Genomic DNA, 72,089 nt, shown 5'->3' with positions numbered 1-72,089 from the left:
TGCGCGCTCTAACATTTCACTTGGCTGCCGCACATCACCGCGAGTCTGTTATATATATTGCACAACTTTACAATTTGGATTTTTGCTAGTGTTGAGAACATCGCATTTCACGATGACAAAATGCTGTATGAAGGGGAGGGGGGAGAGGAGGTCCCAGAAAAATGTAATATTTAAAATTAACTGTTCGGCTAGTTGGTTAAACATCTTAATTACAAAAGCGCAAAGGACAAGGACAGGACAAAGAATGAACAGGACAAGCGCTTGTCCTGTTCATTCTTTGTCCTGTCCTTGTCCTTTGCGCTTTTGTAATTAAAATGGAAGATTTCGGGGGGGAGGGGCCGGCCCCATGGCCTCCCCCTTTCCCTCGGCTACGTGCCTGCGGACGAGTCGAAAGATCCAACGGATCGAAAGATCCACTAGTGGATGTTCAGGCTTGTGGGATATTCAGACGTATCGGATGTTCAGGCCAGTTTGAATCTTCAGTCTTGGACATTCCGTCTGTGTTTGCGTTCTTTTTCGGTGGATATTCCGTCTCGCCTGCCACGTGATCAAGTGAATATCGTACGTGGAGCGGCATACAGTCTCATTCCTCTGGCTACTTGATTTGAAAGAGAAGGTTAATAAACTTTTATTGAAGCACCATGGTCCAGTGCCCTACCTAGTTTTAGCAATGCCTTTTGCGATGTTAACGTAATTCAAGCTGATAGATCTTCAAATTTGTTCAAAAGAACCTTGGTCGCTCAGGCAGATTCTAGCAAGATGGTTAAATTACGCTAATTTCGCGAAACATCTACAACTGATAAAAAATATTCAGAAAAAAAAACACGTAGAACTTCGCGGAGCCTCAACTGCACAAAACACTATTTTTTTTAGAAACATGTTTAATGTAAGTTATGGTTTCATTAGTGCATTTTGCGGCAAAGAAGAGGCTAGGGTAATAAGTAGGCTTCAAGAATAAATTGTAAACAGATGCAACAATGAGTGATTTTCGCTCACCGGTCCCACTGTTTACACAGAAACGCTACGGACACCAAGCTTCGTATAGTGATAAGTTTCCGCTTTCGGAATGCGGCACCTTATTCCACGTCTTCAAAAGACAACAACGTGATCAGCGGAAAACATGAAACATTTATTCAGTTTATGCGCCACCAAACGACAACTGACAGAACTGTTAAGCAGCCCCCGGGAGCACACCAATGCTCGAGATTTCGTCCATTTAATGGCAGACGTCCCGGTACGTGGCAGCATAGCCACTGGTGAATCAGGCCAACCGCATTCATTTCTGCATTCATTTCTCCCACTTCTTGCCGAAACGGATCTTGATATTGGTCTTGCCACAGCGAGCGGGTCCATCAGAAGAGCCTGGATTCGATTCTGTGCGGCAGGGTGCGCAACCTGAAGGAATTCAAGTTCCTTCTTATATTTTCTTGAGAACTTTGGCAGTAATCTTTTGCTTGGTTTCTATTTTAATAAAGGCTCCAATGAACATTTCGAAGAAGAAAAAGAAAAAAAAAAAAGAACTGCTGAAAAATGAGTGGGACAAGCAGATAATTCTAACATTATTCATAATTAATTAGTTACCTTCCATAACTTAAATACTCGCGCTTTTGGAAGACGCTTACAAGCAAAGCATAGTTGGTTTAATCGAGTAAGAGCGGTCTGTTTTTTGTTTTTGTTTTTAGAGCGAAGCTCTTAGGCGCCCGTTTCCGGGTTGAGCAGCGTCGGCGTCGGCGTCGACGTAACCGTGCGCGTTGCATTATGGGACGTTTTCTCTTTAACGTTAGCGGGAAATAATTCTGCTAAATTTAGCGAAAAACATTTCCCGCTAAATTTAGCGGAAAAACTTTTTCAATAAATTTAGCGAGAAATTTTCTCTACTAAAATGAGCGTGTTACGTTTCCCCGCTAAATTCACGTGAACTCAACACCAATTCAGTTTCCCCGCTAAATTTAACTGGGAAAATGACGTCACGACTTCGTGTCACGTCACCCATGAACAAATTCAGAGGCAGGACGAGGAGGAGGAGGAAAGGAGGAGAAGGGGAGGGTACGGACTCGGAGGAGGAGGAAGGGCATACCCTCCCCTCCGTACCCTCCCGCCCTCCTCCTCAAGAGCTGCGCTCTTGTTTCGCATTACAGGGATTTGTAAACGTCTCTTCTTTTTCTTAATGCTTGGCTTGCTTTGATTGGGAGACCCCGTATATATTTTTGCCCAAGTACTGGACATTTCTTTTAAATCTGTCAAAAAATTGCGATAATCTCTCAGGTAAACATTAATTCGGTGGTGCCACCTCTCACTGCACGTTTATTCAGAGAGGACGAAGTCTCATCAACAAAATATCTACTGAACTTCGAACTGCGAACATATTTTTTCTTTACTTAAAGTTCTAACTTGTCACATTGCACAGCGTACAGTAATGTTCTACGTATCCACGGCTGCTGCACTGGATATCCAGTCTCAGTGAACATCAGACCTGGTTGGATTTTCTCTCTTCAAGGATTTTCAAACCTTAAACGTTATTTGTTTCGTTTTCTTTGTTTTTGAAAAAGGGAGCGGGGATTATACCTTGTTTCAGCCAAGTTCCGAGCGCGGCCGATGTTATGAGCCGCAGGGCCAATCAAACAGCGTGAGACGCATAACTTCATGGCGTGCTCTCTGCAGTTGATAGGACCAGCAAGTATTTCCCGTCTCCCTGTGCGTGCTCCTTCGCCGGCTAGTCCTATCAAATGCAGAGAGCACGCCATGACGCTGCGCTTTTTGCGCTGTTTGATTGGCCCTTCGGCTCAAAACATTGGCCGCGCTCGAACCTAAGGTGAAACGAGGTATATACGGGTGGCGTTTCACCATATATTTATCAGGTTCGGCAGAAACTAAATGAGAGATCCACCGTCACGGTAAGCTACATGATTAACTAATATTTGACAATTATACTTTTATTAATTGGATGTGTGAGTCGATTGTTAATGTCGCACGATCAAGCTGAGTTTCATTCGCCCCGAGGAAGTCACAGGAGGGGGCGCTATCATCAAGAAGGTTTAATCGATACTCATGGGTGAATCCGAGGAGGTGGGACGAGGCTGTCCGTGGTCCGGCTCCCGTCCCTGGGCTGGGTGTGGTCCGGATTTGTCCCTGGGCTCGCTGTCCACGATCTTCGCCCTTCGTTTTCGCAATCGATCTCTTTCACGCGCCTCACCCACCACCAGCCTCGTCATTCCCTGCCTCCTTCTCTTCTTCTCCTGTTCCTTGCGGCGCCGTCCCTTGACATGCACGCCCTGTACTTCGTTCTCCAATCTCCCCTCCCCTCAAGCATCAGGTTCTGGAGGTCCAGAACATGTGAAAGCACTGGGCCGTCGTTGAGGTACTCTTCCAACTCGTCCATCTCAGCTGCACTGATGGTCATGGGGACTGAAAGCACTGGGACGGCACAGTAGGAACCAGTGGGTGTTCGGTGGAGGGGCCGGCCGCCCTCGGCGACGGACCTGACGTCCTGAACTTGACCAGGGCCAGGACTTACCGCAATGGCTTGGCTTTCTGCGAACTGCAAGACCCCGAGGGCCGCTGGAGCCAGTAGGTCTGGGCAATCTCGACGAAGCAGCTGTACCACCGCCGCAACACTGACGGGGCGGCTGGGCCTCTTTAAGTAGTCTAGATGCCGGCGGCTGGCCTCGTGCGTGTCCTGGTGAACAACCGGGTCTCGGCACAGCCAGCAGGCGTCTGAGTGGTTGTCAGGAAGTGAGAAGCTGGGCACCGTACGCCTGTGGAAGGCCTGCGGGGCTTAGGCGTCCAGTTGGTACGGGTTCGGTCGGGCTGGTTCCACCAGCGCGCCCTCGACACCAAGTGGACGGCTTCTTGGCCTTCTTGAGCCGTCCAGGTGGCTACCGTGTGTCGAGGGGGCTTGCGTCGAACAGGTTCTCCAGGTGCAGGCAGGTTCATTTCGCTCCGTGGTGTGGAGTCCAGTGTGCCCACGTGGACCCTGGCCTCTGTTAACCTGCCTCCGTTAACGTGGTCGACGCCCTGCCTCCGTTGACGTGGTCGACGTCGGGATTGGTCACCCCGCCTGTCCCAACCAGGTTGACCACCCCGTCGGTTGGTCTGGTCGTTCGCCCGCCAACCGGGTTGGCCACCCTGTCGGCTGGTCTGGCCTGTGTCCTGCCAAACGGGTGGGCCACCCGGTGCGTTTGGCTGAGTGATCCCTTGCCGCACGGGTTGGCCACCATGCGAGCTGGGCCGGTTAGCGGCGTCTGTGTCCGAAGAGGTGGATGGGCTCGTGTCCCACACCGATCGCCCTGCTGTATGGTGCCGTACATTCTGGTTCCCTCGGCGGAGTATTTCTGGAGAGTACACGCTCTATTCACATGTTAAAACGAATAGATCAAACTCTAGGCCGCAGATAATAGCGCAGCGCAGAGCCCTCGTCGGATCTCTCACCGACGGGTTCGCGCACTGAGCGGCTACCGCGTTTAGGCCGCGTTGCCGGTAACGCGTGAGAGTCACGCGGAACAGAAGATTCCTCGTTTTTGTCCGGTAGCTAGGCTCTCGTTGATCGCCATCCCGATCACGAAGATGGTACTTTTTTAGGTCTGTGATGTGGACCAGGCCAGACTCCTCGTTCGTATTTTGACGAGCGAGTGTGTAGGTAAGACGTGACAGTCGTCATTCTACCACCTAGGGCTCTTCCCACTTCGGAGCAAGTGAAGATGCTAATCCCCTCGCTGCTTTGCTCAAAGGATGGGTTCTCCTGAGGTCCAGGTCCCTTACCTTATATTCCAAGCTACGATGAATCCAATCGTCGCAAACCCCTGCCGCCGTCCCCATCATCTACATGTCCATTGCTCCTCGTACGCCGACGCACTTTTACGGTGACATCCACGAGGACGTCGAGGACTGGATTCAACACTACGAGCGCATGGCACGAAACAACAAATGGACTACTGAGCAGTACATTCAGAACCTATATTTTTCGATAAAGGGTATTGCGACGCCCTGGCTCGAGAACCACGAGGCTTCGCTCACGTCGTGGGACATTTGCGTGGCCTAGTTGAAGCGGAACTTTATCAGCCAACACCGATGACAACGGGCGGAGGATCTGCTTCAAACACGGATTCAGACCACAAAGAAAGCGTAACCAGCTTCGCTGAAGATGTGCGCGCCTAAGTGCACGCGGCGACACGCGAGCTACCGAAGAAAAGAAGTGGCGACCCCTCATAAAAGGCGTGAAGGGTGAAATCTTCGGCGGACCTGTCCGACAACTCGACATCTTGCCTCCATGTCGGCGGTGTCGGTATCGAAAACCTACGCCGGTTCATCCGCGACGTAGTATGGTACCAGCTTAAGAAGCTACTGCCGGCTACCCTCTGGATAGACGAGGTGGTTCGGGAAGAAGTGCAGCGAGCTTTTCAACCGGAAGCTCCTGTCGACGTGCCAGTTCCCGAGAAACCGACGCTGAGCTACGACGCAATTGCCAGACGATCACCGCCCATTGCTAGCCCGTATACGGCGCCACCCCGACGTGAACATACGGCACTGCAGTACGCCCACCCAGACCGCCCTTCACCAAGGAAGAAGAACGTCTGGAGAACGGCCGACCGACGCTTGCTCTGTTATAACGGCAGGAAAGCTGACCTTGTGTACCGGTGATGCCCCTACCAGCAACTCGGGCTTCGCGGGTTCGCACCGAACGCCCCCAGCCCAAGGAGCGGAGGCGGAGAATGACCGAGAGACATTGAGGAGCTCCTGCGCTGGCTACCATCTCTTGCGCAAGCTCATCCCCGAGGATCCCGCTCACCATCGCCATGACGTTTAACGTCTCCAGCGCCACGACCCTGTCGAGTGCGCCTGTCTCCCCCGCGTCGCTGGGGGAACTAAGTGCGGCAACACCTGAAGGTGGTGTTGCCGAAGACGATCGAAGTAAAGAGCGTCCAGGAACGCCGGAGCGCTCCCACCACGCCACGCACCGCAAAGATGCTTCTGCAACGGTGCCCAACAAACTAAACGTTGTTATACACGACCACGACGTATCGGACCTCGAGTCGTGGTCATCGGAGCAGAATACTCAGTTTTGAGTGGAAGCTCTATCGCCACCTTCAGAAAGTAATGACGCCGTGGGATGGCCCGCACCGCGCCGGAGGATACCTCACCATGCATGTTGGGAGGTGCACTGCTCGCGTTGGTATTCATTGGGAGAACTATCCAGTCAAGTTCGTAGTCCTTGAGGACTGTGCGAGAAACGTCATTGTTTTCATGTACTTTCTGTGCGAATACAGTACCGTGATTGACCTTGCAGCGAAGGTTGACGCAGCAAAAGCCCGTCCTACCTCCGGAGGGATAAAAACAACGCCAGCCGCTGTTCAAGTCCGTGTGGACCACGTGACCCTGTCGCAGTGGTCGAGTATTCTTGTGCCCGTCGTGTCCGATCGATGCAGTCGCCCGCGGGGAAATTTTTCTAGAAGTCAACGTCCAACTGCTTCTCAGAAGTGAAATAGGCTTCGCAAGGGGCGTAACGTAGCTGCAGGATTGACGCACTGTGGTCCTCGTGATGAACTTCCGACAGGAGGCGCAGTACCTTTCGAAAGGTCCTGCTGTAGGCCACGTGCAGAAACTCTGAAACGCCGCCGATCTCCGATGAGCCCTCGCCATCTCAGCTGTACAGTAAACCACCGCCACATCTCGACGTTTACCTCAAGCTCAGTGACACCGAACGAAGACAGCTCAGAGACCTTCTCGTCGAATTCAGCGACTGCTTCGCGACGACGACGCGTGTCGTCGCGACGCTCGGAAATGGACGCCTTCTAATAGGCACTAAAAATGAACCTTACAGCTTTATTTTGTATTCGTTGTATGAGATGAATTCCTTCCTTTCTAAATGGATCCCAAATAATGTTTGCGTACTCTAGGGTCGGTCGGATAAGAGTCAGGTACGCCAGGAGTCGAGTATCTGAAGTGGCTGATTTTAGTGTTCGTCTAAGAAAAAATAATCTATGAAGGGTGTTAGAGCAAATTAAATCGATCTGTTAAGCCCATCTAAGATCGGAACTGATCCAGAGACCCAGATATTTGAATTCAGTAACTTCTCTTGGGATATGTTCGTTCATGTGATAGGAGAATGAAAGTGGCTTCTTTTTATTAGTGACGGGCATACAAAACACTTTTGTCATAATTTACACACGTTTGCCATGTTTCACATCATTTCAAAATATTGTTCAAATCATTCAGCTTATTTTGGTCATCAACACTTTACATCGTCGGAATAAAGACGTATTTTGACAAAAATCTCGTGGGTAATATCATTGATAAATAGCAAGAACAAAGACGCAGGTACCGATCCCTGGGGGACGCCGGAGTCCAATGAGAGTAGAGAAGAACCCTCATTATTAAATTCGACATATTGGTAGCGGTTTGTTAGGTAAGCTCGTATCTAACCAATAGCTTGATTATTTTTTAAGTATTTATTCAATTTTTAGGAGCTTTGCATGCGACAATTTATCGAACGCTTTCGCGAAATCCATAAAGATGACATCTTCTTGACTTTTTTTGTTCAGGGCGGAGGTAAGATCATGAACTGTCTCAAGCAGTTGAGTCGTTGTAGAAAATCTTCGTTTGAAGCCATGCTGGCAGCTCGATAGTATGTTATGTGTTTCGAGAAATACAAAAAAAAAGGTGATTATTAATAAGGTGTTCAAGCAGTTTACAAACAGAACAAGCTATATAATGAGATAGGTCTGGCTATAATGTAAAATCGTCAATTGAATTATGACAGACTTGAGTCATTATCACAATGATGAATTTGGACGATAATGTGAAAAAGTCTGAATAAAGCTTGCCACTGAAAAACGTAACGCAGTTCTTGGGAACGTGAACCCTGAGCCCCCTTTCTCTTCCCGCTTATCTCTGAACAAGTGGATACTTATTTTCACAGCAAAACTTGAAAATAACGTAAGTGAAAAATAGAGCGACGACCTTTTTGTGGCACAGAATCACAGAACTTGAACGAAAAAAAAACTGTTGGAGAAGACTCCTTTTGTGACGCTTCCCTTTAAAGCGGGTTAGACGTTCAGGTTTAACCAGAATTTTTGAATGACGCACACACAATGTTGAACGGGATTCTAGAGGTACAGTTAATTACCTTTGTTCGGGGTTCTTCTTATGAGTATCGCCTGGATCCTCATAGTCAAGAGTCACGTCGTGCTCTTTGTTTTGAAACCGGGAACTGCAGCGTTCGTGGCAATATAAAAAAATACAACGAATGGGCAGTTTCACAATTTTTACTCTAATACTGGCCAACCTTCAAGCAGCCGCTTCCGGGAACGTAGCTCTGAAGCGCGGCAAGATCCCCAGAATCGCACAAAGTAATGCTGACCTTGGAAGTTGAACCCTGAGGGAGCTGAAGGGCTGACACAAACGCAATGAATAGGTTCCATGTAGGTCGGCTTTTGTTCATACGTAACAGTGGACATATCCACCAAGAACACAGGTCGTTATTGGTTGAAAAGCCTGCAATCTGAACTTCTTTGGTATTTGTCTCTTTAAGCCCCCTAATAAAGAAATCTAAGTTTGGGTCAACCGTCAATCGTGTAGTGAAGGTGAGCATAGAAGCTCAATTGGGCACTGCGGGCGTTGATGACGACGAAGTCGGATCTTCCACCGGAGCGCTCTTCAGGCCTTTGAAATGCTTTGAGTCTCGAAGTCCAAGAAAAAAATCATCTGATTTTGCAACACAACGGTTATGCCTATCGTCTGGATAGACTGAACAAGGACACCTCACAGAGGACATGGAAGAGCTTTAAGAAAGACTTCGAGGATCCAGCCACAACCGCCGGATGCGACATTGCACTGACCGTCGTCAAGGTAAGCAAACAGTTATTGTACCTTACAAATTACCTTCTGCGTCAGGAATTTTGCACTTTTCACAACTCGAATATACAATTGAGCTACTACGTATATAGCTTATTGTACTCCCGCTCGCACCGAGTCGCCTTCAGTGTGCCAATTTTTTTATGAATATAACATACTTATATTATATCTGTACATTTTCGGTGACCACTGGCAAGCAGCAGGGTCACCTGTCAAATTCCAATGTCTGTCGGGCAGAGCAGGTGATTGCTGCCGTCAAGGAGAAAGCCAGGACAACCGATTATCAACCGAGAATGATGATAACGGGACCTGCAAGCGAACTAACAAGTAAGTAGAGATACCTCCACCAGAATCCTAAATAAACATCACGATTCTTCGGATGTGCTTTAGAGAGTCGCGGTCATTTGCTCGTCACAAGAAACGCTGTGAATTTAGAGACGACGACCTGGACTAAATGGGATAAAATATATTTTAAATCTCTCTCTCTTTCCCTCTCTCTCCAACAAACTCAAATTGCTTTGTTTTTTAACTGCATGTAATTGTCGATTTTGACTTTAGGTTCTTAGCGGCTGCAGCTTGCCTCGGTAAGCGCCTTGATTCGTTCAGCACAGAGGGCACGCCGCGCCTTCCACATGCCGCTGCCAGCTCCACAGCACATTCAGGAAACCAACCTCCTCAGCTGGCTTGAATCATTTCCAGACGGGCGATTTTTTGTTGCTATATTACTCCGGTGCCCGAGACAAAGATCGTCTCTTCATGTTTGTGACCGACGAGAACCTTTGACTCCTCTGCCAGTATACTGACTGGTTCGCCGATGGCACTTTTGACGTCACGTCGTCGCTCTTCGATCAGGTGCGACGCGCGCCTATGCTGCTATACATTTACATGTGTCATATCTGGCGGTTTTACACATTTTTAAAGGTTTTTATTTAGCTTCAGCGTAGTACTCTCATCTCATCATGTCGCTTAAGATATAGTACGTTCTTATTTTGTAGGTGTATGCCAGGGATGGGCAGTATTTCAAATACAAGTATTTTAAATACGTATTTCAAATACTTTGTGTATTTTGCATTTGTATTCAATTACAAATTGGGTAATGTATTTGACGTGTGTATTTAAATACTTAAACGTGGGTATTTCAAGTACAATTGTAATTAAATACAATTTTGTGGGCGAAAATACATCCCTCAAATTTATTGTCACTGTCCAGAGCAGGAAGAAAACTACGTTCTGCACGAATGCAGTGTCTCTCAATCAAGCACAAGCGTTTAGTGACTTTGTGATTACGGTGCTAGTCCAGGGCAAGAATAGTGTCGAAATCGACGTTCACAGGCAGCCTGGCTAAATAAGGGCCTGTGACAACTTGTGATACTTTCCAGCCTGATTTCCATCCATATTTTTGCCTGGAACATTCTAAATGCGCGGGTCGTCCAGATTTTCGTAACTGGTGCGAGTTGCAACAATAAAGAAATTCTCTAGCTAGTGCTGCGCGTCTTGGTCGTCTCGGTTCTTTGTTGGTCTATACCAAAATGTAATCGACAAAAAAAGCTGCTTGAAGCTCTGTACTTTTTTCACCTGTCACGTCCAAGCTGACTACATAATGTTTTTTGTGATTATATTTCTATTACGTTTCTAGAGCCTCGCACACTAACTCCCGAGTGTGCGATGCAAAATTAAAATGAGATACCCAGAAACCCGTTGCAGGTGCCCTGAAGTCGCTGACGCAAATTTTGAGGAATGTATTTGGAAAAGTATTTGGAGGAGACCAAATACATTTGGTTGTATTTGTATCTTGTACTTAAATGCTTTTTTGAAAATGTAATTAGATTTGTAATTAAATACATTTTTGACGAAGTATTTTGTATTTGTATTTCGATACATATTTGCATGTATTTTGCCCATCCCTGAGTGTATGCGATCTACGGACTAGTTCATGGCAAGGTGTTGCCTCTAGTCTACTGCGTCATCACCAAATGGGGCCAGAAAGCCTCTGGTCCCATTTACAGGGCACCCGAGGATCGTGTCCACCGACTGGCACCTCAGACGTTGATGATGGATTTTGAAGTGGAGGCGAGCGAGCTTTTCAGTTGGTGTTCCCGACAGTCAGAGTGAAGGGGCGCTTCTTTCACTTAAGGCTCTGTTATACTCCGAGGTAACGCGTGCGCGCGTGCGAGCGCGTCACAGCGACGTCACGTCGGCGAAAACCCGACGCTCTATACTCCGGCGTCGTGGCGTAACCGACGCGAGCGGCGGCGTTCGACGCAGCCTGACCGCCTCGACGCCAAAATGGAGCATGCCGTATTCCGCGCCGGCCGCGCCAGCGACGCCGGACCAGGATGCATCACGCGCTGGCTCCCGGCAGCCCTCGCGCGGGAAGCGCGGCGAATACGAACAATAGCAGACGACGGGAGCACCGCTCCGTCTGGAGTCGTGTTTGAAGAATCGGACTCGGTCGTCGAGAAGCTGATCGAGGGAATTCGTCCTCACCTGTGTGTCTACGACACGAGGAACCTTGAGCACCGTAGACCGTGCGCTTGTCAAAGATGTACCGTATGTACATTGACCGCCTACGCTTGCGGCGCAGGTGCATTAACAGTGCAATCGCCAGTTTTCGTCGTGCAAGGTACGTCCACGCCATCGCCCGAACTTGGCGCTCAAGAAGCGCCAAGAATTTTCGTCTGCTATTCGAAACGAAAAGGAACCGGAAGTGGTGCTATGGTGCCTGGATCGCGTCTTTGACTGGTGTGTTTACCGCGGCCAAAAAAGTGGTCCCTCGATTTCCGCCTGATGACGTCATAAAAGTGTCATGCTGTCGCCGGTCGCGACCCTGGTGGTGTCCCAACAGTTGTGGTGAATGTGGCAGATGCCTGTTCTGCTGCAGGTCGCTTTCCACTGTGACAGTTCACGGAAGTTAGTGCAGCCGGAAGTTGGGACGCCTAACGGGACGCCGTGACGACAGCGACACTCGCGTTCGCTCGTGCTTTTCGCCAGCATTTCTACGGCCAACCGCCAGGATCGCGACAGGCAACAGCATGACACTCGCGTCATTTGTTGCCACATCGGGACCACGTTTGATGTATGGGCGGGATAGTACGCTAAACACACCAGTCGAAGACGCGCTCCAGGCACCATAGTGGTGCTCTCTCGCAGGAAACGTGCCCTCGTAGTCAGATTCTGCGCATGCGCCGCGCCGGCGGCCCACCGATGCGCGCCGCGGGGGCCGCGGGGGCTGCCGGAGTATAAAGTGGGCGAATTTTTGACGCACGCGGCGTGACTGACGTGACGTAGCCGACTTCGACCAGCGTTCGTTTGCGCGCGCGTTACGTCGGAGTATAACAGAGCCTTTAAAACTGTCGTTTGTTCGCCGGATGCAGGCGGAGAACCTCACCGTCAGGTATAGAAGTCAAAACACGTTAGGAGCTCTGAACTCTTTAATCTTTTACACAGATATTATGAAGACGGGGACTTCTGCAGAAGAGTAAGCATGGTACCAGCACTGGCGTTTGTTCGACCTGGAGACATTGCGCAAGGTAAAGGAATTTTCGATTACTTATTTTATTAAGCGAACCTTAGATAAAGTTCGTGCGAGATTGATTTCCGTCGCGCTTGGTTCTTTCGTGCTTTTGCGATTAATCGCATTTTGCGTTTGTTTTTGTCCAGGACTCGAAGAGCTCCGCTCAATCAAATGTTCCAGTACTTCAAGAGGGTAAACGTGGGTGTCAGCATCAAAAGGAGTCGCTCGCGGATGCCACAACTTTTCTCGCATGACTTCTGGAGCTGCTACGAACGAATCTCCGAAGTGCTGCCGAGTACCAATAATCACGTCGAGTACTGGCGCATTGCGTTCCAGATGTCTATTGGGCTGCATTATCCGGACGCGTACAAGCTAACGGCCGCCTTCCAAAAAGAACCGAGCTTGACAGAGCAGAAGCTGGCCCATGTTTTTCGTGAAAAGCCTAAAAGAAGCAGCAAGGCCACTTACGTTCGTGTAGCGAAAAATCTGAGGAAGCTATTTGAAGTGTACGACCAAAGGTGCATGCTAGACTACCTCCGAGGTGTTTCACAGTCATTCAGTTTTTGAATGATTTTTTTAAAAATATTTAACGATAATCAATAAACAAGTATATCTCCGAAACTCCCTATATTGCTTCTTCATTTGAAGTTTGCGACAATTGTATTTTTTTTTACTTCCTAAAGATGTGCTCAGTCTATTAAATGACATCAAGCGTTCGAAATGAGACTCCCTTTGGTGTCAAAATTTAAACTCTGTGAAAGCATGTGTTTGAGGACCCTAATACCAATCACACACAAAGCGTGCACACGCGCTCTCTTACTCACGCTCTAATGACACGCGCTCTCATGTCGCGGCTCCCTCCTGTCGTGGTGCTCTCCTGTTGTGCGCTCTGCTTTCGTGGCGCTCTCCTGTCGCGCTCTCTCTCGTCGTTGCTCTAGTGTCGTGCGCTCTGGTGTTATACAGGCGTTTGGCTCTACTAAGGTCATTCTCCGGCGCAAATCCATATACGCTGCCATAACGTTTGATGAAATTCGCGTGTGATTTTATGGCAGTATTTCGTACAGATATTTAGACCAATCGTCCGGTTTTATTTAAACTTTTGTTTCTCTTGTCAGCTCCCACGTTTCTTCAGGGTTGAAGTCCGCCGACGCCTTCTCGCGCAGGTGACGATTTGATGAAACTTGCTGAAATAAAAATGGGGACAACTGTCGCATTCAATTGGCTCCAGCGGATAGTTCAGCTACCCAAACTAAACACACTTTTGGAATTCTCGGTATGATATTTATTATCTATAAATTCAAAATAGCCTTTAAAAAAGGGCAAATGAAGGTTATGCCATAATCAAGATTTAAATTTTCTTGCGCTCTACAGTGTGGTGACGACACGCCTTTTAATGCTTGCGAGTCCAGCAGGCACTCTAAGAAACACAGCACTTTGAGCATTTCTTTTTTGTTTTGCTGGCGTGAGCTTCCCGCAATAATAAAAACAAACTTGGGATACTTTAACAACAGGTAGAAAACCTCTGCTGGTTCAAAAGTTTATTCGTGGATTTGAGGTAATTATTTTCTAAGTATCCTCATAACCTGAACTCAACCGCAGTCAATAACATTATCCAGAGGGAATGGTTTATTTATATCAAGTACCTTCTTAGAATTATTTTTAATTTATGTAGAACTTGTTTTAGCATATCTACGATTCCTTGATCTGTATTACTGTGTGCAACACGAAATAATATTTTAACTGAAATACGACAGCTCGGTTTATACCAATACATATTTATTTACCTGCACCGTATATGGGTGAATAGCATAGTTAAGATGGTGTATCACAATGATTAATACACTGTCATGAATTGTACTGCGTTTGTTTCATTACATAAACGAATCAATGCTTCATTAGGTCTCATTTTTGTCTCCCGATAGGTGACAATACCGCGGGAAGAATTGATTTAATGAAGAAGCCATTACCACATACCACTGCAACATCTGCAGGTGAGATTAATTTCATCCATCTCCAGAGGCGTAGGAAAACATCACTAGTCAAGTGCTCCATCTTTGAGGAATTTTTTAGACCACCTTATCAAATTAATAAAAAAAAAACCGCAAACATCAGAAATATAAGATCAAGACAATAAAATCTGACGGCAGCTGTCAAAACACATTAGATATATATAACACAGTACTTTAACACACAGTATTTGGATCAGTCTCGCTTTATTTCTAAAATAACTACATTTAATTGTTACTTAAACCAATGGTGTTAACACAAAGCTAATTAGTTATTAAAGTGCGACAATTTTGAATGATTTATTTAATTATCGATGCAGTTTGATACGCAGCAGCACAGCGCCATTCAGCGACGTCTTCCGAATGTAATTTAAGCACTGGTGACGTTATGCCTAGATTATATTTATTACTTTTCACTTTAGGTATAGTAAAAAAAAAAGACCAGACAAAATGACGCAACAGAGTAATGTTTTGGCTCCTCTAAACATATTTTACAGCTGATAGGACACATTTAATTGCAAATAAACATACTTAATTTTTCTAAATTATGGTGTATGTTTTGATTCTCAAATGTATGAATTAAAACGCACACGCATCGCCTTAGTACACTTGTAGGAATATCATACCTGTTAAGGCACTCATTGCCAGTCCCAGTAGAATTGTGAGAATTGTGCTGATTGAGTTACTCCAGTAGGATGACAACTTCAAAAGTATGAAGAGATCCTGCGGACTGTAGGGCATATTCATAAATTGTTATTCCCCTAATAGAGTTAAGATGCCCCTTCATCATGTACAATTGAAACAAAATTAAATATTTGTTTTAGAGTTTGGCTCATTGGTGCGTTGTTATGGTAGAAAAATTGCCATAAAAATTGAAAAAGTACATTAGTAAAGTGGATCCAAACTGTAAACATTTCTGTGGAACATTAACTCTGTAATAAATGCGATAATAAAATAGTAGTTTACACTTAGTTCGACGTGAGGAAATAGTAATATTGCAGTTATTTGATGCAAGTGATATAAATGTTTAAGCCGTTATTGATGCAAATTTACGACTACGTCTTGAACATCGCAGTAACACTAGTTTTTAGCTCTGGTAACAAAAGTGAGGTTATTGCTTATTGCTTGTTAGTTCCTATAACTAGCGTGGTAAAATAAAGATGTGGGTTACAAGATATACAACACAAAAACATATTAAAAACTAGAACTTGAAAACACGCCGAAAATCATAGCCTGAAGGAGGTTGTTTGTCAAGTCAATTGGCCTGATCAGTCATATTTTGGTATTCATTTAGCTTCTGTTAGCACCTTCACTCTCTCAATTTTCTTGGTGATCTTGCACCTCAAGATATTTGAATATAAGAATTTAGGTTAATTTATTCCGCGTGAATTTTTACAGCAAATCACTTCGTGACACCACACAGCTTTTAATTGCCCAGATTTGTATGCATGTGTTCATCGCGGCTCTTACACATTTGGTGTTGAAACGAAAGTTTCGTTGCTTGTTCCTGTTAGGAATGTAGTGTGGTTTCCTGGGCAGTTGTCAAGTGTAACCGGAATCCGTTGAGGCCGAACGTCCATGAGAAACTTATTGCACATGAGCCAGGATTCGAAGGCGATCGCCAGCACTGTTGCTGTTCCGGCACCCTGGAATTTGAATTTGTACTTAATTCGAGATAAGGCGAATATCGAAATTGCGACATCCTGCAGTTTTCAATTTTCGGAAATGACGTGATTCATAAACCTCGCCATTAACTCAAAGACACCAGCAAACAATTTATTAAACCCCTCACTAGTTCAAAAAAAGGAACATTATTAACAATTACAGAAGCAAAAACCGACATAAAAACTCAGAAGCTCCTCGGTATGATATAGTATTGTGATCGTTTTAAATTTAAAAGCTTTAGGCAATAAGGCTTGCTAAGCTTATGGGCAAATTGTAACTCATCTTCACGGGCTTGTTATGCGTGGCAAGTCCTCGAAAAATGTATAATAGCTTGTCTGGTTTTCACGCTTGTTAAGAGTTATTTCATGGAAGTATCGATTCTTACGCTTGGGGTTCAAGATCCATTCAATTGTTTATTATATCCTCTGTTTTAGTCGGAAGAATTTTAGATGTCTAAGGTAATTCAAGTCAGCGTGCTGTTAATCGACACGTGTGCCCTGCCCCTTCTTCGGGGTCTTCCACGGACTTGATCTGCCCCTCCATCGAAAAACTCGCTTGATCAACAACAGCATCTACGGCACCGTGCAGCCCCTATGGGGAGTTTGGACACAATCCTGGGTTTTGTGTATCTAGAAAGAGGGAGTAATGCAGTGGAGTAAAACGTAGAACGCTTAGCATGTATATCTGGAGACGTTAGGAAAATGGACACTATAGTGAATATCTTGGGGGACATTAATGCGCATCTGGAAGACTTTGATGGACATGCGGATACATCAGGAAGGATGTTAGAGGAGTTCTGCGAAGCTCTTGATTTGGAATTGTTTACCGCTCAGGTAAAATGTAATGGAAAAATAAATTGTGAGAGAAAGAATTTGGACTCGACTGTTGACTGCTGTTTAATGTCGCGGAAGCTATACAACAGATTAGGAGGTATGGAAATAGATGAGAAGGCACAAAACGTCTGGGGAGCGACCATAAGAGAATCAAGATCAAATTTGGCACAGTAAAACCAGAAATGCAATATAAAAAACAAGAGGGTTAGAAATAACTTAAATGATAAACAATTACAGGAGGTATCTAAGCGAATCGAGAGCATAGTATCCATGCAACAGGAAAGAGAATAAAGAAATGAAGACTTTGTGTTTTTAACAGAGACAGAAATATCGAATCAAACAAGGAGGAAGAAAACTAAAACTCAAGCTCAAAAGCTGGTGGGAAAACGAGGTTAAGGCAGCAATATCGAGACGCCAAGCGGCATCTAGAGAACACAGATGGGCAAAAAATAAGGGGGCCACACCAGCCGAAGTGACAGCAAAATGGGAGGACTTTCAGGAACGAAAGCGGGAGGCATCAGCATTAATACAGGCCAAAATTGGGAGGGCAGGAGTCCAGTGAATGATATGGATAAACCAGAATGATAGGAATGCGGCAAAGAGGTTTTGGGAAGACATCAGTGCACAGGGAAAAAAGACCTGGGAATACCAGCAGTCACTAACCACACAGGTAGGTGGTGAGTGACTGCTGGTATGATGTTTCTCTTCCCCTTTTACAAAGCTAGAAGGGGAAGAGAAGCATCATAAATTAGACGTACAATCGAAGCAGTATTTTTGGTGTTAGAACCGGATCAGGCCTTAGGGGAGCGTCTACAAAACACAAGAGGAAGACTACAGTGAAGAAGAGGAAATGACCACAGGGGAATGGGAAAAAACAGAAGGAAAGGCTCCGGCTGGAACTGCGATGCTGTTTTGGCCCGCATGGCTCCGGGCCAAGGTCTCAAACCTGTCCCCCCGCGGGTCGGGTGTTAGGTGCCACAGACGAGGTTCGACCAGAGGAAAATTGGCGATTCTCTCGCCGGGGGAGGAGGCGGGGGTGATTGTTTTTTGTTTCTTTGCCCGATCCCTCAAAGGTCTGCCAGGCGGTCATCATCATGACCTGGTGATAGTTAAGAAACGCATTGGCTTGAAAGGGGAAATCAGGTTTTGTCATTGTTTTTAAGCTAGGTGGAGCAAGCTACCGCCTGTTATAAAGGGTGCAGCCGTTATCATCCGTCCATCGTATAAGAGCCGACTTAGACGCGCTTCTCGCCAGAGGACATGGAAGCTTTCCAGCTTTGAAGTGCTTGAAGTTTTTAAGGCAAACGCCTTACTTGTCCCATTACGCGAAAAGCCGTCGGCGTTGTCCCCGCAAGACAAATAAAAGCACAGCACCGCAGATGCTGTGTCACGGATGCCGTCGTGAGGCCGGCGAAGTTCACCGCCCCTGCGCAGTGGGGGAGCGTGAGGTCACCTGCGGAGTGCTGTGTGCGAAAGGAAGACGTGACGCGCTGCTTGTAAGAATGCGCTGCGTGTAGCATTCCTACACGTAAGCAGTCTTAAGTATCGTCGGCGTCTTTTTCTCTTCGTATTGGAGGTTAGCAAAACGAAATCCTGTCACCGTTTCCAGCCAAATAATGCTTGGCTTCTTAAGCTTGCATGGCCATAACCGTGCTTCGAATGATTTTAAGTTTTGTTGCTTCTTTCGTGCGGTGACGTAGAGACAAACTCAGGCCCTATGTCGGATGTTGAGGTTGAATAGACCTTACGCGAAATTGCTTGGTGGGCTGACAGCACTGAGAGCGTCGGAGACAACCGTACGGGCAGTGTGCGATGAGGCGGCAGCTGTGTTTTCCCCCTTCCGACCATGAAAAACCGAAACTGTCTGACAAAACTCTCGGAGGCCTATAGACGCTTCCACGCCATCGGACACTGTCCGTACGGTTGTCTTCGATGCCTCTACCGTGCTTTGGTACCGACGACGTTTGCCAACGTACAAATGGCAATGTTCTCAGTGTTGTCAGACCGCCTCAGAATTTCGCATACAATTTATTTGTGCAAGATATGAAAGACAAAGTCCTAAAACTCGAAACAATTTGAACCACACATCGACAAGTGGCCTCGATGTGTGTTTCAAATTGTTCGGCGTGGCCTCAGCCCCAGCCATCTTCCAGAGAGAGATGGATAACCCCTTCAGGGGCATGAAGCACGTGGCGGTGTACTTGGACGACATCCGGGTTACCGGTATCGACGACGGGGACCACCTGCAGAACCTGCGCAAAGTCCTGAAATGACTACAGGACGCCGGTCTCAAGCTGAGGCTGGACAAGTACGTGTTCGTGACCCCCAGTGTGGAGTACGCGGCAGCGAAGGCCGCCTGACCGTTACTCGCCAGGGTAGCCTTCGTCGTCGACCGGCCAGGACTTGGCACGACCAGACACAAAACCTGTCGGCCGTGTGAATTGTTATTTATTTATTTTGTTTTTAGCAAAAACAAACTGGGGGGAGGAATGTAACAAGTATGTAGCGCCCCCTCCAGTCCGTCCGTCTGTGGCCGCCAGGCTTGGCGGGCAACATTGGGCACCGCGACAATAAACACCGCGGAGCGTAAGCCGCCCGGGTCAGTCATCGTTCACCCCAACAACCAGGCTGCGTGTCGTCTCTTCTCGGCGGGTGCTTCGGCCCCCTTCGTCCACGTTCGAGAAGGATCGTGACAGGCAAAACCCTGATGTCGCTGACTCAGAATTGTTTCCTCCACGTTTTGATTTCCATGTCTACCGTTCCGGCCGAGTCGGAAGGAGAGAGAGGGGTGTTCTTTTATCCGTTAATAATTGTATCCCATCAAGCCTTATCTTGGTAGAAACAAGCCTGGCCACCATCATAGTATGCTTCATTTCTAAGCCAAGTATTTTACTTGGAGTATGCTACAGGCCGCCAGATAGTGGTAATGATTTAGTTACTGAGCTTCATAAATGCCTGTTTCAACTTACAGCCATTTATCCTTGTTCTTCTTGGAGCTTAATTGCCCAGATATTCATTAGACTGCCCTTTCCCCCGGCAGAGCTTCTTCCGATGGTTCTGTTGATTTTTGCCTTGGCTTTCATCTTTCATCCGTTATCGTTTAATAAACCAGAACTATCAAAAACTGTAGCACTGCGCTGTACCTGTGCCTAATTGAAGAGCTCGCCCTTACCAGTATTATAATATACTTATCCTGCATTAGTGACCACTTTGTTATTGAATTAACACTCTCCCTCCCCACTCCTCATAAATTACGCTACACTAAAGTGATTCGCGATTACTCGAGTGCCGATTGTACCCCTATCAACTCACAGCTAAAACACTCTTACGGCTTGTTCTCGAATGGTTTAAGGGAAAGATCTGCTAACGTTGACTGGACACTGTACAAAAATAAAATAACTGAAATCACTGAGTGTATTATACCACTCACTCGCGTCATCTCTGATAGCAACAATCCGTGGTATAACAAAATTTTCAGAAGCACTCCAACAAAAAGAAGAGTCTTTACAGACGAACTAAGTGCTGCGACATACTGGAAGACTGGGACAAATACCACGCGTGTGCAAAAGGATACAATACAGCCTCCCAAACGAAGCAAAAACAAAATTCTATACTCGGGACCTCTCTAACATTTTGATTAACAAGCCAACATTTTCTTGAAGATTGTTATTCCCTAAAATTCACTGACCCCAGCGGGCATAATCTATCCAATCACCAAGGTACTGTTTCACGTAATAATTTATTTAGTTCCGTCTTTACAGATGAAAACCTCATGAATAATCTCGTCTTACACCATTTTTGGTAAACTCTGATGAGGCCCATCACTTTTGAATATTCCGGCGTCCTAAAAGCAACCGAGAACTTTAAGCTGTCATTCAGCTCAGGGGGTGACGAAATCAATTCTAAGATTCTAATAAGCACAAAACACACATCCGGAGCTTGCGTTTGTGACACAATTTCCTAGTCACTTATTCTTTCTGAAATTCCTCGGGATTGGGAAACTGGCAACGTAGCCCGTTTTCAAATCTTGTGACTGCCAACTAATTACAAGGTATCGTCTCATCTACCTAACTAGCGTCTAAGTTAATGGAACACGTACTTTACTCCAGTATAATCAATTGTTCAGAAGATAAGAACCTTCTTTTTAATCACTAACATTGTTTCCAGAAAGCATACTCCTGTGAAACCAAACTAACCACGTTTCTTCATGACATTCACGCGGGCTTTAATACAAAAATTAAAACTGACGCCATTAGTCTCGATTTTTCCAAAGCATTTTATACACCAACTCAACTCTCCTACGTCACGCCGCGGTGGTGGCGCGCCGGACGCACTTCCGGTCTGAGGCGGTGGGCAGAAGTCGCCGTGCCAGACATGCATTCCTGTGTTCCTTTGGAAGAAATGAGACAATAAACCTGCCTTCTCGTCAAAATGCTGCGACGGGGGCTTTACCAAGAGAGTCTGGAAAGATTTGAAGATCAGTTTTCATGTGTTTTTGCACCCTCTGTTCGTCCGAGAACGTGGATAGTAGCCGTGAAAAGGGCAAACCAGACGCTGTCGAACTACGATTGCGTGTGCGGGCCACAATTTGTGGTCGCCAGATGTATTTGCTTTATTTCAACATGAACGAGAGAAAACCCCCAAGTCGTCCGGGCCACCCACGGGTTCAGTGCGTCTTCAAATTCACACGGCCGCCTGATCGTTCGAACTTTCGTCTGCTCTTTCAAAGTTGCCTGCTTTTTGTCGTCTGCTCGTTGAAACAAAAACGGCCCGTTGACCAAACTTTGACCCGATGATTGCGATAAGAAGTAATTGCAGGCCTCAAAAGGCTTAAGTAGGCTCGGTGTGAACAGTAGATACAAGATGTTAATTATTGGTACCGGTGGCCATCACCTACTTGTTACGCTTGGTCTGTTCCCGCTTCCGATTTTCAGTATCGACGTCGATCATCGCCGCTACCTTTTACACTTTTGCAGCACGAGCGACGTTGCGACCGAAAACAGCTAGAAGAATCTCATCATGGGTTTGGCGTCCATTCTGCAGCCTTCATGCGAATGAATCGCCGCACGTCAAATTATTTACGGAAAGTTTAGCGGCGTAACGAGCCTTGATAATTTCGCTCAGGCGATTCAAGTGGTGAGACATTGCGATGAGGACGTAGAATCGACAACTCCAACGCGAAAAAGAGTATGCAGACTCACACAGACGCCGACAACGTGACATTCGAATGGTTTGTTGACGCGGAACGCGGTGCTTTTTGCCCGTACTCCATTGCGCGTGCGTTCGAACTGTCGTCTGCTCTTTCAAACTTGGCTGCTTTTTGTCGTCAGCTCGTTCAAACGACAGCGGCCCGTAAACCAAACGCTGACCCGGTAATTGCGATAAGAACTAAGTGCAAGCCTCAAAACACTTTTGAAGGTTGGTTGGGATAAGTCGGCTAAGTGTGAACAGATACAAGAAGTTGTTGATCATTGTTACCAGTGGCCATCACCGACTTGTAATGCCCGATTCTACTTGCGGTTTTCAGTATCGATGTCCACCATCTCAGCTACGGTCCACGCTTTTGCAGTCCGAGCGACGACGCGACTGAATATAGCGAGCAGAACCTCATCGTGGGAGTCAGGCTTTAGCGCCCATTTTGCGGCGCCCGCGTGAAATGAATCGCCGCACGTCACATTATTCATGCAAAGTTTTGCCTCGATAGTTTTGCTGAAGCCGCTCAAGTAGTCAGACATTGTTAGGAGGACGTAGAATCAACAATTCCAACGCAAAAAAGAGCACGGGGACTCCCACCGACGCCGACAACAACGCAATTCAATGGTTTGTTTATGGGCGACGGCGGGCTTCTTGCCCACCATCCACCGCGCATGCGCGGCGCCGGTGGCGTCCGCTAGGAGCGCTCCGGTTTGTTTGTAAACATGAGTTGGTGTATAGGCATTCTTGTCAACGTCTTATAATAATACTTCACGAATTTAAAATCCAACCCGGTATTGTATAATGGCCGAATTTGTTACCAACCGCACTGAGTACCACCATTAATAATTCTGAATCCCCCTCGTGCGCGGTAACCTCGGGCCGTTACTTTTTTTAAATCTACATTAATAACATTTATGAGCACATCTCGTCATCAGTTCGCGTATTTGCAGACGATTGCATAATTTACCGCCCCATTCACTCGCCCGACGATCACCATACCTTGCAAACAGATATTAAACTAGTTATTCAATGGTGCATTCAATGGCAGATGACCTTAAATGATATAGTAGCACACGAAAACTGTTCTTTCGGCTTTTTGCGCCGAAACCCGAAACCCGCAACACCAACAATAAAACAACTATAATACTTTCCTTCAGGTCGGTCAAAGCTTGAATTCGCTTGTGAAAATCTTTTTTAGTTATAAAACTTGAATCCATCCAAAACAGAGCTCTGCGTTTATTATTTTTTTCATTACCCACCATTCAATAGCAAATCTGGATTGCGTGAAACTGCTAACTTTCACACACCTTAATTAAGGCGCCGAGTTTCTCTCTCCTTCACCTTACCTTTCACCATAGCATGCCTCTTCGTGAATCGCTGCTTTTACCCTCGTGGCACATTTTACCTCGCTTTGACCATTCCTAGTTGCGGCCAATTTTGTCCCGCCAGCTACTTCATATAATAATTCAACTTTACCCTTGGCCATCAACGATTGTAACATACTACCAAACGACGTTGTTACTATAACTGACACACATACATTTGCTGCCTCTGTCACCCCTTTCATATCTGCTTTATCCTACTAAGTCCTTCTTCTACTGTGTTCAAATTGCGTGCCAAAATGTTCTGTTTAAAAAAAAAGTACCAATTTCTTGGAGAATGCCCGTAACGGCCTTCAAGAATAATGGACAGTGATGATTGTGATGATGATCATGATAATGATAATAAATGGCATGTCTTGCATGCATTTCATCACTTACCTTACTATTGACGCATGGAAAAATGAGGGCCATCAGAAAGAGACCGACGAAAGGTCCAGTAACGGCGTTGTACACCATCATGAATATCTGAAGAGACATAATGCTTTTTTTTTTCAGAAAGTATACGAGAGCTATTTATTGGGGTAAGGATGCAATTACAGCCTCTACGCTGTTGATACGGCCAGCAAGCAGCTCTTGAAAGTCACACCGTTGAAAAGAGAAGAGTAGAATAGGGTTACTGTATATCCAGACATGCACTTGCAAAAAATAACAAACAAAAAACATTGTGGCCTTGGCTCTAAATATTACAAGACTTTCAGTACCTAACACATTTTAAGTGGCAATAGAATCATTGATCAGTAGTTCTCTAAAGAGGCTAGGCTTTTATTGAAAAGCCGAAAGACGAAGCACCGGCATCGGAGGGCCCTCAGCTCTGTTGCCTTCACAAGGTTCGAATGGAGTTCTCGTTTGAACATTGGTCATATATGTTATGACCTCAGAAATATCTTGTTTTAGTTGTGACTCTATATAGTGTATGAAAAGAGCCTATTATTGTTTTATTGACGTCAACGCAGATTGACTTACTAAGTGTAACGGAGGATGCGTGTATATAAAACGTGGATTTTCATAAAATAGGCCAAGCCACCTTATAACATTATATGAGACTTCCACAACACTACAAGCCGAAGTGTCCCCGTGCGATTGGACGCCTTCAAATCTTACTGGATCTCAGTATTACCGTTGAATTTCTCATAAAATGTGGCCAGGGTGCTTGAGTGTGAAAATGACAATCTTGAAAATGTTAGCAGCATATATTATTTGCTCTGTTTTTAGAGGTGACAGGTGAATAAAAAGGGTGAGCGCCACAAATACTCACTATCTTTGAAATGATGATGCGATATACAAGATATAAGTCGTCGTTTTCTTCCTACTTATAAAGAGATAACTGCAAACACGGTTTCGAGAAGCTGTAACAGGCTTAAGCTGAGCTAGTTGGTTCGTACTTCAGATAAGGGCAGCTGAACTAAAATAAACATACACACAAAAAAAATACCATACAGACCGGTGGACTAACAACTGATTTTTCATTTTCCTCCTCTTCTACTACGAACCCCACATGAGTAAAGTATTCTCTTTTCTGCTTATCAACGAAATTTAAACATACGAATGGGGGTGCTCAGAGAACTAGAAAAGCACCACAAACAAACTTAGTTTTAACAAATATTCATTATGTTAACGTTAGCCGAATGTTTAAAATTATAATGGATAAATTGGATATTTGATACTTAACGACCTTAAACATTATATTTTCAGCGCGAGGTAGCATTACATCCCTGCCTTAAATGCACCCAGTGAGGAATTTTTTTTTTCGGAATTGAAACCTCGCTTTTCGCTCTGGTTGTGTTCTCTTACAATCCCTAGCAATGTCAACAACGAAAAAAGTTTTTTTTTTTTTTTACGACATACAGTGGCGTTTTCAAAATTCTAAAAGCCCAAGGTTTAGTAAGGCAATATTATTCTAGCTCGATTGCCATTCTGCTTATTCAAGGACCTACAATTATTTCCCGTTGTTAACACGCTCATGTTTTAAGTGTATCAATCATGTACATATTTCTACTTTTGTAAAAACGCAGATTAACTGTGCGTAGGTATATGGGAGTAATTTGTATCTGATATCAAATACTCTTCAATCAATTTTTAACGTCGTTCCATGCAATAAGGCAGAAATGTTGTACCTTAAAAAAATCGAAAAAAAAAACTTTGTTGCGGATAGAGGATACGGTGCGCTTGCTCTGTGTACATATTAAGCTACAGTAGAAATGTAACTTACCCTGCTCGCAGAGCCCATGTAAGGTATAGCAGCACTGTAAAGTGTCATGACGGTGCCGGCTGCAAGCGCTGTTTGTATAAAAAAGACCAGGGGCTAGTCACTGTCAAAAGAATGGCACACAAGTTGATGTGTGCAAGAAAGCTTCATACCGAGGCATCTCGTCACCCTCGTGGCTTGAAGTTCGGTCAGCGTAAAATACTGCGACACAACGTCAGTATACAGCACAGCGGCTTGGGAATTGATAATGGACGATATTGTGCTGCAATATAAATACTTCAGTCGGCTAATGTGGTAATCGTAAATTGCATCTGTACAGTCACACCAATTACGCAAAGAATCAATGCAGGATTTTAATTGAAAAATCAAACTTCGGAAATTTTATGCCTAATCGAAGGGCACTCTTCTACGCATCAACTGAAGACGTATGAAATAGTTCGACCATCTTGGGATATCAGTCTTTAACCTCAATGAGCTTTCCTGACTTGCGGCATTCCGGCAGAACCTTAACTCGTGAACTACAGTTTTGAAAAGAGGACATTTTCTCATAAGCTTTGTCCAATAAACGTATCATACCTTGTAAAACTTACGTAAAATTATGTAATTTTCACCAGTCATATGCTTCTGCATGTTCATCTCATACATTAATATATATCTATACTGTATACTCTATTGGCCCATTTTTACGTAGGAATTTGTAGGATGGCACTTTGCTCCGGAGTCGCAGAGGAGGTTACACATGGTATGAGGATCCAATCAATTTTGCTTGTGTTTCAGCGATATGTGTGCACGTTATTATGTGTTAAGTCTAGTGTTTGATGTCTTCCGATTAAATTAAAACAAACAAATCAATTTTGAGTTTGCTGATTATGATTTTCCAAAAATGCCTCTATTTCAAACCAGTACTGCACACTAGGTGCGTATATGAGAAAAATAAGGGGTATTGTTTTGGATTCTTACGTAGTTTCTTACTGAGGTCACCGCTTATTTTATAAGGTCACTTTTGAAATTTCTGCTTCATCCAACAACTGCTGACTATGACGGCATTACTTAACTTGCTGCCCGAACCAATAATAATTCTAGCAGCAACTGATAAAAAAAAAAGGGAACAGAGTTTTTTTAGAGCACAGCTCTTAGGCGTCCGTTTCCGGCTTGGGCGGCGTCGCCGTCGGCGTCGGCATAACCGCGCGGTGCATTTTGAGAAATGTCCCTTTATTCAACGCACGGGTATCACTCGTGATTCGTGCGTTGCATTATGGGACTTCCCATAATGACGTCACACGTGACGTCCCGAGGGTCCCGCCGGTTGCATCATAGGACGTTTCCCATAACGACGTCATGCGCGAAGTCACGTTCACTCGTGAAGGTTACGACCAGGGTCTAAGATAGACAGGTGGGGAAACAGCCCATAGAAGCCTACCGCAGCGCCGTGACCGGATTGTGTACTCGTCTGCTTGCGGGTACCGCCAATTTGCGACAGATGGCGCTGCGGCGAGAAGTCAAAAACCGAAATCGGATTTGCATGGAACTCTATGGGAGAGTGCGCAAAATAAACCGAGAGCACGACAGTCCTCTATTACAAATCCACGAGAAACAATCTCCGTCAGTTTAGCCGGTCCAAATTGGCCGGTCGCCTCGCCACCGGTCGCCCACCCGGAGTGAGAGTTCGCGGTGCTCAACATAGATGGCGCCACAGAAAAAGAGAAACCCGAGGGGGACACAAACCGGTCGCTCATTTGGATCTCGTTTCCCCACCTGTCTATCTTACACCCTGGTTACGACGAAGATACGAGGAAGATAGGGATTATTATTGTTATTTTTGTCCAGCTCGCTTGCTCCTTTGCATATTGCATTGTCATCATAAACTTAAAAGGTAGGCCGTTCACCCTTGTTGGTGTTAAACTAGTGGCAGCTGATAAAAAAACCCGTTTGCTCCACAGATGTCTAACTCCTGCTACGCTCACTAGGTAGGGCGCTCCACTGGAAATGAAGAGGTCCTTTGATCGATATCAAGACCAAATTGATTTTTTCCACCGCCGGAGCGCAGTGTGAAAAATGAAGACGTGGCGCGCTTCTTGTAGGAATGCGCTGCATGTAACGAATGCTTTCGCATTCTTACACGTAAGCATTCTTACGTGCCTTTTTTTCACTCAAGTTGTGGCAGTCTTGTCTGGGGTACAGCTACGGAAACCAATCTTGGTAAAATGTACCTTCTTCAGAAAACAATATTTTGCAAATATTAAAATTCATTACTTACGCGATTATAGACTTGCGTCACTATCAAAAACAAAACAAAAAAGAAATGGAACTCCAATTCTTTCAGAACTGTACTTGGTTTCACCTTAAAGGGGTACTACAACGAAATTTCGCCGCTTATTTTATGGTCTATACGTGTCCAAAAGAGCATTATCACGTCGGACACACCAATATCTTGTTAAAAAGACACGAAAAGAAATTTTAAAGCGAAATAAACGATTAGCAAAGAGCACCTGGTGGATGTCGCTAACGCCTTGTTTGTAATGCCCATCTAGGAACCTTGAGAGGTAGTGACGGTTATTGTCTCGCCTCTGGCCATGACGAGAGTAAAGGGGAAGGAGGAACTCCCCCCTTCCCGAGAATGCCTTTTGTGTGTCGCAGAAGTCTCTATTGTTCCCCTACAAGATTATAGAAGATTAAACTGTCACTCAAAATTCGTGCAAAAGCAGCCGCTTCGGTGGCTGGAACGACTAGGCCATCCTCTCCACGTCAGCCTCGCCGTAGCTTTGCTCGTCTTGAGACGACCTACGTCACGATTGCGTTGGATGTCACGTGCTCTAAGCTGGACCTTCTCCGAGCGCTTGCTAGAATGAGCCGTTTATAACAAAAAATAGAGCCACCAGGCTCAAAATACAAACGTGCGATGGTCATTTACGGATATTGTGGATCATATTCAACCTATTTTTTAACCCGACTGATATATTTCAAATTTCGTTGAAGTATACCTTTAAGTCCAGACGCAGCCTATGCTGCGAGCTGACAAGACCAATCAAACAGCGCCAAAAGCGCACCGTCATGGTGTTTGTCGTGTTTCTCTACGTGTTCTCTCATCGCTGAACCAACTATAAACAGAAAAGACCGAGTGACTGACGCTTGATTCGTCCCAATTACGCGTAGCGTCGGCTGTGTCTTGAATTAAGCTGAGACGAAGTGTAGCTTAATTAGAAAACAAATATTATAATTTAGTCGACCCACCACAATGAATTTCGGGAGGTTCTTAAATCCAGATCCAATTAAAAGAGCGGTGCAACGATATTCAATTTGAATATTTTTCACTTCACACGAGCTTACTGGCACTAGTGGGTCTCAAGGATACTCGCACGCAACGCCACTGGCCAAGAAACTCCTTTGTTGCGGAACTTTTAATGTTTTATGAAAGGATTGTGCGAGATAACAAAAAATATATGGGACCAGTGGTTCCAGAAACTACAACACTAAATTTATTGTAGCGTACGACTTAATATTAAGCTCTTTGCTGAATTTGCAAGCCCGTGAAACGACACAACACAACTTTTAGTAAAAATAAACGACAACAAATGAACACGCATTTCATACGGAGGGCCCAGCTTAGCCGGAAACGCGTTTGCGTCGTCGAGATCCAAGCTTCTGAACGTGCGCCCGTAGCAGACGACGCACGGCGGTATCCGTGCTTTGTCATGTTTCCATTTTCGGCCGCACGGTGGCGACACGGTTCGTCTCACAAAAAATCCGGCGTCGGCGTCGGCGTAGGCGTCGGTGAAACCATAATATCCGATAATGCAACACGCGCAGCCACGTGTGACGTCACACGTGGCTGTAACGCCATGAACCTATCGACCCGCTAAATTTAGTGGAAAATTTTCCCGCCAAATTGAACGGAAAATTTTCCGCTAAATGTGGCGGGTCGACAAGGTCATAACGTCACAGCCAATTGTAACGTCACGAGTCACGTGACATGACGTCACGTGACGCTTCCGATTAGACCAAGCTCACACGCTTGCACGGCTTAGGAACGAGTGCGGGTTTATATCAGAAGGCTTTGCGAACGGGGCCCGATAACGCTATCGCGATCCACTCTGAAGAGCAAACCTTAAGCGTCTCCCCGTTTTCTTTTTTTTTATTGAGATAATTCGAAGCGTGAAATACATAATTTTTCTTTAATATTTCAGGTAAAGCAAGATGCGTCTTATTTCAATGCGTGCTAGGTCAATATGCCTGATTTCCATGACTCATTGCGTACTGCGTGCTCTGAATCTCTTTTATGAGCGTTAAACTGCACTGACTTCACACTGCAGTTCTAAAAACAATATTTGTGCCTGAATTCAATTACTCAAAATGATGCGTCTCGTCCAATTTCGCAAAAATGGCTATGATAAGTAGTGACGACCAAGCAACAAAAAAGGTTTCTCATTGTCTCATACTGCATGGACTCAATTCCTAGAAACATCTACCTAGAGGAAAACCAAGACATGCGTGTGTGCGCCTTATGTTCAGTTCGACGCAGATCGTGTCGGCTGTTCTGTTTTTTTTCCCCAACATGTAATATTAGAACAAAATACACTGAAGCCAAAGAATACCCCGGGTCTTCTATAATTCGCGATATTTTGCGCATGCTGCCTAGCTTCAGGGTACAGATTGCAATATGTGCCGAATTTTAGGCATGTATTTTAACTGCTCGTCAAGGGTTCTGACATAATTTTGTACGCCTTGATTGTCATATCTGCTGTCACGTCGTGTTTTACTGGGACGTGTTCGAACACATTTCATTGAAACTATCTACACTTTCCAGTTCCTGAAGAGACGATGTCACCAAGCGGCAAACACGTGACCTTCATAAACGGGAACCTCGTTCCTGTTAAAATGTGCAGCGAAAGCTTCCGCGCCTGCAGCGAAAATGTGAATTGGACTAACGCGGATCAATTGCACACCGTTGGAGTCGCGAAGACATGTTCTTAACATTCTTTGAACCAAAGGATTGCAATACGGCTACATTGTGTTTACAAAAACTTGGAATCATATGCCATGTTTAAATATGATGTATAATGTATTTTTTTTAATTGTTTCCGTACGAGGCACTGCTGTTGCCTTGCTTAATATAACCTGTTACCTGTTTCAATACGACGTGTCTGGATTGTGCTTGATATGCGGTGATGTTGTGTCACTCTTATTGTATATTGTTCCGTGCTGAATAGCCCTATAATAGCTTCATTATAATAATGATACGTATTCTGTCTTAAAGTTGTACGACGAGCGAGAAGAAAAAAAACGACTCTTCTTTATGAGCGTTTAACAGTATACCGGCAATCATAATTTTGCGCAATACGATCTCTTGATAAAAACTGCGATATTTGCAATCGGGATATATCGTACCACTGACAGTATTAGTCTGTTTGACGTTTTAAGAGGTCATGGGTGCATTGCAGTAAATTCCAAGCACGTTTGAAATATTTAAAGTCTTCCAGACACTAACTAGTCAGTGCTGCTCGGTAGTGCGAATACTCCGAGAGTCAGAAGATAATTTCAGGTACAGTCACTTTGAAAAGTAGGCGTGACTTATGATGTTCACGGTCCTTGGTTAGCCATTCACTCTATGGAATTGTTATCCGCTAATGCTGCAATCTTAATAGAGCGATAACAAGGTTTACTGGACACATGCACGCTTTTTACTCAAAAGAATCGCACTTGATAACTGACACGCATATAAAGCTATATGAAGCCCACCAAGCTGAAAAATATTTCGTATGATGCAGTGTAAATTTCAAGGTTCAAAGGCATTTTATATGGTACCATTGCACCTGAAATCTCTCGAGTTAGGCAACTTTTTTTTTATAATTGCTCCTCATTCCGTGTCTTATTCTAATCGTGCTTTAGTGCGCTTCCTTTTTATGAAAACAATTGCTCCGGTGTTGTGCTCAATACCTGATGGCCGCAGAAACAACTCCAGCTAGAAAGAGCCCGGAAAATCCAGGAAATTCAGCGAAATGCTCCTTCACGTAGAAGGGCAGGATCTGGAGTCAGTGCAAGAACCAAACCAAATAGGCCGTTAGTATTTGAGGACCTAATCTCGAATTCTTATTGAAACTATACGGGGCGGCGCAGAAGAGCTGACCGCAGAAAAGCTCACCGGAGATATAAGCTAACTGGAAGAAAGCTCACCCTGGAGAGAAGCTCACCGCAAAACTGTCCGATGCGGAGAAAAGCTCATCGGCCTTTTGACGGATGCGGAGAAAAGCTCACCTACGAATCTATAAGAATCGAGTGTTCACTCAAGTGACATACGTTCACTCAACTGAAGTATGCTGGGATGCATTATGCGCGTAAGGTCCGGTCACCCTTACGCTGAGAGTAGCTCAGCCTTCAGCGCGAGCTTTCTGTCCTTGCTAACACAAGTCTGCTCGCGCAGGCACGCGCAAGCAAAGTGCTTCGGAAGCCAGCGAGCTCGCGCTGAAGGCGGAGCTTCCACTTTCAGCTTAAGGGTCAACGGAGTATAGCGGAGTATATTCTTAAAATATAAGAGCATCCTGTTGCATGTCAGGCGTTGTCAGACAAAAATAAAATAAATAATTTCAATACAACGTTAAATAAAAAAGTTAAGGGGGGATATAGACAGTCTAGAGTGCTGCAGCTTTAGTAGTTCCTGGATATTAAGTTATGTAAAGACCATTTATGTAGTAAACCGACACCGCATCGCCAAATCTCCAGATTTCACCAATTATGAAGCCGTGGTTTTGATTCTTGCCTAATTCAACGGAAAATAAAACCAGTCGTATTTCCTCTATCCCGGCTAGGTCAGAAAAATTATGATAACACTCACGCGATATGGGTCGACATAAAAGTGGAAAAAGGGCGACAGCTGGGGCGAAGAACGAAAAATAAAATGACTTAAAAAAAAAACTCAGATTTTTTTTTATTACCTATATGGTGCTTTTTATATGGTTATATGATTTGTATCTAAGTCGAAGAATTATCACACAAGAAAGATTTATAGCTGAGTGAACACGAGCAAAAGGTAGTGAGTGGTCTTTGTAGCATATCGAAGCATTGAGCTTCATTTTTACCTCCAATTTGCTTCGTCAGTTACGTCACATCCTTTTAGAATGAAATCAGAGCGCAAAAGACGGAAACGAAAACTTAGAAAGTAATGTTGTATTGCTGGTAAATCAAACTGCGAAAAAAAAAAAGCAAATACAGCTTTCGCTAACAAAAAACTAAGCTGTTTTTGTTCTATACTAAGTTTCAGTTAAACTCCATACTTTGCCGATGCTAGGAGGTAGTCATAGTATGGCGGGGTTTTCATAAATAAAAGTTGTCATATTTGTGGTAATTCTTCTTTCCGCATTGTTTTCATTAATCGAAAAAATGTATAAAAAAATCCTGCCGTGTTTTAAAAAGGCATATAGTGATAAATCATCAATATTTTTAGCAACAGAGGTATTATTATAATGCAATTAAATGCAAAGGTGAAAGCGAGCTGGACAAGAATAAGGAAAATAATCCCTGGAGAGGGGGAACAAGAGGGACAAAGGACAAACACTAACCTTTAAACACAGCTAGGTGACTGGTGCGCGACCGAAAAACTCCGCCTGGTCCGGGTATCGGACTCGGGACTGATTTAAATGAAATAAATCTTATTTGTTTTAATTTGTATTATTTCTATTTTGCTCACAGCATAGCGACCTGATGTGAAGTGTGTACACTGGGTGACCGGTTAACATAAACAAACGATGATTTTTTTTTTTTTTTACATTTTAGTGGTTGCTTTTAAAACGATTAGTGTGGTGGAAATTGCTCATTCGGGGAATAAACTTACGCAATAAACGCCTGACGGTGATCAACCCATTCTTTAAGTAAAAGTGCAAAATATCACTTCGCGTTAGCTCTGTTACGCGGTGTACCGTCTGCGTGGGAGAAGCCTTAAACCTTGCCAGCACTATACTGCTATTAAGTGATAACGACCACTTCAAATAATAATTTTGTTCGAGGTGAGCTTTTCTCCGGCTCTGTCAATTACTGGAGAGCTTTTGTCCGGACTCGCACAAAAGTGTGTGCTTTTCTCCTTTGAGCTTATCTCCGGCGAGCTTTTCTCTAGAGAGCTTTTCTCCGGGATTCACTCTGCGCTTTGTCATTATAGCCACTGACAGCAGAGGGCAGGCGATGGCTGGGATAAATAGTTTTAGGTTGGGATTTTGCTAATCGCATATCGTTCAGTGGGCCGAGAGGAAGCGGGTAGATACTCAAAAGCCTTCGTATCGGTACTAAATTTAAGATGTGGCGGACTACTTCGTACCTCCTTTCCTTCGAAAGCTCTCCGTCCTTTCACTGTGATACATCCGCGGTACCCGAGGCACGTCAGCCGAAGCGAGCCCATGCATCGGGCACGAGCACTGCCTCATACGGACGTGTACGTGCTCGTCAACGATGAATCCGTCGACAAATATTTGGAATCGCATTCGTGGCCAATGACTGCTTGAAGGCGCTTATCATCGAAGCGATTTACAATCATGTCGTTCAACACCTGAGACTGTGGTGCAGAAAATGAAAGACTCTTAGTCGAAGGAACAGACACAGAAGGGAACGTGTCAAACACAGCTAACTGGTTCATTTCCCTAGCATCCTATATATATGTGTGGGTATAGTGCATAATATACTATATCCACCCAGCATTCTATATATACTATACCTACACACATAGATATCCCACTTGTTAAAAGCATTTTGAAATACAAAGACGATGCACATTCACAAGAGATCGAGCTCTCAAACCACCAATACCCTTATTGTCAAACGTTTTTCGCAGATATCTCTTTTATTGAAAGCATTTTCGAATACAGAGCACATATACAAGAGACTATGCGGTCAAACCCACAAAACAATGTCCTTACCGTCAAGGACGTCGCAAGAGGGTTCCGGCACACCTACATCGGGATGGCTTCAGGGACACGGCGACTGCTGCGCTCTGTACCCCGACCCGGGCAAAGCTTCCCAAATATTAGCACCACTTCAAAAATATTTATTTAATATATATATATATATATATATATATATATATATATATATATATATATATATATATATATATATATATATATATATATATATATATATATATATATATATATATACAAGGTGTAGTTTCTAATTTGAGGAACTTTTTAACGTGGCTTCCAAGCTGCATCGAGGTTTGGCTTACGCAGTTTACGACAGACCTTATCCCTATTGTTTCTTTTACGACCCTTTTCATATCATTCCGCTCCTCTTTATGTAGAACTTCTGTCTCTGACCAGAGTACGATTGTTGCATTCCTGAATGTGCTTTGCGATTTCTGGTTTCGACGCATTTGTGCTTACATTTATCTTACGTTCCAATATCTAATAGCCTGTCTTTACGTATCTCGAGGTTTGTCGGACGTACTTGAACCTGCATAGCTAACGGTATCTAATACACCAAACTCTCTACGCAAGGAACTGAAGATTCACGATGAGCCTTCTGGCAGTCTTTATGGTTTGACTGAAATGGCGTCAACCTGCTCGTTTTGAAATCTGAGGAGAATAATTCGTCTACTCTAAACTTTTTGTTGCAAGCCATTAAGTTATCGGAAATCCCGTAGAAATACGGAACCACTGCTATCTTCTTTATTGTTTGTTCCTTTTGCTGACAGCCATCTTTATACTTCAATTCCAATTGCCTTTTTATGAATTCCTCTTCACATCCTGCAGCTTCTAGCCTTATCTATTGTCCCTTTACCGCAATGTTCATATAAAAGTGCACTTGTGCGTTTGTTTTTAGGGATCTTACAGCCCCTGGTTTTACCGATTTAGCATGACTACTATCTCTACTTAACACAGGTTTGGCGTTTATTTTCTATACTCCCAGCAAAGACCCTGTTTTATATGTATGCTTAAATCAAGAAATTATAGGATCCCATCTTCAGGTTGTTCTGTTGCAAACTTAAGCTCTGGATCTGCTGTTCTTATGATCCCTGTTAAGCAACAATTGTGTTGTCTCGTCCGTTTTTTTCATTTACCCTTTTCTCAGGGTTTTCAACTATGTCGTTTAACCACCTCGCCGGTACTCTTTCCCTTCTGACATTCAGATTTTTTTCGTCTAGCTGGTCAGTTACGGATTTATCTATGGTATTTAGATAGATTTCTGCTAACTTCGAAACCAAGGAGGATCTGATTCACACGCCATCCCTATGAAAATATTTCCGACCACTATATTCAACAACTTTGTCCTGAAGGCACACTTCAAGAATAGAAAAGAAACTGTTCACGGCGATACCTATACTAGACTGGAAGTTTACCAAATTCAACTCCAGCACTTGCCTAACTGTTTGCAAAAGGCGGGTTTTCTCTAGTGCATTGTAAAAATCCTTGATGTCCATGGACCATACAGAACATTGCTTTCCAAAAAAACACTCTAGAACATTGATTGGTGCTTCCGAATTCCTTAGTGACGGGCGCTTTTCCAACTGACCTACATTCAGCCCTCATAGTAGAAACTTTGAGACGCCACATTGCCACTTTCCAAGTTCATTGATCACCTTGCGAATAGGCATATCCGGCTTAGGATCTTTAAAAAAATTTAGGCTTAACGAAGACCTCGCTTGGCCTTGTTTTGCTAGAGATTCCACTCATCGTCCTTGATAATTGTAACAACTTCCTCTCTTATGTTCCAAATGTTCCCTTTACACTCAACAAAAAGCGTGTTGAGGGCCTCCTCTGGCGTTTTTCGGGACACTACCCCCGGAAGAATGCCGAACATGCCACTTTTGTTGGTTTGCAGCAACTGAAGCGACCTCCTTTCTAGTTTCCTCACGGTAGCAGTTATTGCACGGAAATCTCTTTCCATCTCGAAAAGTGTTATCTATTAGTTATGCAAGTTTTTCATTTTATGCATCAAAGTCTCAAGTGTTAAACGACTTGATTAGCTACCACCAGCTCGCCTGCGCACTCCCATTCTTTTCAAGAATGACAAGTTTCATGGTGTGCTTAAAAAGCACACTCGAAGCTTGGTGTCATTGCACCGGTACCCATGCACCTCAAAACCTCGTGGTTTCTCATTTTTGTTTTGGTTTGAGGAGGAAAGTTTAGAAGGAAGAAGTTAATAAATAATTTCATGGCCTCTTCAAAAAACTCAGAGCGTGCCGTGCATCTCAATACCGCTCCGCAGGCAATGAGATCGTGGCATTCGCCGATAGACACGCCAAAGAACCAATCAAACTACGAAGCTGAGAGCGTGATCATGACTGTCCGCGCCCTGCGCTTTTCAAGCTTTTAGTGACTGCTGCCGAAACTCAAGGTAACATTAGAATATAAGAACTTTATGAATGATATAGTTCTTATGCTTAGTGAAGAATAACAACGTTAAGTCGACTTTATACATGTACCTATGACGGATATATATAATATATACAATAAATTAAGTGAAAACTTGTATCAATGATTGTCATCCCAATGTAAGACCAGCCCGACCACAGAAACCAAGTGCGAACATTCGCCAGCCATTTCGCGTAAAAAATAAAAAGGGGACAACACAAAAGTTGGCTCTCGCGTGCAAAGTTTGGGAATGATTATTCACATTAACCATCGCCCACCTGGTCCAGTTGCTTGATGGAACCCGATAACAGAGGGTCGCAGTCCCTGAACCAGTAGATTAGCAATATTCCAATGCCTATTAGGCTCAGATGGAATAATGATAAGAGTGTTAATCCAACTCCTGCAGTCCTGCATACACAACCCATGAAATATTAGTTTTGTCTTCCGATACGAGTATAATTGAATCTGAATTTCACGAGGCTTTTTTTTAAAATCTAGAGAGGAATGTGTTACAGTACGCTGTGTCCTCTCTTTCTCAGATGTCAATATTCAAATATTCTATGATTTACCTCAACTCCTGTTACTTCGCCATTTGATTTAGAAAGGCTTCATTCGCACAAAAACAAGTTAACCGAAACATCAATTATCGAAGTTTGGTTCGGGTGCATTTTCTTGTTCTAAAATGTCATGCCTTTCATTCAAATGTCTACACCACAGTGGAAAAACAGTAAGGTTTCTGAACAAGACCGGCAGTCTAGTGGTGTTTCTATTGCACCCTTAGCTTGTTAGCCCTGAGTTAAGCGGAAAGGCTGAAGATCCATACTCAAATTTCCGTTTGAGCGGGGTGCGTTCCGTAGAGCGGCAAGAGGACGCGTTGCGTTGCCGAGAGCGCTTGCGCCAAGCTTGTACACACAGTTGCGTTGACGCGCATTCGAGCGCAGTCAAGAGCCGTCGAAAACACGTTATCGTCGCTAGCGGCACACCAATAGCGAGCGAAATTTACGGCAACATGGCAGCGCCCGGCGACAGCGTTGAAGTGGTCGATCTTGGATCAATCCCGCTGACTTTCCCGACATTCTGTCGGGCTTGGACTGTCGCAGTCTTCGAAAAACATGAACGCGGATCCCCCCACCGCTTCCCGAAACAAAAAAAAAAAAGGAGGTTCAGCGAACGGAGGACCGGATACGCAACGTCGAGTGGTGCGAGCGACCACGTGACCCTTCTCTTTTTTCTCGGCTTCTGATTGGTTGAACGCACCGCAACCCCTTTGAATGTTGAGCGAGTCTCTACATCCTTGCATTGCGCAACCGAGCGTTGCGGGACGGCGCGCGTAATACCGCAAGTGCCCGGTACTGCCCGCAAGAACGCCGCAACGAATCTAAAACGTTTTCAAACGTGAATGTGCGTATGGGCCTTGACTTTCGTTGTTGCCAAGTTGCCGTTTATTCGGAATTTTCAACCCCTAGAAATACCATTTGGCGTCTTCGAGGGTCCTCGATGCCAGGTATCTTTGAACGACCATCTGATCCAGACAAGATCGGTACATATGAAGTGGAAGCGCTCCTATTAGGCAGGCCCAAATATTCTCGTCTTTTGTGAAGTCCAAAGTAGTGCTAGGAGGAAACACAACACGATTATACGAAAATAAAGATACTATAAGATGCAACATATTTAACAGTTCTGTGCCTTGAGCTAAATAGCTATCTATAAAGAAATACCTGAAAATGTCAATGATCGTGAAATGGTATTCTCACACGGTTTTCTTTTTTTCATGGCCACAAACAGGCGACAGCTTGTCGAGGGATGGGGAGGGGTGGGGGAGGTTTGCATCGAACTCTTTTTATCAAACCCTCCACAGGTCGTACGACGCGTCAGAAGGATGGCCGAATCCAGCCGGTCGTCGGCCAATCACGACCTCCCGTGAATGGCCTGCGTCTGGTCGACATCCGCCACTTTTCCAGCACGTCGCATGATATGTCGGGAACTTTTTCGTGCATCAGCCTAATATGACCCCCTGTTATTATCGTCTGTTGAAAACAATCAAAGATTTTTTTAACGCGCCGTGTTTGTGGGCCTTTCTAGGGTGTGCTGAAAAGTTGCTATTACTTCCGCGTGCAAAATTTCAGGTTGACAACTCAGCAGTCACAGTCGCATACGTACTTAAATAAAAAAAAGTTTAAAAAGGGACGTCTCTGTGAAGAACTGCCCTTCTACGACCTATTTCATTACGTCATGACATGTTCGAGGAATCGCTCCCCGACGATCGAGCGACTTTTGAAATCATTTAATTTTTGCTGGTTGGCCTATGGACACTCTCAAGTTATGAAACGCAGGGCGTCGCTGATTATGTTGACGTTAATTGCTTCGCAGATCGTTCTTCGGCGATCTGATTGGCTAATACAGCAATCTCATTGGCTGCCGAATGATAATGACGTGCTCGGGACATGGCCACACTCTGCGTTTTTCATACTCTCTATGACTGGAAACCATTCTAAAACACACGAGCGGCTTGGCAGAAATACTCATGGCAACGTGAAATAATAACTAGCTCGGAGTTTTTTTTTCCTAAAACAGCGGTTGAATGACAAAATAAAAATCTTGCGATCTTACTCCAGGGAATAGTTACCAACATCGAAGTCGCTGAGATGACGAGGTTTGAAATCATCACTTTGGGAGTCGTACATTGTTTTGATGACGAGCGTGGTTGGCACTAATATTGTAACAAAAGCTTGCATGCAATCGGTCCAGACAACGCCTCTCAGTCCTCCCTAAACAAAAAAAGGAAAAAAGAAAAAAAAAAATAACACGCAGAGTTATTTAAATGCTGAATGAAGGAAATAAATGAGCAAGATCTCACGACAAAGTTTAAAAATATGTTTTGTCAAATTCTCGTTTAGTTTATAAAAAACGGCGACAATAAGGGGCCAACGTAAGCCGATACGAGAATGCAAGTTTGCCATATCTAAAATGGCCATTCCGACCAAAATTCACGCGAGGAGTTTGAGTATCCCTTAACAGAAAGTATACAGGGTGGGTTAACTTTACCCGAGGTATGCAGTTCACTCTACCTACGCGGTACATATTGTACCGTATATCTTTGAGCTGAATAAGGAAATGCATTTTTTTAGATGGCTTCATACGAGACTGCCGATATGTGGCTTATGGTTTGTCTTATCGGTATGGTTAACGGCAGACTGGATGAGTGAATGTTTCTTCGCTAATATCAGTTATAAGTCGGCTGTCCTTGTCGTAAGTGTGTCTTTTATTTCATCCGTGTTGCACCTAACCTTTTAAATGGTATGAACCAATTATAACCAGCGAATACTAACTTCTTGCTTCGCTTGTCACTTTGTCTGCGGTAAGCAGTTTTTTTCCGGCGAATATATGCCCATGTTGTTTCGGTCACTCTAAAAAAAAAAAATGCCCCTGTTTGAACCGGGCTTGCTGATATTATCAATTTTGAAATACTCACACCAGCACCATATCCGAAAAGGAAAGTCCCAGGACATCTAAGCACTTCTTAGGTGTTGTGAATGTGAAAGCATGAATGTCGTTCTTCCGTTCCCATAATTCGTTTGCGGTGTAGTGGCGTGGATGGGCACGTTTCCCCTGGTGACTGCCGAGCGCACGCTCTCGTGAAGTGGCCGCGCCGGGCTGAGCTCGGCCGTGCACCCTCCCCGGAGCTTGCCCGAGCGGGCTCTGCTAGGCCGGCGCAGCCGTAGCCTTTTCTATTGTAACGCGCTCTGAGCGTGCGAGCGAGCGAAGAAGCGAGAAAAGAGCGACCGATGATCGGAAAAAAAGAGAAAACTAGGGTGACGTCACGACGACGTTAAAGATGTTAAGAACCTGTTCAGGCCACTAGGACGGCTACAGCCGTTAACATCCCTGTTTCCTCGGAGCGCTCTTTCCGCGCTCAAGAGTAGGGTTCTTGTTTCCGCCGCCTCAAAACATGGCGTTACAATCGCCGCCTCTACTGCTGCCGGGCCGCCTCTGTTTGCCGCTAGATGGCGCAAGTTGTACTGTCGCGTTCATGTTGCTGTTACCCTCCGCCCACCAGGGGTCATCGACGACAGATGGTGGGCCCTGACGACCTCCCCCCTTCTCTCCCCCTTTTTTTCTTTTCTTTCCTTTTTTTCTTTTTTAACTTTTTTGGCGTGTCGAACTTCGACTCTCGTTTCAAAGACATTGCGCCGCAGAATACAATACAATACACAATACAATACAATACGTCCTAGGCGGCCGGTTCGCCGCGGCTCGTTCCCCCCCCCCCCGGGTTGCTTGCCTGTGCGAATATTTGAAATATCGAATAGTAGTTTTGAATAATACACTATTCGGTATTCGCTTCGAGAAGAGCTGCACTACAGTCAAACCTGTTTAGAACGAACAGCAGGAAACTCAACGATCAGTTCGATATAGCAAGTAGTTCGATATGGCAAAACCCATTTACAACAAACTTCCACAATGCGTTCGTGTAAGTTCGTTGAGATGAGGAAGTTTGTTGAGATGAAAAAGAAAGCTTCTATTTCTTTCTCATTTCTTCGCTTCCGCCTTGTAATAACGCGCTGGATTTTTTTTTTTTTTTTTTTTTTTTTTTTTTTTTTGCATGCGTGCAAAGTTTATTTTTAGCCTATTTCCCCTTCTGAATCGTCTCTTTCGTGGGCAACCGCTCTGGAATGAAATGTTTTATTTTTTTCCGTGCGTGCACGCAGCGTTTGTTTTTTTAGCTTCTCCCCTTCTGAATCGCTTCTCTGCGCTCAATGTCGTTCGCGGCTTGAGCTTTTGGAAGTTCCTTTCTTTCCTACTTTTTTGGGGGGTGAAGGGACAGGCTAGAGAACGATCGTTGTGCGTTTTTGGAAGCCTTCCCGGGGGGGGGGGGGGGGGATGTTCGATATAGCCAATATGTTGTGTTCGTTGTAAAAAGTAATTTTTACATGCATTTTTATTTAAATGTTTCGTGATTCGATATCGACTATAATTCGCTGGACGTGGATTCATTTTATACGGGTTTCACTGTATTCGCGTTTTTCAAAGTGTTAATGGCGACGGGTTAGCCCCGTTGAGCTCGCTTCTTACCGAGCAGAGGTGCACTGTGGAGAAGCAATACCCACGGAAGCGAGCTTCGCGGGTGTTGCTTCTCTGCATTATACCAGTGCTCGGTAAGAAGCGCACTCAACGGGGTAACCCGTTGAGTGCGTATGAATATCACAATAATATGAATAAAAAGTATGAATATCACGCGCACTTTGAAGAAAAGCATACATTCCAAGCAAGATGGTGCACGCGCGCCGGCTGTGTTTGAAAATAAATGGAAACTTTGTGAATGTGTATATCTACATTGTAGTAAAAGTTTCAAAATTAAACTGACTGTTGTACAAGAGTTTTCTTTTTTTTTATTCAATATTAAAGAAAGAATATTTTATATAGTAAGATCTGTAAATTCACTCAATTGGGTATAGTTAGCCATCTCTATAGGATTCATTTTATGTCAAATCCGTCGTTTACTGGCCATCCCCAGACATCAGACCTTCTTAGGTCATAGTTCATAAATATAGGTAATTTAACTTAGCCTATAAATAAACAAGTGGAACAACCTTCATAAGTTTAGCTGGGTTTTTGTCTAAGCATTATGCTATGGTAGGGAAAGGCGTGGACAAACTATTCGATATTTGAATTGAAAATATTCGGCCTAAACCACTATTCGCTTCGAATTCGCTTAGAACTCAAAATCCACTATTCGCACAAGACCGATGATTTTATTTATCTTCGATTTCTTTCTCGTCTCCTGTGGCTTTTATTTTATATCTTTTTTTTTTTTTTATAAATTACCGTAAAGCAACTTCAGAGAAGCTGTTCCTCATGTGGGTAGGAGGCAAAGAGCACACGATTACTTTTCATACATACTTTATTATTTACACAGATCTCGTACATAAAATAGAATATATATACAAATAATAAAATTGACGGTACAATCAAACAGATAGCACGGGAAACACGTAAGAGCACAATTAAAGAAATATACACCTATAAAAGTTAACGCATTACCACAGTTTTGATCAGCATAACATGAATGTTTTCTGCAGGCAAAAACAAAAGAAACAAAAAAACTTGTACTCAGCTGTCAGATGACCCGCTTCACGGTCTCTGTGCTTTCCTATCACCTGCAGACATTTTAAAATTATATTTTTGCAGATCTCTTCATTTTAAAGGCGTAAATGCCACAGGGTTCATAGCAGATCATCTGGAGGAACTTCTAGCAGGACAGAGAAGGTTCTCCGACTGTTCTTCCATGAAAACACAAGGATTCTTCATCACATTATTCTTGTATACCAGATGTAGAATTCACGCCAGAAAGCACTCTTCAAGTTTGCCCACAAAAGCAATGCAAGGGTCTGTGGGCACAAAGAGAGGCACAACAAAAGCCTCTGTCGTCCTGTGCGCTTAGCACGTGGTACGGTTCGATCTGCTCTCGAATTTCGGGTGCAATGTCACCTCGTACACAAGGAAAAAAAAATCCAACAAACGTGAGCGGCAGCTGAAATGCTATGTTTACAGGGTTTCTGTCACACAAGACCGAACATCGAAAACCAGAATCGCACCACAGAAACGGGCTTGAACGAAACCGACGAAAGGCCAAAACTTTACCTCTCGCTTTGGAACTCCTTTGGGAATGAAAAGAACGACAGGACTTTCGACTTGCTGGACTTTCCGCACTCCCTCGCTGCGCGGTAGCGCCAAGGCATCCTTTTCCGAGAGCACCAAAACTTCCGAAGTCAAATCAACGTGTACCGAGCGAACACCACATTTTCCGCAGAACACACAGAGCAGACGATCACGCTCATTGGATGTCTGCGACCATTGCGCCGGTTGCGCAATGGTCGCAACCGGCCACGGTTGCTACAGACGGCGGCGCCCGGCGGCCCGACGACAGTGTCGATCGTAACGCCATGTTTTGAGGCGGTGGAAACAAGAACCTTACGGTTGGGCGTCAAAAGAGCGCCCCAATGTAACATGGATGTTAGCGGCTGTACCCGTCCTGACGGTCGGGGTGAGTTAGTAACGTATTTTACGTCATCGTGACGTCACCCTGACTCTTGGCGGCCTCTACCGAGGTTTCCTTGAACGCCACTAGCTGCGTTAGCCTGGCTCTGCCACCAGGCCCCCACCGCCGCACCGCTCTTACAGGAGGCCGGGCCGCTGCAAGCACAGCGCCGCCATGGAGAGGGCTACCCTGGTGACTTTTTTTAGAACTACGCCGCACAAAAGCCATTGGGAGCCTCGTTCCTTGATGACGCGCGCCAGCCAATGGGAGCATAACCCATCGGAATTCGGTTTCACTTCGCTCCATTGTGAAAGGAGATTGTAGGTGACGTTTGGCCAACGTTTGACGTGGTTTCGAAGCTGATGACGCAGGTTCGCTCCATGAGACAGTTAATGCTTTCGCATTAAAACAATAAACATACGATCTAGCACGGAGGACGCAATTCAGGCAGAACGGGGACGGCTGAAAGCCCTAAAGATGTCGAGGAGCCTTGCGAATTTTCGCGGCCGCCAAGAGATGGTGCTAATATTGAATAATGTATTTTAATGAATAAGGCATATGTGATCTGAGCCGCTTTAACTCTACGCAAATATAGCACATTATTATTTTCTTTTTGCGAGGGATTACGTAGAGCACAGAAGTATTGGCACATCGTCATTGCCTCACTGCAAAGAGCTTAGTTTATATACACCGAATCACAGTCGGTCCATGAATGTTGTCAACGAGGTTCGTAGTACGCAATCACAGGCCTCACCGGACGTCATCGCACTTTTAACAAAACTAAGCGAAGGGCAGGACTCACTTTTACGTGAAATGCAGGCCATAAAAAAGAAAGTATTGTCTACTGAGCAAACTCTTTCTAACCTTTCCGAACGAATAAGTGGTCTAGAAAAGGAATGTTCTTCCTTCTCTTCAATTTCAACTGAGGTCCAGACCATACAGTCTAACATGTTTTCAATGACTAACACAATTGCCTGCCTGGAAGCGCGTATTGACGACGCGAAAAACAGGTATCGCCGTAATAATTTAATTTTTTACGGCTTGCGGGACGTCGCTGGTGAATCTTGGCACGATTCTGAGAAGCTAATAATTGATACATGTTCAATTCATCTTGCAATTAACCTGGAGCCACCGAGTATCGAGCGCGCCCACCGGATTGGCCGTTTTTCTCCCGAAAAAAACCGACCGATAATTATGAAGTTTGCGTCAAGTAAATCCAAAGAATTGGTATTCTCTAAAGCGCGGCTTTTCAAGGGAACGCAGATAAGTGTAGGGGAGGATTTTTCGCCAGCCGTTCGCACAGCCCGTAATCACCTTCTTGCTTTTGCACGCTCAAAATCATGCGCGTTTAGTTTGCGTTTTAATGAACTTTTTATTCAAGATAAGCGGTATTTTTATGATAGTTCTGTTGCCGAGGTAAAAGAATGTTTCCCATAACTAGTCCCCCGACCACCCATTGACTTGATGGCCAAAAGTGTATCGCCGAAAAGCGAGAAAACATCGTTTTTGTTCACTAATATTCGAAGTGTCATTCCGAAACGTGACGAGATTTCTGCACTCATATCCACAACTAACTGTGACTTCGTCATCTTAACCGAGACATGATTATCATCAGCTGTCGATGAGAGCGAAGTATTTCCTTTTATGAATAACTTTACTTTATTTCGCGCCGACAGAAGTGATAGGCGAGGTGGCGGTGTCCTAATCACTGCCAAAGATAATTTAAAATGTTCTCTGATTAACGTGGCCTCTTCGCTTGAAATATTGTGGATTTGTTGCCGCGTTTTCTCGTCCTCTGTTTTGATTGGAGTATGTTATCGCCCACCGGGAAATGACCCATCATTCGTACCCATCCTTAACGACCACATTGTTTTGTTGAAGCGTAAATATCGTAACGCCAAAATGTTTTTATTTGGCGATTTCAACTTTCCTGGTATTAATTGGTCTACTGGATTACACACTAATGCAGTCGAGCGTGATTTTTATGATATATGTCTTAACTTAACCCTTTCTCAAGTAGTAAAAGATGCACCGCGTGTGTCCTCCCAATCGTCCAATATACTAGACTTAATACTTACAACTGCTCCTGAAACGTTGGATAGTATATTCCACCTCCCCGGTATTAGCGATCATCAAGTAATACTGGCTAACATCAAGCTCTCATTTAAAAAAAGTCCTACTCAGCAAAAACTAATAACACTTTATGACAAGGGAAATTATGAAGCTATTAACACTGAACTAAAAAATTTTTACGATGCCTACGAGGTCGGTTTTCCAACGCGGGATGTTAATGATAATTGGCTTTTATTTAAGGATGCTATGCGGGATCTCATTAATTTATATATACCAACGCGTCTAATTAAGTCAAATCCGCAGGCACCATGGTTTAACTCGTCACTAAAGCGTCTTAATAATAAAAAGAAAAGGTTATTTAGGTCGGCAAGTAAATATAACACCCCCGCTGCATGGACTAAATAAAACTCTGCCGATGAAGCATACAGGTCTGCTTTAGAATCCACCAAACGATCATTTTATTACCAACGTCTGCCTAATATGCTAATAAAGACCCCTAAACAGTTCTGGAAAGTTATCAATCCATCTCCAACAACATTAATTTCTTTAATTGACAAGGAGGGAATAAGCATCGATGTTGAAAACTGTGCTAATATTCTTAATGAAGTGTTCAATTTGGTTTTTACAAACGAAATTGTTGGTAATCATCCTGTAACTTCTGCCTATAACTTTCTACTTCTGTCAGCCATCGAGTTCGATGAAGAAGGCATCTACCATATAATCAAGAATCTGAAATTATCATCTTCAGCTGGTGTCGATGAGCTTAATTCAAAAGTTCTTAAAAACACAAATACTCTTACTAGTAAAATATTAACCCTCATTTTCACCCAATCACTAACTACTGGCTGTATTCCTGACGATTGGAAAGTGGGGAAGATCGTTCCTATCTCAAAAAAAGGCAACAAGTTCTCTCCTTTGAATTGTAGGCCCATCTCGTTAACATGCATACCCTGTAAAATCATGGAACATGTAATCTTCTCAAAGCTGGTATCTTTTCTTGAAATGAATAAGTTCTTTTATCCTTATCAACATGGTTTTCGCAAAGGGTTTTCATGCGAGTCGCAACTTTCCGCTTTCATTCATAATCTACATTGTAATCTTGACAATAACATACAAACTGACACAGTTTTTCTGGATTTTTCCAAGGCCTTCAATAGGGTTCCCCATAACCGACTGATGCTTAAACTTTCCCAGCTTAACTTAGATGCTAACGTTATTTCTTGGATTAACTGTTTCCTTACCAGTAGAACCCAGTTTGTACTCGCTAACAACCACTCTTCTTATCCTTCTCCCGTCACGTTTGGAGTACCTCAGGGCTCTGTTTTAGGTCCTCTTTTGTTTTTAATATATATTAATGACCTTCCAATATCAGTAGCTTCTAACATTCGTCTTTTTGCCGATGATTGCATAATATATCGTAGCATTATTTCTCCCGCCGATAATATTATCTTGCAGAACGACCTAATAACCATCGAAAAGTGGTGCACAGACTGGCAAATGTCACTCAACGCTGATAAATGCATGCTCCTTTCCTTCCACCGCCGCACTAACCCAATGTCATTTGTGTATCGCTTAAATAGTTTCGCCCTAACATCCTGCACATCGTATAAGTACCTTGGTGTATATCCCACCCCAAACCTCTCATGGGAAACTCACATTGAGCATCTAATTAAATCTACTAACCGCTCTTTAGATTTCCTCAAGCGTAACGTAAAGTCAGCCCCACATCACCTCAAACTTCTCGCCTTTAAAACACTTGTTCGCCCTAAACTAGAATTTGCTTCATCTGTGTGGGACCCTCATCAGTCATATCTCTCTTCCGACATCGAAGCAATTCAAAATCGCGCAGTCAGGTTCATTCATTCAAATTATTCGTATAAGACTAGTGTCACAGCGTTGAAGAAACAAGATAACTTACAAGATCTCAGCATACGCCGCAAAATAACCCGTCTTCTGCTCTTTCATAAACTATTTAATGACGCTGCTAAGTGTGAGTCACACATTCAGGTAGCTGCTGAACGCCATCTCCGCATTTACCATCCTCACCAAGTCATACCTGCAAAATTTAAAACAACTACTTTCATGAATTCATTTTTTGTCAAAACTGCTAACGACTGGAACGATCTTCCCCGTGAAATCACTTCACTTGCTGACCCATTGAAATTTAAAACAGCTCTCCTCTGATTTTTCTAACTTGTGCATATGTTTACGTTGTCCATACAGCCAGTATTGCTATCATCAGTATACCAGTCTAACCAAACACCAGTATCATGTTTAGAATTTTTCTAGCATTTATCTAGCATTTTTTTTAACCTTTCATTATTTTTTGTGTGCGTTTACTGTTTAATTTTTATTTGTATTGTATAATTTGCAAGTCCTTATTTGAGTGTCTATTTGTTACACTGTTTATTTTGTATTATCAACTTGCATTTGTTTATTATATATTACACGACCACCATGCCCACCCCTTATGTAATACCCCGCAAGGGGTCCTTAGGAAATAAATAAATAAATAGTCGAGCACCTGAGCAACCATCTGAAACAATCGCATGTCCTAACTCCCTCGCGCCTGTGCAGCGATTGTATCTGAGAAACCGCCGCGAGGGGAATTTTGGCATAACTCATTAGATGGACCTGCTGACGAGAGCGAAATATATTGTGGATTTGGTTTGTTCCTGTGGATTGTGGATTGTTTCCACAATCCACAGGATTGTTCCTGTGGATTGTGGATTATTGTGGATTTGGTTTTATTCAAGGTCTTCAATCAATCGTCTCCTTCAAGATGTCTGAGACGTACCGTGCTTCGCTCATTTGCCAAAGCGGCAATGGCGCCCATTTGGGGATGAGAGATTCTTACACCGTGCTGGGATTAGAGAAATGTCTAAATATTATAAAACACCCACTCTACGAAAAATACAGAGGAGGAACCGATTGTCCCGATTGCGGCTGATCTATAGTAAAAATCAAAACAAAGACATTGGTTCATTGAACAATAATATGGGCATACTTACAAGAGTTGTGTAGACCGTTCCTGTTAGACCCATCGCGAGGCAGCTCCACAAGAACGGGACGTGGATGACTATGTACATAAACAGATCAGAAGAAAGGTGACAATTACGAAGTAGCTACACTTCACTGACGGGAGCAAAATATGACTCACTTGTTGCCATTGCCATCGCTGCAGCGCAGATAGATATCGCTCCAGTGCTTTGCTGAAATTCGGAGGTGTTTTTTATTTGACGAATTTTGTTCAAGCTGTCTTAAACATACATAGTAGAGCGTCCAGTGATTGAACAAGTGTACCCGTCTCCTCGGCATTGTGCCCACGGCGTAGCTAACTTTACACACACACACACACACAAACAAACACACACACGCGCACCCACGCACGCGCACACACACACGCGCGCACATACACACACACACACACATATTATATATATATGTATATATATATATATATATATATATATATATATATATATATATATATATAGCGTGTTATTTTTATTCAAAACAGATATCTCTTTCTCGCTCCCTCTCTCTCTCTGTCTCTCTCTCTCTCTCTCTATATATATATATATACGTAAGTAGCTGAGTGAAGAAAGTGGAGTGGAGTGGAGTGGAGTGGAGTGGAGTGAGTGAGTGAGTGAGTGAGTGAGTGAGTGAGTGAGTGAGTGGGTGAGTGAGTGAGTGAGTGAGCGAGTGAGCGAGTGAGCGAGTGAGCGAGTGAGCGAGTGAGTGAGTGAGCGAGTGAGCGAGTGAGCGAGTGAGCGAGTGAGTGAGTGAGTGAGTGAGTGTTTAAAGCATGAAACACTTTTTTCCAATAGGTGTAATGTTTTCGATACACCTACTGAGCGTGTGAGAAGGGAGGCGTTACACCTTTTGGCGGTTTCGGAAAGGAGTTCAGGAAGGTGAGTCCGTCTGAAAACACCATTTTTTTAAGGTTTGGCCTGATAGACTCTATTGAATTAATAGACCGGTGTCATACTGGGCTCTGAGCATCAGGCATGTTTACGGGAACGGTGGGAGAGAGAAAGTGGGGGATTATCTAATGCAGCCAGAAAATACGAGGATTATGCTCAAAATTAGTAGTGGCGACCGTTTCTCATAGTTTCGGCTTGGTACTCTAAACTTCGGAGACGTACCCAATTGCTTTCATATACACAAGACGACATGACCTGGGCCGTGTTTTAAAATTTACTCGATCTTACACCAGAGTAAGTGTTTTGTACCTTGGCGCTCAAAAATCTACCCCTGGCCAGCTCTGCTCTATTTCTGTTTTCACGTGACGAGACCCGCAAGAGTAATTCGGATTTATTTAGGTAAGATTTAACACTCCGCACTGGTGATATACCACACGACCTCGTGACAGTTACAGAATTGCTGGGGGGATCAAATTGGCTTAGAAGGGCGATGGTGGTATGATACTTTTAGTTTTTAGCTTCTAGGGTAGGATAGCGCAAGCTACCGCACGCCATCAAGGTTATAGCCGTTAGCATCCACTCATCCAACTATGGTGGTCGAACGGGCACATGGAAATGCGTCGTTTGTGAGTCAAGGTAACTCCTTAAATATTTTGTCAATCCGCAAGGGAGCTTGACTGGGTCTGGTGCCCGTGCATATAAATGGCACGGTAATAAAAAAACACCATAAAATATAATTTGTCTGAAGAAAACACGTGTGTACATCTTTTTTTTTCTTAAAAAGTGAATATCAATGGTGTTTATAATAAACATGTTAAGTAATCTAGGCAGGTTATGCCCAATTAACTGCAATGTGTAACTGGTACGAAGATGAGGCACATTCCATAACTCTCTGCGTCGGATTTGAATAAAAGATTGACGTTTTGTAAGATGGGATCAATTAGACAAAAAAGAAATTATCTCATCTGTTAAAAATAAATAAGAACATAGCAAACGGTACTCGCATACGCTAGCAATTTTCATAACGTTGAATTAATGAAAAAATAATGGTTCAGTATGAGTGTTGTAAGGCACGTTAGCAATAAAACGCAGCATTTTCTTTTGAAGGATCGTAACTTTGTTAACATTACATTTAGTCGTTGTACCGCAAACCAAATGACAGTAGTTAATTTGTGAGCTAAAGTGAGTGTGATAAATTTGCATTTCAATAATTACAGGCAACAAAGAGCGACAGTGACATACTATTCTAGCAACCTTTGACAGTTTTTTTTTAACTAGGTACTATATGTAATTATCCCATTGCATATGTTCTGAACAAATGACACCTAGCGTTTTGTGCTATTTGACTATTTCAATTCGGTCGGTACCAATCTTTAGACAACAATTACTAGTAACGTGCTTATTTACAGGTATGAAATAATTGCTTTAGATTTGACAGTGTCTATTTTAAGACCATTAATAGTTGATCACGAAATAAACTTTACTAAAACTAAGTTTCCTGTGTTTATGAGGTTGTCCATATTCGACACACACAGATGCAAAGATGATAAAACTTGAATGGGAAACCAAAGCTTGGCTGTGATATTCGTATATGAAATATCACTGTGTGCTTGTTGAATGTGAGTCGCTCAGCTTGCAGATCCTTTCTGTGCAGTGCAACACATGTATTGTGGTATATTTACGGAATCAAATAACCTCGGTTTTGCCCAAAGATCTGGACACCCTTGACTGACAAGTCAAGGGTGTACAGAAAACAAAAAACACGATGAAACACTTTCTTCTTGTTTTTGTTTCGAAGGAAAGGGAAAGTATATTCATGGCAGTTTGAATGTTGTTACTTTTCTCTACAGGGTCATACCTTTATGCGGTGTATCAAACATTTTTTTAAAAAGCAAACATAAAAAGCCTTGAAGAGCAATTGAGCTGCACATGAGTCTTTGAATGTTATTACTTCTATCGTTAAAGCGCTCTCTAAAAAAAGCAAAAAAGTGAAAGCCGTTTACAACTTCCTCTAACGCCGAATTAGAGCGCAGCTCTTGAGGAGGAGTAGGGAAGGGTACTGAGAGGGGGGGGGGGGTCATGTGACCTCGGGGGGATCACGTGACCTCGGGAAGGGGGGGGGGTCACGTTACATTGGGGGGGAGGGGTCACGTGACCCCCCCCCTCCCTGAGGTCACCGAAGGTACCCGAGGTCCTCCCGAACTCCTCCTGAAGGAACCCGAGGTCCTCCCGAGGTCCTCGGGGGAAGGGAGGGGGGGGGGGGGGGCGCGGTTACGCCAACGGCGACGCCGCTCAAGCCGCGAACAGGCGCCTAAGAGCTGCGCTCTAAAACATTCTAACTGTGATATGTGGTTCTAATGCTGTTCAACGCTGTATATATTTCCTTTCTAAAAAAACTTGAGACAACAGAGAAATGTATGGCCCTACAAAGAGACAACCTTGCTTTATTCCCTGTGGCGTTTTGGGCACACCAATTATAAAGGTGTAAAGTATTTAAACACACCTATATCAAAGCTGTAATAAAGAAATTGCTAATTCGCTCGCCAAATGCATAAGGCTGCAACAACACCGATGAGAAGGTGCGAATTATAGACATAGAAGAAAGGGCCAGTTACATCTATGTAGGTGTTTTGAAGTGTGCTGTGTATTGTTATCTCAACAACCTAATATTTGTGTGGCAGCATTGACATACAGTCTAAAAGCATTTAGAGTAATTTAGGTGATTAGCTGAGCTAGACTCTACACTTGTTTCTAGGCATACTACGCTGCCTATAGGTTTATTAATAGAATAATTTATTTCTTGATGTATACTTTTTAGTGTAAGAATGACGTGCATCAAATTGTGAATTTAGTTCAATATCCGAATAAAACTTTTTAAGAAACTTACCGTTAGAATGAAATACAGTATGCAGGCTGTCAGGGAAATCTTGTCGCAGTACCGCGCTCGGAGATACTGAAACACCAAGTTTGAGTCGATATCACACTACATTTAGACCTATATTAAAGGCCCGTTTACACACTTGCAATCGAATAGGACCGATGGAGACGAGACCGGTGTTTAAGCCTTTTGCGACGGCATAGGACAAGATTCGCTGCTGCGGAGCATGTCCTAAACCGTCGCAAGAGGCCTAAAAACCGGTCTTGTCTCAACGGGTAATACTAGGTTGCAAGTGTGTGAACGTAAGATATGCATAGCGCGGTGGGAATTTTGGCAGCCGTTTTCAGGCCCTTGCAAGTTGTCCAAAGTTCGGTTCTCCGCCGTTCTGCCGTTTTGTTACGTTCAGGCGTTGACATATTAGTGATTTACGAAGGATGTAAAGGGATACAAAAACTAAACTCCGAGGCGACGAGTGTGTCGAAAAAAAGAAACCGACACTACCTTTAAACATCACTGCGAGTTTACATAGTAGCCTGAGCTACACTGGCCGAGGTTGAGCAGTTTCGCGTGGCTCGCATAATGAGCCGTGCTCCGTGCTGCGCAAGCGCGAGGAGCAATGACGTCACATGGCACAAACCTGGCGCGCCGGAGCCGCCACCGCCGCGGGCTCCGCCGCCTACGGGCGCGCCTCGCCGGTCTGCGCAAGCGCGAGGAGCAGTGACGTCACACGGCGCACACACTCTAAAAAAAGTCTGTACGTCTACTTCCACGCACAACACTCGGACAGCCAATCACGGCAACTTACGGAGGAAGCTCAGCGAATGACAATGCCGAAACATATGTTTAGACCAAAACACGCAGTCTGAGTTGTGACATTAAGCAATGCAAGCGTGACGTTTTGCATTTCTTAATGTCACAACTCAGACTGCGTTTTTTGGTCTAAACATATGTCTCCGCATCGTCATTCGCTGAGCATGCCTCCGTAAGTGGCGGTGATGGCTCTCCGAGTGTTGTGCGTGAAAGTAGACGCACAGACATTTTTTAGAGTGCAGCTGGCGCGCCGGAGCCGCTGCCGCCGCCGCGGGCTCCGCCGCCACCGCGCTCGCCTCGCCGGTATGCGCATTCAAGAGGAGTGACGTCATAGCCGCGGCAGAAGCGCTGGCGCCGCCGCGTTCCCAGATGTGCGCCTCCGTTGCGCAGTAGCCAAGTCTGACGCTGTACTGAAGCCGCTTAATAGCGCATCTCATTTTATGCGCATAAGCTCACGCTATCCTGGCATAGCCCAGCTAAGCCACCGCAATTTTTTTTAAATATAATGCTTAGAATATTCTCTTACAATAGCCGCTTTCTTAGCGTTGCCATTTTTTGATACTGGGGTGTGAAACGTCTGAAATATAAGTCGCCCAATGACTCAGCATTTTTCGCCTGGGTGAGATGCTCTGGAGAGGCGTGTTTACGTAAGTTCAACGCAACAATAAAGCACGGAAAACCCTCGTAGTCGACGCTGTGGAAACGCCACCATTCATGAGAGGAGGACTAACATAACCCGCGAGCGTTGCTAGGACTTCAAGTTTAATCCGAACTTGAAAGGGAATTGTAGAATCAATAAGATAGGACATTTAACCGTTCGCGTCGTCCTCCAAACGAGCTGTGGAGTCTTGGTTCGGTTAATCTCTCGCACTGCTTGTAATTTCTAGAAGCGCCCCTTGTTTTCCAAGTACTTTTCTTTTTAATTAAGAGAAAGGAGTACATACACGCAGGTGTGGAGGTTTAAAACATATTAGTAAAATGAACTCGTAGTCATATTCGTAGCTGGTGTCCTTTTCCTACTGATACTCGTCTCGGGGTTTGGTCGATGGCATGACGGGTCATCTTAATCTCACTCCGTAACAGCCAATCATATTGCGGCATGAGCCAATAAGATCGCTCAAGAGCCGATCACGAGGCAAGAAGCGTGATCATGATTGGTCATTCTCTGAGTCTTTTAAGTTGTCGGTGACTCTAGCCAACACCACCTAGACAGAAGGCCTCCGCACGCGTCATCACAGCCAGCAGTGGCGTACCAAATTGTTCTTGAGCTGGAGGGCAAACCAGACCCCTCCCCCCTCCCCTGGGCTGGAGGTGCCCTTGGTATCCCTTGGGCGCCGCTGGGCAGTGTTTGCCCTGCCCAGTGGCGGCTGTTTGAGGGGAGGAGGGGGGGGGGGGAAACACATGCCTTCCCCCCCACCTTGAGAGCTGGGGGGGAAGTGCCCCCCTTGCCCCCCCCTCCCCCCCCCCCCCCGGGCTGGTACGCGTAAGACAGTCAGATCGATCGAGGCGTGATATTGGTCACGAGTGCTGTGTCACTGTTCTGCTGGGGCTCGTGTCCCACCAGCGCGTCGAAGGTCGGGCGCGAGCCCAATCGCCGAGTTAGCGCGATTGACAGGGATGACGTTTCATTGAGGGAGAGGAGACCATGCGGAGGCCTTCTGCCTAGGTGGCGTTGCATTAGTCTGCAGCTCTACACGTATCCCTTATATGTCTATAACCGGGCACAAAGGCCTATATAGAGACAGCTCAAATAAAGCATCGTTTCCGGAACAGTGCTCCGTTTGAGGCCTTGTTATCGCGATATTTCCTATAGTTGGTGTACGGAAACCGTTTCTCTAAATCAGGGGCCTGGAAAGCCCGGCCCGCGGGCCACTTCCGGCCCATGGAGGGGTTCCGGCCGACCCACGGATCGACGCGGTCTTTCCAGTCACGCCTGGCCCCATCCTACCAACGTCAAGAGGTGAGCGCCGAAAAACAAACGGCTCCGTGACGCGCATCGAATCAGTAAACAAAGATATCCCGAAAGAATGAGGAAAAAACTCCAACAAAACGCGGGTTTTCTTACCATATAATTTCTCGTATATTGTCATAACCAACATGATTATTCGTAGTCTTCTGTTTCGTGTTTGTGTAACTATGTTAAAATTACGTTGCGTTCTCATGTATAGCGTGCTCAGTGTTGCAGTGTCATGACTATTGCATATTATCAGATCTACCATCCTCATAAGTCTGGTTGCAGGTGTGAATATGACAATGATTTCGTTATGTAATAACTAGAAATTTAAAATACAGGGAGTACATTTAAAATACAGGGATTATATTTAAAATAAAAAGTCGTGGAAGCTACACTAAAACAGGGAGTACAATAGCGACGAAAACGGGCGCCGCGCGGCAGTTTCCATGGCAACTTGCGCGCACGCTGTGACGTGGCGGCTTGGTATAGGTTCACGTCACAGCGTCTTGGGCTGTTGCTCTGGGAATCAGCGCGCGGTGCCCGTTTTTTTTTTTTTTCGCTCATGTGTTCCCTGATTAACGCGCTGTGTGCAAGTTAATTATACGGCCAGGGGGCATACTGTATAGGGCTGTCCATATAGTCGGCGGCGATTCGTTGCAAAGAGCTAACCTCGACATTTCTGTACAGTCGACAACCACGGAATCGTCTCGGAACAACTGACAAGAATGGCCCGATCGCTGAAACCTGCTATCATCACGTATTGAGACTACACGTGTCATCGCTGTGCTTGTCAAGAGCGAAGATCAACCGCCTGGCGCGCTACGTCGGTCTCGGGGCAACATCTTCTACAAAAGCGGCTCCTGGAACAGCGACCACTGCAGTCGGCGGCACTTCGTTGCAAAGAGCTAACCTCGACATTTCTGTACAGGTGAGCCCAAAGGTCACTCTGTTTTAAACTCTGCCACTTGTTCTGCCGCCGACTGCACAGTGTTTTGTTTTGTTTAGTCTCTTTACCGCTACTTGACTATAACTTTTTACAAACCTATTTGTTAGATAAGTTGTTTATGTCACTCATGGATTGTCTTAAATGTGCTCATCCACTTCCCATGGTTGAAAGGTTTTTGACGTGCACTGACTGTGAGAATGGGTACCACCTTGGAAAATCCCGCTCCGGCGTTTCAGAGAGTACGCTTTTGGCAATGGGTGCATCTAGAAAAGAAAGCTGGAGGTGCCCCACTTGCCGCACCGGGGAGCTTCGCTCAGGTTGCGCAGCTGGCTGTGGCGTCCCAGTACGCGCCGCCGATCAGGCGGGCAAGGTTCACCAGGAGCAAGCCACTGCTGTCCCTGATCAGTTGACTTCAATCAGTACCACGCTTAATCAACTCCTTTCTTTAAAAACGAGTGTCGAAACCCTTCTGCCTCTTCCGGCTAAGGTCGACCAACTGTTGACATTAAAGCCGGTTGTGGAGGAGCTTCGCAGCACGGTCAGCGTACTTCAAACAACTGTTGACACTTTTAGCACGAATTATGATTCCGTACTTGCTCTAGCTATGACTAACCAAGAATGGGTGAAGGATCTGCAGCAAGAGATCTGCACAGTCAGGGCTTCGATGGAAGACCAGTCGCGGGAAATTTCTCGATTAAAAGAAGAGCTAAACGACACGCAACAGTACAGTCGTCGTTGCAATATGGAAATTCATGGCCTGGCTTTCGTTCCTGGAGAGGACTTAATCGCAAAGTTAACAGATCTGGCTCAAAATATTGGCCTTCCATCATTTCAGTCGTCCGATATCTTAACAATGCATCGCTTACCGACAAAACGTGACACAGACCCAATAGTTCTGATAAGATTCGCATCGGTTGGCATAAAGGAAACATGGATGGCTGCACGCGGCAAATTGCGAAAGCCGAGACAAGGAGGGGACCAGTCTCTGTTTTTTAATGATAACCTCACCCAAGCAAACAAAGAACTGTTCTGGTTGGCAAGAACGAAGGGAAAGGAGCACGGGTACAGATTTGTTTGGCTTAAAAACACTAAAATTTACGCGAGGAAAGATGAGGGAACTCCTGTAATACGCATAACCGCGGTACGGGACCTCGAGAAGCTGGTGTAAAACGGGACAGTTGGCTTTTCGGTTTGCTTAGTTTCTGGACTCTGAGAGTTTTCGTTCCTGTACAACCTTTGGGGAAGTTCACAGATTTTTTTCTAATTGTGTGAGCAACTCCTTGTGTGTCACCCATGTTAATATACGTAGTATTCGGAAACACTGGGATCACTTTCTTGTTTTAATCTCTCCATTTATTTCTCTTTTTGATGTTTTCATTGTCACTGAAATCAACGTTTCTTCGGAATATTTTTTAAACTTTTCAATTCCAGGTTATCAAGTATTGTCTTTCACTCGCCCTATGGAAAGGGGAGGGGGTATTGCAGTATTTATAAAAAACATTTGGTCGGTGTCTGAGCTGAGCTTCTCCTTCATTCAAGCAGAAGTAGTTGCACTGCGCTTAAGTACCCCTTGGTTATCACTTATCTTACTGTCAGTCTATCGCCCTCCGAGCTGTAATGGTCGCTTGTTTTTAGCCGAACTTGATACAGCTCTCTCCACCATTTTCATGTTAAGATTGCGTCTGTGTAATTGGTGATATAAATATTGATATACTTCGTCCCACAATACCCTTAGTTGCCGACTATCTCGATGTTCTTTCAAAATGGGGACTAGAGACTACAATTCCCAAAGCCACAGGAGAGGAGTTGTTATCTGGCAAGCTGGTCGTATCTTGTATCGACCACATAAATGTTCGGTCCCACAACTCTGAAGTTAAATCAGCAATGATAGAAACGAAACTTGCAGATCATTATTTCGTATGTTGCTCTGTAACCCCGTTATCTCATTCTTCGACTACTACCAGCCCTAAGAAAGAAGTCTCAATTGTTGACCGCAGGTACTTTGATAAACTGGTGACACAGCATGATTGGGACACGTTCCTACTGACAGTGTCACCTGCCGACAGTTACGAGCACTTAGTAGCACAACTTAATCTCTTTCGCCAGGCAGCTACTCGTACTGTGAAGATTAAGCAGCGTAATATCAACCAGAAATGGATGACTGCTGCAATACTTGCAGCGATCAAGGAAAAAGACTTGCTTTGGATGCAATCAAAACGCTCCCCCAGTTGCAACGTGCTCCGGTCAACTTTTAAACAGAGTAGAAACAAGGTGAATGCCATGATACGTCTCGCCAAACGAGTTCATTTCTGAAATAAATTTAACAACTCTCGTTTCGACCTTAAAAAAACATGGTCTCTGATCAACGACCTGAGCGATACTAAGAAGTCCTCGGCTAGTGATAATCTGTTTTTTTTTCGCATTTTTCTTGTGATGAGCAAAATGTTGCCAATGATTTTAGCAACTTTTTTTCCCGGGTGTCGGGCATCGCTAAATACCCAGACTCCTGCTCTTTGCTAAATTATGTGTTGGATTCGGCTTTCCTGCCCTTATTGTCCCAAAACGACCTTAGGTCAATTATTTTTAGCCTTAAGCCTAACAAGGCTCCGGGCATTGATGGTATCTCAATTAATGAGTTACGCAGACATTTTGACGTACTTAGGCATGTGGTCCTTTCGCTTTTGAGCAACGTTATCTTAACTGGAATCATTCCGATACAAATGAAAACTGCGGTGGTTACTCCGCTGTTTAAGGGTGGTGCGCGTAAAAAAATAGAAAATTACCGACCTATTTCAATTTTGCCTTGTATTAGTAAGGTGTTGGAGAAACATTTGTACATTTCTATGGAAAGTTTTTTAAACAAGCACAGTATTCTTTCACCTCATCAGTATGGTTTCATTCAAGGTCGAGGGACACAGACGCTTCTAGAGGATTTTTCTGATATACTGAATTCAACTTTTGAACGGAATCAGGTTGCTTGCGCACTGTTCTTGGACGTCAGCAAAGCATTTGACAGCGTATGCCATCGACTTTTGCTAATGAAACTTTCTAAATTAGAATTTCGTGGCTCCTTCTTAGTACTCCTAGAAAACTTCCTAAGCGATCGACGACACAGAGCACATTTTCATCAATCAAAGCTGGTGTACCGCAGGGGTCAGTTTTGAGCCCATTACTGTTGAATATTCATGTTAATGACCTCCACAACGCTGTGCCAGTTTCGTTATTTCAATATGCTGACGATACGGTAATTTTATCCAGAGCTACCAATTATTTAGATGCAATCTCTTCTCTGCAAGCTGCTGCGAATAAAACAATGGACTGGTTTGCAGCTAATTTAATTATTGTTAATGCTTCGAAAACGCAGCTCCATTTGTTTTCATAACCCCTTAAAAAAAGTTAGACCCAGCTATCCTTTACTGTTACATGCGTCCAATTGTTTATCGTGTGCTTGTGAGCCGGTAAAATATACATCAACTGTGAAGTATCTTGGTATTTTTTTCGACGGTGATCTTTCCTGGAACTCCCACCTTGCTTACATTTGTAAGAAGATTCGTTCAGTGTCTTGTTTGATTAACAAAATTCGATATTATATGCCGTTATCAGTCCGAAAAGTTATTATACATGCTCTGGGCTACAGTGTACTTCGTTATGGCATATCTGTGTACGATCATTGTGCCCAACGTTGGCAAACCAGAATTAACACAATACTGCGTTCTATGTTACACAACATTTCCTATGACTTAGGCCTCGATAAAAACATTGATGTGTTCGCGACTCTGTCTATGCCAAATTTTAATTCATTATTCATTGAAACTGTCGTGCATAGACATTTCTGGGATAGCAGTTTTAAGACTCCCCACGTCCCTGCCCGAAATCTCAGACCGAAAGAGCGATATTGGACACCTCGGAGTTCTACAAGATATGGTAAAAGAACCCGATTGTATTAGGTTCCAGCATGCTTTAATAAACTCCCGTCGTGTGTTACTGATGCCACAACAAAGTACAAACTGAAGAAAGCGCTGAGAAACATTGCTGTATAACCTCCCCCCCCCCCCCCACCCCCATTTTGGTTGTTTTTTGGTTTCAGTTTTGATTTCGTTTTTTTTTTATATTTTATGTACTCTATTTGTGTGTGTGTTTCGTTTGCCGACTGCCAGACGCTGCCAGACAAGCCCAATGAGGCTTTGGCAGGTCTGTATTTATTTGTGTACTTTACATGCAATAAAAATTATTATTATTATTATAACCATTGCTCGACTAATTAACTAAACTGCAATAATTAACGTTTTAATTATTTAAAATTTTCCAGCTTTCCACTCGGCTGAAGAAGGAAGAGCAGCGGAGCTGTAGCTTCTGTTCTTGGTGGTGCCTTTCCAGGCGAGCGATCTGCTCTTCTTTCGCAAGGGAATCTGAAGCGCTCGACGCAGTGGAACTTTGGGCGATAGCGGCCTCGCGGCGGTTGCAGAACCATTCGCCCTGCTGCGCACATCGCCGCTCGTTCCGTCCCCGCTCTTCTTCCTCCGAAGAAATGTTGTCGCCATCTATGAGCGACGGCAGCAACCAGTTGTCTGGTTGCCGAGGCTGGAAAGGTGGCCGCGATCAATGAACGACGGCGGCAAGCACACAACCGGCGAACACAACACTCTGGACAGCTACCGCCATCTATGAGCGTCGGCGGCAAACAGAGTGTTGTGTCGACATTTGTTTGGTACCGGACACGATCCTGTGAAAACTAGCCCTTAACAGCTCCGCTGTAATAAACATATGCTGAGCGCCATCGAAAAATACTAAATTTATCATTATTAGAAAGTCCTTGAGCCCGTGCGAAGCTAAGTTACGGTGGCTAGAATGGGAGGTGTCAGCATCCGCGCGCGAGATAAGGAGCAGCCGGTCAGGACGAAGTGGTGCCGCTGCTGAGATGCGGCGTCCGCTTGCATCCGCTACGATTCGGCTGCTTTCTTACTCTGCGACTAAGTATTCCGTGCGATGTGCGCTCCTTAAATTCTCTTGAAAGTTAAACTATGAAGATTTTGAACATGTGGCTAAAGTATGCAAGAATAAACCTGCCGATGCTGTTGTCGTCGTCGTCATCGTCGCGAACGTCGAAGAAGGCTTTCTTCTTTTTCTTTCTAGCAGAAATGTGCCTCGTGGTGCATCCGGAAGCAAAGCAGAATGTTTGACGTTTTGCCATTGCGGTGGTTTTGATGCATGGGACAATATTTCCGGGAAGAGTGCCAGAAACGAGCACCAGTTTCAGCGAAGTGAACGAGAGTTTCCCGGCGCGGCGTCTGCAATAGGCATCTGGATGGATGGATGGATGGATGAATACGGCTGAGCCCTTTGGATCGGGCGGTAGCTTACGCCACCTAGCTATTTTGTTTTACCATTTAAGCTTAGAATATTTAAATGTGAAATCTATATTCACTCCGCAGTGCAAAGAAAGTGAGGCTATGAAACCCCCTTGCCATCAGTGAATAAGAAAATACCTAGTTTTCTCTCGATTTCTGCCACCATTCACTTAATCTTTGCTTGGTAATCTCTACAGTCTTGAAATCCACTCTCCCTTCGCTGTCTCTAAACCCCAATGACTTTATTTATCTCAGAGGCGATGAGCGTGCCACCTATCGTCGTCATGAGGTACTAGGGCGCCGCTGCAGACAGAGCAAGCTGGGCGATGCTGACATCTCCTCCCTCTAGCACTATAGCACGGCGTACCACTAGGTACCACTCTTGCAGTGGGATCGCAAGGCTACGGCTGCGATAACGCGCCCACGCGGATTTTACGTTTGTTTTCATAGCCCCGCCTTGTGCCCGTTGCTGCACAAATGGTAACTTTGGCTCTCTTCAGTGCAGTACTGCGCTTCCCACTCGCTCAAAGTATTTCTAAAGATGACTGTTTAGTGTTTTTAATTGACGCGTGGCAAGTTTATAATCAGAACCATCCACATTTCCCAAATTAACCCTTTAACGCCGAATTTATTTTTCAGTCGACTAAAAAAAATATGTTTTTGTGGGAATGTGGTGCTTAAGGTGCTCTTAAAAATATTATAAACGTTTAGTTAATCATTTGAATTATTGTGAGGATTACCCCCCCCCCCCCCCCCCTATAACGCCCCCTTGGCCGTATAACTCACCTGCACAAAGCACATTAGTCCAGGTTTTACAGGTTCTGTAGCCGCATTAGTGAAAACAAACCGCATTAGTGTACATTTTTTTTTTTGAAGATTTGCATTATTTTTAATATTTTTTGCATTTAAAAACTTATTGAGGTGATTAAAACGTACAACGTAGAAAGACGGGACAGAAGATAGAGGACACACAATCGCTGAAGTTATACAACTCAAGTTTAATCGTCAAGGCACAACCCTATACACGAACTTAGCTCTGTGACGTCACGGCGCGGTGGTGGCGCGTCGGTCGCACTTCCGGTCTGGGGCTGTGGGCAGAAATCCCCATGCCAGACGTGTATTCCTGTGTTGTTTTGAAAGAAACCAGACAAAAACCTGCCTTCTCGTCAAAACGCCGCGACTGGGGCCATACCAAAAGTCTCGAGAAAGGTTTGAAGGTCAGTTTTCACGTGCTCGGTTCGTCCGAGAATATAGATATGTGCCGTGAAGAGGGAAAAGCAGACGCCGTCGGACAACGACTGCTTGGGCGGGAAGCACTTTGGGTTGAATTCACGGATACGTGTGGTCACCAGATTTATTTGTTTTGTTTCAACATGAACGCCAGAAAACCGTCAAGTTGTGCGGACCACCTGCGGACTACGTTCAGTGCGTCTTCAAGTTCAAACGGCCGCCTGATCGTTCGAACTGTCGTCTGCTCTTTCAAACGTTTCTGCTTGTCGTCTGCTCTCTTAGACGACGCAGGCCCGTAGACCAAATTTTGGCCCGGAACTTAAGATGAAACGTAAGTGCAGGCCTCAAAAGACTTAAGTTCAAAGGTTGGTAAGCAGGCTCGATGTAAACAGTAGATACAAGGAGATCTTGATCGATGTTACCAGTGACCATCACCGACTTGTTACGCCTAATTCACTTGGTCCGATTCTGCTTGCGATTTTCAGTATCGGCGTCGACCATCTCAGCTACGGTTCACGCTTTTGCAGCCCGAGTGGAGTCGCGACTAAAAATTGCGAGCGAACTCTCATCATGCGAATCACACTTTAGTGTATACATACTGCGGCGTCTACGCGGAATGAATCGCCATATGTCACCGTATTCACGCGAAGTTTTGCAGTGTAATGAGCCTCGGTAATTCCGCTAACGCCGCTCAAGATAGTCAGACATTACCAGGAAGACGTAGAATGAACAATTCGAACGCGAAAAAGGGCAGGGGGACTCACACCGACGCCGACAACATCGCATTTCAATGGTTTGTTTATGGGCGACGGCGAGCTTCTTGCCCCACACCCCCATCGCGCATGCGCGGCACCGATGGCGTCCGCTAGGGGCGCTCCGGTTCGTTTGTAAACATGAGTTGGTGTATATACGACCACCAAAAAAGAAAAAAGCAAACACGCATCCAGTGACACACACTAGACACCAGCACCATCATCGTGAATGCTGTCGTCGTGCAAGGAAGAGCTCTTTATCAGATAGCGAAACAGACGGGACGCTTATACAATCTTCCTTTAGGCGCTGAATGATCTCCGATTCGATAATTTCTCTTGTCATGGCCTTGCCGCTTCATCCAATGACTGAACACTTTTTGAAATCTGCATCACACACAGTCACGACAATGAAGATTGTGTACGCGCCCCGTCTGTTTCGCTATCTGATAAAGTGCTGTTCCTTGGACGACGACAGCATTCGCGATGATGGTGGCCCCATGGACACTTGGCGAAAAGGTCGGTGAGAAATCTGACGGCCGTGATTGGCCGACGCCGCACTTGACCTTGGCGCCGGCCAATCAGAGCCTCTGGATTTCTCGCCGACGTTTTCGCCAAGTGTCCAGATTAGGGCCCCTGGTGCGTGTCATTGGGTGCGTGTGCGCTGTTTCTTGTTTGGTTGTAGCAAGGGTTGCGCCTTGTAGATTAAACTTTACTTGTATAAGTTCAGCGATTGTGTGTCCTCCCTCTCCTGTCCCGTTTGTTTACGCTGTACGTTTTAATCATCATGCTTTACCAACACGCCCAAGCTTCCGTTTTCAATACTTATTCAGGGTTATTTATTAAGTACTTTCTCGTTTTTATTGTGGTATTCTTTTTTTCTTTTCGGCCCTTGAGACCGCGATCGGAACCTAATCCGTCCCGTTTGCCAAAGCATTTGGTGATAAATGCACGAAATTACTAATTCTCTTGCAGAAACATAAATAAAGCTTGGGTTTGACCTAGCTGGTTAGTCATTTTCTTTTGTTCTGCGTTTTTAAAGTTTATAATCTTGGACGAAGAAGCACAACACTCACACACGAATGGTGGACAAACAACTGGGTTATTTTTCCTTCCAAACAAGTATGGTTGAACGAAAAAACAAACACATTGAAAAAGATAAAAGAGGGACAGATCTCAACCCGCCTCTCGTCTTGCCTTTTTGTAAAAATGAAATACACACACATATATGCGCCCGTTTCTTTCGTTTCAGTTACGAAGTAAGTTTAATGCGGTGATATAGTTGCCATTTACTGATTGTGCTCTCAGAGATATTGACTTTTAAGGTACTAATTAAGAATTTTCTAACTCATTTCTCGCATTAATTAAAAATATAAGGCAAACCTCCACCATACTTTCTTCCTTTTTTCGTGCGAGTTTTGGTAACAGAAGCGTCAGATTTATTTTAAGAAAAACGTGACAGCAAAGTGCATCGGCGTTTGTCCCCCGAATATTTACCTGATAGACTGTATATTACAGGACTGAAATTAACGGTACATATTTAGTAGGGCTGGGCAATTGTTCGATTAAGCTACTCATAATCGATTAATGGTTTATCGGAATTGAGTGTTTAACCGGTTAGTCGGTAAAAATTTGAGGAAGTAAAGAAAAGGGGTGTTATAAAACAAATATGCACGAAAAAACATTTTTTTTAAATTATATTTTCGGCTCGAGTTTATTTTTTGTCAAGCGAGGTGTAACGGTCGCCCTTTCCACTTTTTTCACTCGCGTCTGTGCCGTAGCGGGGAGGAGAGCTAAGCCGCTTGGATTGGCTTGGCTGTTCAGCTGAACCGCCAAGCCAAGCCTCCTGCGACTTCCGCTCAAATTGGGTGCATGCTGTGTTCTTGGGGTTTCTGTGCTGGTGGTGGTAGCAGTGATAGTCTGCGTCTTTTGCGATGGATCTGGAGTTGAAGCCTAGACTTCTCGACCGCATCAAGCAGGTAGGGCTTCGTCCCTACCACGTGGTCCCTACAAAGACACGCCTCGAAGGCCTGCGAACCTCTCCGCGGAAAGCTCCGAGGCCACTGATGCGCCTGCAGACAGTGTGGGCGGTGGCTCGCAGCTTCCGCTCCAGTCGTACCAGTCAAAACCGGAGGAGGCGACTTTCTTGTACTTGCTGTTTCTCACACATCAAATTATTTTAATTTAAAAAAAAAGAAGAGAAAAAAAAACGAAGATTAAAAACGAAGATTAATAAGTAAATTTTAGAGCCTATGAGAGGCTCCCGAAAGAGCGTGACTATAATGGTCAGTCGCATGACTGCTAGTTGCCACTTTTCCGCGGGCTCCCGCGGGCGTTAGCTACAAATTCGTTTCGCGCCGTAAAGTAGCACTAATTTTTTTTTTTCATTGTAAATTTGTAGTGACACTCCTTCCTATCCAGGCTGTTTCACAATTTTTTTTCTCGTACCTGCAGTTCATTTAACGTTGATACAACATAGGATGACCATATTCGGATGTTTATGCCATATTCAGCAAAGGCAACAAATAAATTAAAATTTACATTAAAACATATTTAGCATGGAAATGGATGAATCCGATTAATCGATTAATTAATGTATTAATGGGAGGTGATTAATCCGATTAAGCTTTTTAATCGACGCCCAGCCCTATTTAGCGATCAAGATAACCCCGAGGTATAACATTAACGTATGCATTAAATTTTTAACTTAATTTCTCGCTCATGATCATTTCACAAGCGATTCATTTCCGTAATATGCGGGCAGTGTGCAGCTTTTATAAGCAATACAATTGCAAATACTCAAAGCAATCAGTATAATAATCGATAATCTATGGCGTCAATGCAATTTTTTTTTTCTCCTTGAGAGGGCAAAGGATCGGGCAGCACGTGCATAGATGCTCGAGAAAGTTTCGTCTGCTTTTCAAAGGCTTAACTTTATTATCAAAAATATGAGTTTTCAGAGCACCGCGTTTTTGTTCCGCTAAACTTAAATTTAAACGCCGCAAATTAAAAAAAAACAAAAAAAACACGAAGTTAGACTCATTATACATCGCGTGAATTCAGACTCCGCGTTCCGCTATAGTCACTGACTGAATAAAAACGGCAGGGCGTTTCTTTCGAAGGCCCGGCTTCCAGCACACGCTCCACGCCCTCCGCCGCGCTTTGACTGCGAGCGCAAGTGCTTAGGCGCACGATACGTGGAAGCATTGCCGAAGGTAGGAAGCTCGCGCTGCAGGCTGTACAACTGAAGCTCCTTTACTGCCGTTCTCACCTTATCAGAGACAATAGCTCTCTCTCTCTCTCTCTCTCTCTATATATATATATATATATATATATATAAGATTTTAGGAAAGGCTCACCTCAAATACGGACGTGATCTTCAGTCTGTAAAGTACGGGTACATCGACATGAATCGTGAAGGGGATCAGTAGTAAGGTCGCCAGTGACGCCGTCCATCCCAAGTGAAGGCCGTAAGCGTAGTAGTGGGCAGTGAACGCGATGATTCCCGTTGACGACATGACGGAGGCCAGGGAGGACAGGGCCAACGGAACCATTCGTAATGTCCTGCTGCCGAGGAACATTTCTTCGATGGTCAGACGGCCTATCCTCTTGAAGGCAAGCCCTAGGCCTATGCCAATAACGGTGACGGTGAAGAACGCGAAGACCGCGAGCTCGACAGAGTGCGTCATTTGCCTTGACACGCTGACTGCGGAGTCGGTCTCGATAGAGGTCTGGCCCAACTCTAGCGCGTCAGGTCCGGAGCACTGTGCGCAGTTCTCCTCCTCCACCCCTCCCCTTCCCGCTCCTCTTTCCCGGCGCAGGTGTTCGCTTGCCTTATTTTATAAATATCTCTGTACATAGTTTTCTCCGTTAGGGATCTGGCATCACGCCGATGTCGTGGTACTGCCGTCGGCATGGCGCACGTAGAGACTCCTCACTAAACGCGAATCTGGTTTCTGCACGAGCGCTGCGCCCGTGCCTGGTGTGGGTCAAAGCCTCTCGATATTGATGTGGCACCAAGACTCGACGGCCTCATAAACTAATAAAATACCGTAAAGGTGTCTCTTACGGCTATATTAAATGATTCAGTATTCATAGCCTAGCGCCTTCATCGTCTCTCGCCGTAGTCAACTATACATGTCTGGACATGGGGCCCGATTATTGAGATATTGAGTTCGGAAATTACAGATGTTGACATGTCAACTAAACAGCTAGATCTATATATCGTAGTTTTTCACGCCGTCGTCCAGTAACAATCTGTTTTGACTCTTTGCATACTGTAATGTAATTATGCGGTCCTTCCAGGCCCGCACGCGCAGAATTGTGGGAGAAATTGTCCCTTGCCTGGCCGCTCTGCCTTGAGATAACATTGCCTTGTCGCTTGTCTCCTCTTATTCCTCTGTTTTTGATTGTATTACCCATTTTTATCTATTCCAGTGTATTTTTTATTACTTCTAAGTTTTCCTCTTCTCTTCTGAGCGCGATATTTCTTGTATATATATAGTATTCGTGTCCTTATTTTGCCTTTTTCGACGGGAGTGCCGACGGACAACACACCGCTCCGCGCGTCGTTCCCCGGGTGAGTACTACCGTTGCTACCGATTCCTATCGCTCTGTTAGCTGTTCATTTTGGTTCATTTGAACCGCTTGCAGTCGAGAGGAGCCGTTTATGAACACCCGCGCACATGTTATAGGGGTCAGCGGAGTTCAGAATCAACAATCGTGACGCGAGACCCGAGTGCACTGTGATTTCGCCGCGCGCCCTCGCTCCGTTGACTCGCACTGCAGAGTATGCCTTCGAGTTCCGCTTACTTGACCTAAAGTCACTTCCAGTGACTTTAACTTGACCAAGATACAGCACGCCCCTTTGTCGCCGTGAACCATTTGTCCGAATGTTTGCGAAGCTGAGGCACATGCAACGCTGCGGCGCCTGACAACTGCGCGCTGCGGCGCGATCCCTTCGCAAACGCCGACGGCTCAATGTCGCGGCTTGAATGCGCCAATGGCATGCCTTCGTAAACTATCTGCTAAGCTATTGTCAGCTGCCAACGCCCTTTTCCAAGCGCAGAGATGTGTTGCCTTTAATCATTTGTCCGAATGCCTGCGAAGCCGTAACACCGTTCGGCCTATCCAACGTTGCGGCGCCTGACAACAGCACGCAGTTGTCTTCACCCAAACGATTCGCAGGACGCTGTCTTTTGGAAAGCCGGGCCAGAAAACATTCTCTGCGCTGGCAGTATTCTTTGCACAGCATGGTACACAGCAAACTGTACCACCGGGCATGTTGCTGCTGAAGGTTACCTAACGAAATAAAATACCTTTAGCTGACATCTTGGCTAGAAAAATAAAATTATCGAAGGCACTGCGAGTTTTAGATAACTGTCTGGGTGACAGCACATTTCTGCACTTGAAAAAGGGTGTTTGCAACTTACAACCGCTTAGTAGAAAGAATAAAAGCGCATATATATCATAAGCGCATACAAGCCGCGACGTTGTGCCACGGGCGTTTAAGGAGGGCTCGCGCCGCTGCGTGCAGTTTGTCAGGCACCGCAGCGTTGGATATGACGAACGGTGTTACGGCTTCGCAGGCATTCGGAAAAAATATTCGCGGAAACACATCTCTGCACTTGAAAAAGGGCGTTGACAACTGACAGCAGCTTAGAATATAGATTACGAAGGCATGCCATGGACGCATTCAAGGTGCGACATTGAGGCGTCGGCGTTTGCGAAGGGATCGCACCGCAGAGCGCAGTTGTCAGGCGCTGCAGCGTTGCATATGCCTCAGCTTCGCCAACATTCGGACAAATGGTTCGTGGCGACAAAGCGGCGTGCCTTGGTTAAGTAAGCGGAACTCGAAGGCACACGCTGCAGTGCGAGTCAACGGAGCGAGCGCGGGAGGCCAAATCACAGTGCACTCGGCTCTTGCGTCGCGATTGTTGATTCTGAGCTCTGTCTACCCTTATGACATGTGCGCGGGTGTTCATAAACGGCTGTTCTCTACTGCACGCGGGTGAAATGAACCAAAAATGAACAGCTAACAGCGCGATTGGAATTGGTGGCAACGGCAGTACTCACCTGGGGAACGACACGCGAAGCGGCGTGTTGTTCGTCGGCACTCGCGCCGAAAAAGGCTAAATAAAGACACAAATACTATATATATACTAGCATTATCGCGCGCCGAAGAGAGTGGAAACACTTAAAACAATAAAAAATACAATGGATTAGATAAAAATAGGTAATAGAATCGAAAAACAGAGGATTAAGATGAGACAAGCAACTAGGCAATGTGGTCTCAAGGCAGAGCGGTCAGGGGAAGGACAGTCTCTCCCACAATTCCTCGCGTGCGGGCCGGGGCGCTTGGGGGATTTCGCAAAAGGTCTATTCTATTCATAGTTCCTACCCTCTATACTCCGCACCAGGCTCTACGTACACATGGCACCAGTTAAACGGCGTCAAACACTCAACGCCATGACGTTGGTCGTCGTTCTCGACCTGTTCCATTATTCGCCAACCCAACCAAGAACAGCCAATTCCCGGTGACTTCCGCTTTTAAAAACACGGTGTTTGTATATGTTAGATCCTTTGACTGCGCTCGGACTGGTGATAAAATGAAGCATACATCCTCTTTACAAGGGCGTGGTCATCTTGAATATCGTCACATCTGGTATGCGGTCAAACGTCGTTTTGATCTCTCCATGCCGCTGGAAGTCTTTTAGGAAGAATGCGTGATTGTCACACATTATTCCTTTGCCTCGCCAATATTTTCTGGCACATTCCACGTTGAAATGCTTTATTATTTTTCGTCCCGCATACCAGATACGGAACCCACGAGACTGAGAAGGACAGTAAACAGAAAACGTCTACAATCTCCATTGGGGACGGGGGATCGAGGCTACGATAATGTCACGATAGGTGACAAGCAGGGGCGTACCTACTGGGGGGGGGGGTCTGGTTTGCACCCCCACTCAAAAACAAGTTGGTACGCCACTGGTAACAAGGCAGGAGGAATAAACTTCCCGTGCAGGGCTAGCGGCTGCTCTCGTACACGCCCTATATCCAGGAAAGCTCTAACCGACAACACACAATAACGCGAATGGATTAAAAGTTTCCAGAAGAGCGACCTCGCGGCTCCGGGCGTGGGAGCTGGTGCAGTGCCAACGCGGCCACGCCCACGCGGCTGCAGGCTAAATCCGTAGCGGCTTTTAGGCCTACGGCATACACTCTAAAGAATGCCCGTACGTCTGCTTTCCCGCACAACACTCGGAAAGCCAAGCAGCGCAACTTACGGAGGCAGCTCAACGAATGACGATGCCGAAATATATGTCCAGACTAAAAAACGCAGTCTGGGTTGTGACAACTGAAGGCGATTTTAATTTTTTTTTTTTAATGGTGTTTTTAGGCTTCTTGGGAACCTGGAATACTGCCCAATTTTTTATAGACATTTGTGACGCGTATTTCTGTACCTACGAAAGAACTGAAGAAACCGAAACTGAACTATTTGCGTTTCTCGTTTTTGGGCCTCCGAAAACGGAGGTGACGTTGGGAGTGACGTCACATATGAATTGTCGGTACCGGCAGCATTTAGGGCGTCGAGACTCTGGTTACCGCGGTGGGTTATAGCAGCGCGGTGTCGCGGTCGTTTCGTCGAACCAACATGGACGGCAATGCCGCTCTCGCGAGCGAATTCGGGCTCCCGTTCAGTTACCTGACACCAACAGAACGGGAGATGCTCCTAAGGACACGGAACTCTGGAATGCCTCTTTACGAGGACGCCCCAGAATTGCCGCCGACCCACAGTGATTCGCCTTAGACCTACGCCCAGACTCCGGCTAACCTGAAGGTTCTGTTCAAAGTCTCCTGACCGAAAACGTAGCGAACAAATTCTGACGTCATCGCCGAGACCTCTGCGCAAGACAACGCTGTTCAACCCGAGAGTTCGCAATGCTTCATCGCTTGGGAGTAGGTGAAAACTAGCGTCCCCCGAACAATCACGGGTCTTCAGTCGACCGTTTGAACATTCTTCAACTGCGCATAAATTTAGCATGACTACCGCTTTGCAGAATCCCTCCAGTGTCGTCACGGTTCCTAAAGTAAACACGGCACCGACATCTGAAACCAGAACCAAAACACTCCCGCGTGCTCTGCGCTGTG

The 72,089-nt window shown here is 44.9% G+C and overlaps 2 protein-coding genes across 2 annotated transcripts; both read right to left on the bottom strand.

Moving 5' to 3' along the window:
- Nucleotides 1-13,451: 13,451 nt before the first annotated feature.
- On the bottom strand, nt 13,452-39,346 carry LOC115326008 (sodium-coupled monocarboxylate transporter 1). Its single transcript, XM_040502162.1, has 10 exons — nt 38,458-39,346; nt 37,264-37,393; nt 31,587-31,675; nt 25,805-25,914; nt 25,656-25,723; nt 23,825-23,911; nt 15,841-16,016; nt 14,997-15,100; nt 14,339-14,439; nt 13,452-13,548 (listed from the first exon to the last, which is right to left on the bottom strand). The coding sequence occupies exons 1-10, from the start codon at nt 38,652-38,654 to the stop codon at nt 13,456-13,458; spliced, it is 1,155 nt and encodes a 384-aa protein (XP_040358096.1). The 5' UTR covers nt 38,655-39,346; the 3' UTR covers nt 13,452-13,455.
- Nucleotides 39,347-48,899: 9,553 nt separating this feature from the next.
- On the bottom strand, nt 48,900-67,662 carry LOC121836712 (sodium/iodide cotransporter-like). The gene is made up of 4 exons (XM_042291775.1): nt 67,298-67,662; nt 52,911-52,976; nt 49,258-49,309; nt 48,900-49,176 (listed from the first exon to the last, which is right to left on the bottom strand). Exons 1-4 carry the CDS (start codon nt 67,625-67,627, stop codon nt 49,061-49,063), a joined length of 564 nt encoding a protein of 187 aa, XP_042147709.1. The 5' UTR covers nt 67,628-67,662; the 3' UTR covers nt 48,900-49,060.
- Between the last annotated feature and the right edge of the window lie 4,427 nt (nt 67,663-72,089).

Source organism: Ixodes scapularis, unplaced genomic scaffold (assembly GCF_016920785.2).
Source record: "Ixodes scapularis isolate PalLabHiFi unplaced genomic scaffold, ASM1692078v2 PGA_scaffold2__306_contigs__length_199485367, whole genome shotgun sequence".
Taxonomy (NCBI): domain Eukaryota; kingdom Metazoa; phylum Arthropoda; class Arachnida; order Ixodida; family Ixodidae; genus Ixodes; species Ixodes scapularis.
Note: the sequence above shows the minus strand (reverse complement) of the source record. Positions and strands in the feature narration are given on the sequence as shown.

Coding starts and splice junctions, on each gene's coding strand:
- LOC121836712 (XM_042291775.1), bottom strand. CDS start 67,627: ATGACGCACTCTGTCGAGCTCGCGGTCTTCGCGTTCTTCACCGTCACC. Junction 52,977..67,297: donor AGATCACGTCCGTATTTGAG/GTGAGCCTTTCC, acceptor TTGGTGTTTCAG/TATCTCCGAGCGCGGTACTG. Junction 49,177..49,257: donor AGCGATGGCAATGGCAACAA/GTGAGTCATATT, acceptor TTATGTACATAG/TCATCCACGTCCCGTTCTTG.
- LOC115326008 (XM_040502162.1), bottom strand. CDS start 38,654: ATGTTGCATCTTATAGTATCTTTATTTTCGTATAATCGTGTTGTGTTT. Junction 37,394..38,457: donor ACCCTCGAAGACGCCAAATG/GTATTTCTAGGG, acceptor TTGTGTATGCAG/GACTGCAGGAGTTGGATTAA. Junction 25,915..31,586: donor GTTGTTTCTGCGGCCATCAG/GTATTGAGCACA, acceptor TTTATATTGCAG/CACAATATCGTCCATTATCA.